Here is a 72,089-nt window from a genome sequence, read left to right on the forward strand (position 1 = left end):
GAGTTCGGGTACCAGAATGGGTGCATGGTGGGGCATGGGAGGGGGTCTCTGGGAGGGACTTGGAGTGCAGGAGGTGGCTTGGAGCATGGTGGTCAGGAGCAAGGAGGATTTCAGGGTGCCGGATATAGGGGGCACTTACAGTTGGTGGCTCCCCATAAGTGATGAACTGACTCTGCTGTTCCTGGTGGAGTCATGGCCAGGTGGTTCTGCACAGTGCTTCCACCTGCAGGGGCTGTCTCCTCTGGCCACAGTTCCTGACCAAGGGGAATGGTAGAGCCAGTGTTCAGGGTGGAGCAGAGCAGTGTGCAGAGCTGCCTAGCAGTGCCTCTGCCAGGAACATCAGGTTCAGGTCACCACTTGCAGAGAGCCGCCCAGAGTGAACTTCCCTCAGACCTGGCACTCTGAAGTCCTCCTCACATCCCAACACCCGGCCCTGGGCCATCTCTCACACCCAAACTCCCTCCCAGAGCCCAGGGCCCACCCCTCCACTCACACTTAAATCCTCAGATTCACATCCTTACATGCATTTCAAATCCCTTGTGGATGTTCCTCTAACCAGGAGTAGCAGGCACATGTCTCTGCTTGTGGAACGTGGTAGGGGGCATGCCAGCCCTGCAGCAAACTATGTCAGACTTGCAATGAAGATCAGAAATGCGTTTACAGAGCTTTCTGATTGGTACAGAGCCAGATAACACTTCTCTTATTGTACATTTCATAATAGCTTGTTTTAATTTTGACAAGCTTCAAAAACACTTTTGGTGTAATAAAATTGTCAGATTTGAGATAAGAGTTTGTAAAAGAACAGGGCCCCTTTGTCAAAGGGTCTCTATCACAGTTCCTTGACAGATTATGGTTACTGCCACCAAGCAGAAATGTTACGTTGGTTATTTGTTAATTCACAATAGTGCACGCACTGAAGGAATTACACTACAGTTACCAAATGTTCTGTAACGTGATTAGTGCCCAGAACATAAGATTTGCCATTCTGGAAAAAGCCATCATGAGCACTGAAAAGATCAGTTTATGCCTTTGAAATCAAGAGCTGATTATTTTATTTATCTTACCTTGAATTCCACAGTTTTAAAAATAGTCTTAGAATTACCCATCCTTCTTTGTATACACACTTATTAGCATAAAAATACTCTGATTAAAGTAGTATTTTAACTCAGTTTTAAATTCTATGCCTATCTACCGCTATTCAAGTTAACGGACTTGCAGCAGTTTTACCTGATGTTCCTAGGCACAGCGTACTAAGCACATCTACATTACAGTAAACCCCTGAAATGTGAGATTTTGAGTTGCACTTAACTTGCATTAATGCAAGTTGAAGCTGTTCTACAGCTGTCTGTCTGCCCAGTTCCCCAAGCTGGGAAAAGCCATGCCGCTGCAGCTGTCTGCCCAGAATGGCTTCTCCCAGCTGGGGGAAGCCGGGTGGACAGTCAGCCATGCCGCTGCAGATTCTCCTTGCTTTCTCCATCTGGGAGAAGCCGCACCTGGCTGCTGGGACACTGACCAGTGACGTGCTGGTCAGTTTCCTGGCTCCTGCCAGCAGCAGGAAGACAGGAGACAGGCTGTCACCAGTTTCCCAGCTCCCCTCTTCACTGTGGGAGCCAGGAAACTGACTAGCACTGGGGGTGGTCAGTTTCCCAGCTCCCGCAAGCAGAGGGGAGCAAGGACCCAGGCTACCACCTGGTCCCCAGCTCCCCTCCACTTGCTGGAGTCAGGAAACAGACCAGGGCTGATGTCCTCATCAGTTTCCTGGCTCCCCCAAGCTGCATGGAAAATTTGACTTATGTGGAGGTTGCAAGAAAAAGCTAAATTCAATTTTATTAAATTTGATTTTGTAATGCTGGGTTTCATGAATTGACATTTGAGTATCCTCACTTCCCCACAAAGTTGAGTTAGTGCTGCCACACTAAATAGCGACTGTTGCAACAGTGCTTTGTGGTAACCCATCCCATAGTTCCCTCAGCCCCATAGCCTTCTGGGTTTTTTCACTGGTTCAGTATGGGAAAAAATGCCCCACAAGTGGTTGTGGGTGTGTGATGTCATCTTCCCACATTGCCCTTATTCCCCTTCTGTGGAAAGCAAATGGACATCTTTGCAAAGGGAAGGAAGGAAAAGTAGGGAATCCCAGGGGAAAGAAAACCAAATAGGCTGGCTTCAGAAAGTGACTGACCCATGTAAAGTGGTTGCTCAGCTGCTTTTCCCCCACTGAAAGAACTCCTTTAGGTACGACTTTTGCCTGATCAGCCAGCTAGGGCGCCAGGCAGAGGACTGTCATACAGCCCGAGGATCACTCCGGTGACTGTGCCATCTCAGCTGGTCCCTCATCTACTTCCCCACACCCTGAAGCAACAGATCAGCAAATTAACTGAAATCTCTTCCTGTTATAACTGAAATATCAAAGATTTTACAAAAAGCAGATGAAACATCAGCTCTGAAAATATTACGGGAACAGATTACAGCTTGTGAGATCTGCCCCCCCCCACCCACATACACTGAGGAGTCAGGGATGTAGACAAAGGGCCTTTTGGGGCTCTCTGCCAGCCCCCTGGCATGTGCTGTCCCACTGAAACTACCGCAAAAACCAAGCTCCAGGGCTTGTGTTGCCTATGAGGGGGCATCCGGTCTCCCTGCCTTCCCCCAGGTCAGGTGACAGCCAGCCTCCAGAAATCTTTTCTGTCTTTGGAGCCTTCACAGCGCGCAAGCCAGTACCTGGTACTGTATGGAAGCATGGTCTGCAATGCACCAGTCACATGCTTTTTAATGGGTCAGGGCTAGTCATGTGATGTGTTTGGGTGAGAATAGACACCCCCCCCCCAACTGCATGGTACCTGTGGGAAAGTGCTGGAGGCTGCCCCTCCACAAAAGTGAACTGCAGAAAAGAAGTTTTTCAGCCTCTCATACAAGCATGACCCCCCCACAGCCGAGCTGCCACATGGTATGGTGGGGCAGGAGCTGGCACCAGCACTAGGGCTATTTTTTCATGGCTAGATGTGATTTCCATGCTGATCATAATGAAATGAATTCAAAATGGTGCCCACTTCAATTTCCCGGGCTATCTGGTGACAAATTCAAATTCACAGGCTTCCTATTACCTTCTTCCTGCACACCTGGGCTACATCTACACTAGCCAAAAACTTCGAAATGGCCATGCAAATGGCCATTTTGAAGTTTACTAATGAAGCACTGACATACATATTCAGCACCTCATTAGCATGCGGGTGGCTGCGGCACTTCGAAATTGATGCGGCTCACTGCCATGTGGCTCGTCCAGATGGGGCTCCTTTTCGAAAGGACCCTGCCTACTTCAAAGTCCCTTTATCCCTATCTGCTCATTTGCATGGCCATTTTGAAGTTTTTGGGTAGTGTAGACATGGCCCTGGAGAGCAGCAGAGATGAAAGTGGCCAGAGCAGGCAACCATAGGGCATTGTGGAATACATACAGGATACCTCTGGAGGCCAACGAAGTTGATTTAAATAGATGCCATTTCCACACTAGCATTAATCCAACCTTTCAAATTCGAACTTGGCACTATTCTGACTTGCATGATGGGTGTAAGAATATCGATCTGAGCACTCCCTAAAATCAGCCTAATGGCGTTCACAGTGAAGACAGTGTCACTGTAAAATCGAGCTAACTGCCTTAAGGTCAACTTTATCATGTAGTGTAGACACCGCTCTATAATACATGCTACTGGGCAGTATAATGGAAAGGGGACTGAGCTCCCTGTAGTGACAAAAAGTGAGCTTACAAAGTAACTTCATAAAGAGACCGAAACTTATGATGTGGAGTTCATCTGAAGGAAATAAGTTAATATGGAACTGAAGCAGCCCTAGCTTTATACAACCTGCAGCTTCAGACATTTTATGTGTCTTTAACCCACTTGGCCATGATTTTTTCCAGTATAAATTCAAACACTGATCAATATTACATACTCCCCATGCACTGCCAAAAACATCACTGCAAGATGAAGTCAGTTAGGATTCCAGCGCAAACCATCCACAATGACGCCACGGTCCCTTGTGCCTGTGCATTGTGATGTGGGGTGGGCTTTATGACATGGAAACATATTGAAGGGTCTTGTATTCTCTGGAAAAAGACATTTTCTTGAACTAGTAGGGGGTTACATGAATCATTCATCTTGGTTAGTGGTTTTGAATCTAGCTCTCAGAAGTATTCCTTCCCATTTGGCTTAGCCATTTATTATTATTAGACAGCTGTTTCATAAGCGATTTAAGGCATAGGGAGAAAGTGTTTCTATTTAAATAGTCAGCAATACAATTTAAGTAGAAACTCCCATTAATGCCATTCTGTAGGGAAGGCAACTATATTAATGTTCTTTTATCTCTCTTTAAGCTGTTAGAAACACTATTGAACATTTTCCTAACGGAAAATGAATTACACGACAACACTGCAAGCCAGGCTTTTGTGTGTTTTTTAAAGAAACTCATATTAGGACTAGCTTTTTTGTTTTGGTTTTGCTGTAGCCAAAAGATATGACTTTTGTGTTGACAAAGAACCAGCCTCATGGATGATTCACACAATACTTTCACTTCAGTGGCCCACAAAGACAGTGGTCTTCAATTCATCCAGAGACTAAGTCCTTGTGACCTAGATATGGACCCAAGCTGCACTCTGCATCCAGATTTCCACAAAACTGGGATGTTAAGAAAAGAAGTTTTGGTGTAGTTCAGGTCATCTTTGTTGCAATACCACTTTTTCTGATGCAAAGAATATTGTGGGTAAATAGCCAAATATCGTCAAAAACTAATTCAGCATTCAGCTAGTTTCCATCTTGCTTGAGCCAGAGAAAAATCCCCATCCTGAGAAGAAAAAAGGGGGTTTGTTTCTGTAAATCAGCACAAACTTCCAAAAATGATTTGTAATTTTGGGTTTCAATTATAGGAGGGCGCTGAACATGAACTGAAAATCCAGCTGCTTAAAGTGACTAAAGCTGGTCCCCAAATTAATATTTGGGTTTGCATATTAATGATAAAAAATATACATTTAGCATAATAGCAGAAGAAACAAAGGAGTATAACATTTCCATAGTTCTAAAAAGCACAGTCTGGGTAAGTCAGTCATGGCCTAAGTTCACCTAAGTTTTTGATCTGTTTTGGGAATTTAAAAAAAAAATTCAAATACCACAAGTGGGCAGCATGCCTCACATATCTGAAGCTGCCACTTTCAATAAATCAACACACTTCTAAAATTGACTACTATTGTTTCAAATACGCCACGTTCTCTTTTTTGGACCAATGAGTGTACTTGTACTTTGTATTTTCACAGCTGAATAAGCATCCTTGGGGCACATACAACTTTTCTATTTAGTTTTCAAACACCAGAAGTTTTTAAACAAATGACAAATCGATGACCTGCAATAACACCAATAGACTGGACTAAGGCTTACAACCCTAAGTGAAGATTTGAGTTTCCTTGCCTAGGAGTCATAGCTGTACATTTGTATGGTGAACAAACATATGTGCTACTGAATAAAGCATGTTTAGATTTTCTTTATGTACCCATGACTGTTCTCTTGCTCATTATGGAAAGTCAAATTTTCAATACCAATAAGATGAAAAAATACAGTTTTAGACATAAAATATGTAGTTTAAATTTATCCTGCAGCAAGAGTGTGTGGAGCACCTCCCCGCACACAGACCCTGATTCAAGAGGTGAATGGTATTTTTTAACTGACTTTAGTGTGATTGGTGTTAGATCCATAGACAAGAAACCACACCTGGCCTGAAGAGTTTATAGCCTCTTATTACATAAGAATGTCCATACTAGGTCAAAACAAAGGTCCATCAAGCCCAGCATCCTGTCTTCCAACATTGGCCTGTGCCACGTGCCTCAGAGAGAATGAACAAAACAGGTCATCACCCAGCGATCCATGTCCCATCACTCATTCTCAGCTTCTGGCAAACTGAGGCTAGAGACATCATCCTTGTTCATGCTGGCTAACAGCCATCAATGGACTTTTCCTCCATGTATTTATCTAGTTCTTTTTTGAACCCTATTATGTTCTTGGCCTTCCCAACATCATCTGGAAAAGAGCTCCAAAGGCCGACTGTGCATTATGTAAAAAAAATACTCTCTTTTGTTTTAAATGTACTGCCTATTAATTTGTTTTGGTAGCCTTTAGTTCTTGTGTTATGAGAAGGAATAAATAGCACTTCTTTATCTACTTTCTCTACACCAGACATGATTTCATAGGCCTCAATCATATCCCACCCCTCAGTCATCTCTTTTCTAAGCTGAAAAACTCCAGTCCTATTAATCTCTCCTCATCGGGCAGCCTTTCCATACCCAGCATTATTTTTGTTGCTTTTTCTGAACTTTTTCCAATTCCAATTTTTTTTTTAAGATGGGGCAGCCACAGCTGCAGAGACTATGCACAGCGTGGATGTACCATGGATTAATGCAGAGGCCATATGGCATTTTCTATCTCATTATCTATGCCTTTCTTAATGATTCCCAAAACTCTGTGTGCTGTTTGACTGCCACTGCACACTGAGGCTACGTCTACACGTGAAGCCTACATCGAAGTAGCCTATTTCGATGTGGTGACATCAAAATAGGCTATTTCGATGAATAACGTCTACACGTCCTCCAGGGCTGACAACGTCGATGTTGAACATCGACGTTGCGCAGCACCACATCGAAATAGGCGCTGCGAGGGAATGTCTACACGCCAAAGTAGCACACATCAAAATAAGGGTGCCAGGCACAGCTGCAGACAGGGTCACAGGGCGGACTCAACAGCAAGCCGCTCCCTTAAAGGGCCCCTCCCAGACACAGTTGCACTAAACAACACAAGATACACAGAGCCGACAACTGGTTGCAGACCCTGTGCATGCAGCATGGATCACCAGCTGCAGCAGCAGCAGCCAGAAGCCCTGGGCTAAGGGCTGCTGCACACAGTGACCATAGAGCCCCGCAGGGGCTGGAGAGAGAGCGTCTCTCAACCCCTCAGCTGATGGCCGCCATGGCGGACCCCGCTATTTCGAAGTTGCGGGACGCGCAACGACTACACATTCCCTATTTCGACGTTGAACGTCGAAGTAGGGCGCTATTCCCATCCCCTCATGGGGTTAGCGGCTTTGACGTCTCGCCGCCTAACGTCAATGTTAACATCGAAATAGCGCCCAACATGTGTAGCCGTGACGGGCGCTATTTCGAAGTTAGCGCCACTACTTCGAAGTAGCGTGTACGTGTAGACACGGCTTGAGTGGATTTTTCAGAGAACTATCCACAGTGACTCCAGATTCTCTTTTTTGAGTGGTAACAACCACTTTACCCCCACCATCTTATATGGATAGTTTGGATTACGTTTTCCAATATGCATTATTTTGCATTTATCAACATTTTGGTGCCCAGTCACCCAGTTTGGAGAGATCCTTTTGTAGCCCTTTGCAGTTAGCCTAGGACTTAATTATCTTTAGTTGTGTATCATCGGCAAATTTTGCCATCTCACTGTTTAGCCCTTTTCCCAGATCATTCATAAGTATACTGAGTAAGATTGGTCCCAGTAGAGACTCCTGGGGGACACCACTAGTGACATGTCTCTCTTATGAAAACTGACCATCTATTCGTACCCTTTCTTTTTATTTTAGCTTTTTAACCACCCATGAGGGGACCTTTCCTCTCTATTGCATGATCACTTACTTTGCTTAAGAGCCCTGGTAAGAGACCTTGGCAAGGGCTTTCTGAAAATCTAAGTATGCCACGTCCACTGGATTTCCCTTGTCTACATGATTAAACATAAAATGAAAAGAAAGCGTGAGGTGGTGAGGAAAAAATGGTAACAACAGGCAGAAGAAGTGGAAACAATATTTAGAGCTGGATCCAATACCTATAGGTGTCTGGATCTACAGCTGTGTGGATTGGAACTCTCTAATTTTCAACCATACAAAGAAGCATGGACAAAAATCAACCCCCATCCTCAAATCAATTTCATTTGCTCTTCATTAAATTCAGAATCCAGCTCAAAGCTCTTCTCTTTTTAAAGACACTATCCAGGCAGCATACTGTGATTCATTGACCACTTCTCTCTCTCCACTTTTCTGCTTCCATGCCTCATGTAGTAACTCTTTTCTGTCACTTCTCACTGTCTTTTTAACAGCTAAAGAAGCTCCTGACATCCATCTTCTAATGTGCATGTGTGTGTGTGTGTGTGTGTGTGTGTGTGTGTGTGTGTGTGTGTGTGTGTGGTATTCAGGCATTAATCTTCTCCATATGTCACACGGAGTTCTAGATAATATAGACCCTTGTAAACAAAATTTACCAAAAATTGGGGCTTGAGCTAAGTGGAAATCTATATGTTTTGGCCAAAATGGTAGTTTTCCCTAATGAATACCTCCTGGTAAACTTAGATTCTATATACCAAGATTATGGAACTTACCTTATTTATGTTCTTATATGGTATCCATCACAAAATTTTAGAGTGTTCATAAAAATATGTATTCACTCTTTTCCTTCCATACAGTAGGAGATGAATTTCATGTTTTCTTTAATTTGTTTGATGTAATTATGAGGGAAGTGCTGATCAAGGAAAGGGGCTTTGCATTTTGCTCTGAAGATGCTGAGGTTTGTGGCCATACCCACTGGCGAAAGGCTTCCAGTGTATTGCCACATTGATAACTCAATTTCTTTCACTTCAGATTGCCTCTTCATATCATTCTCCCTCTTTTTATGGTCTTTTCTTATTTCACTAGTTGGCCTAAAGCTTTCATATTCAGTTATCACCCACTAAAGTTTTCCTATCCCTTCCCACCGAAAGTTTAGGGGTGCTAAGCAAATTGCTCCAGCCCAGATGGCACATCTTCACCTACTCTTACATAAGAACATAAGAATGGCCATTGCTGGGTCATACCAAAGGTCCATCTAGCCCAGCATCCCATCTGCTGACAGTGGCCAGTTCCAGGTGCCCCAGACAGGGTAGACCAAAGACAATGATCAAGCAACTTGTCTCATGTCATCCATCTCCAGCCTCTGACAAACAGAGGCCAGGGACACCATTCCTACCCCTGGCTAATATTTTATGGACCAAAGCACCATGAATTTATCTAGCTCTTCTTTGAACTCTCTAATAGTCCTAGCCTTCACTGCCTCCTGTGGCAAGGAGTTCCACAGGTTGACTGTGCTCTGTGTGAAAAACAGCTTTATTTTATTAGTTTTAAACCTGCGCCCGTTAATTTCATTTAGTGTCCCTAGTTCTTATATTAAGGGAACAAGTAAATAATTTTTTCTTTATTCACCCACTCCACACTCCTCATGATTTTATATACCTCTATCATATCCCCCCTCAGTCTCCTCTTTTCTAAACTTAAAAATCCCAGTCTCTTTAACCTCTTCTCATATGGGAACCTTTCCAAACTCCTAATCTTTTTCATTCCCCTTTTCTGAACCTTTTCTAATGCCCAAATATCTTTTTTGAGGTGAGGAGACCACATCTGTATACAGTATTCAAGATGTGGGTTTAACGTAGTTTTATAAAAAGGCAATAAAATAGTCTGTCTCTTATTTTCTATCTCTTTTTTAATAATTCCGAATATTCTATTTGCTTATTTAACAGCTGCTGCACACTGTGTGGATGTTTTCAGAGAACTAGCCACAATAAGCCCAAGATCTCTTTCCTGATTATTTGTAGCTAATTCAGCCCCTGTCATATTGAATGTATACTTGGAGTTATTTTTCCAATATGCATTACTTTACTCTTATCCGCATTAAATTTCATTTTCCGTTTTATTGCCCAGTCACTCAGTTTGATGAGATCTTTTTGAAGTTCTTCACAGTCTGCTTTCGTCTTAACTGTTTTGAACAGTTTAGTATTGTCCACAAACTTTACCACCTCACTACTTACCCCTTTCTCTAGATCATTTATGAAAAAGTGGAATAGGATTGGTCCTAGGATTGACCCTTGGGGAACACCACTCATTACCCTTCTCCATTCAGAAAATTTACAATTTATTCCTACTCTTTGTTTCCTGTCTTTTAACCAGTTCTCAATCCATGAAAGGATCTTCTTTCTTATCCTCTGACAACCTAATTTACACAAGAGCCTTTGGTGAGGGAGTTTGTCAAAGGCTTTCTGGAAATTTAAGTATACTATATCTACTGGATCCCCCTTGTCTGCTTTTTTGTTAACCTCTTCAAAGAATTCTAATACATTAGTAAGACATCACTTCCCTTTACAGAAACCATGTTGATTTTTGCCCAACAAATTATGTTCTTCTATATTTCTGACAATTACTGTTTCAACTAATTTGGCCGGAACTGACATTAGATTTACCAGTCTGTAATTGCCAGGGTGGCCTCTAGAGCCCCTTTTAAATATTGGTGTTATGTTGGCTGTCTTCCAGTCCTTGGGTGCAGAAGCTTATTTAAAGGATAGGTTACAAATCACGGTTAATAATTCCACAATTTCAAATTTGAGTTCTTTCAGAACCCTTGGGTGAATGCCATCTGGTCCTGGTGATTTGTTACTGTTACGTTTTTCTATTTGTTCAAATACCTCCTCTAATGACACTTCAATTCAGGACAATTCCTCAGATTCATCACCCACAAAGGGTGGTGCAGGTCTGGGAATCTTCCTAACATCCTCAGCCGTGAAGACTGAAGCAAAGAAATCGTTCAGTCTCTCCGCAATCGCTTTATCATTCTTGATTGCACCTTTTGTATCTCAATCGTCCTGGGGCCTGACTATTTGTTTATCCTGCTTCTAATGTACTTAAAAAAACATTTTGCTATTACTTTTTGAGTTTTTGGCTAGTTGTTCCCCAAAATCTTTTTTGGCTTTTTCTTATTACATTTTTATACTTAATTTGGCAGTGTTTATGTTCCTTCTTATTAACCTTACTAGGATTGGACTTCCAGTTTTTAAAAGATGCCTTTTTAGCTCTCATTGTTTCTTTTACATGGTTGTTAAGCTATGGTGGCTCTTTTTTAGGTCTCTTACTATGTTTTTTAATTTGGGGTATACATGAAAGTTGGGCCTCTATTATGATGTCCTTGAAAATTTTTCATGCAGATTGCAGAGATTTTACTCTAGTCACTGTACCTTTTAATATCGGTTTAACTAACTCCTCATTTTTATATAATTCCTGCTTTTGAAATTAAATGCCAGAGCCTTGGACTGCTGAGGTTTGCTTTCACCACAGGAATGTTAAATCTTATTATATTATGATCTCTATTCCCAAGTGGTCCTGTAATAGTTACCTCCTGGACCAGATCCTGTGTTCCACTCAGTACTAAATCAAGAATTCCCACTCCCCTGATGGGTTACAGTACTAGCTGCTCCAAAAAGCAGTCATTTAAGACATAGAGAAACTTTATCTCTGCACCTTGTCCTGAGGTGACATGCACCCAGCCAATATGGAGATAATTGAAATCCCCTATTATTAGTGAGTTTTTTATTTTGATAGCCTCTCTAATCTCCCTTAACATTTCAAAGTTGACTATCACTGTCCTGGTCAGGTGGTCGATAATATATCCCTACTGGTATATTCTTATTAGAGAATGGACTTACTATCCATAGTGATTCTATGGAACATTTTAATTCACTTAAGATTTTTATTTCATTTGATTCTACTTTATCTTTCACATACAGTGCCACTCCACCACCCACACAAACTATTCTGTCCTTCCAATATACTTTATATCCTGGTATGATTGTGTCCCACTGATTGTCCTCATTCCACTAGGTTTCTGTGATGCCTACTATCTCAATCTTCTCCTCTAATACAAGGTACTCTAGTTCACCCATCTTATTAGTTAGACTTCCAGCATTTGTGAAGCACTTTAAAAATATGCCACAATTCATTTGTCTGCCCTTCCCTGATGTATCAGATTCTTTCATATGTGAGTGTTTCCTGTCTGATCTAGCGCGTATTATATCATCTCCCCTTGTCCCTTTCTGACTAAAGCCTAGAGAATCTCTGTCAATGGACTTTCCTCTAAGAGAAGTCTCCATCCGATCCATGTGCTTCTCTGCACCAATCGGCTTTCCCCCAGCTCTTAGTTTAAAAACTGCTCTACGACCTTCTTAATGTTTAGTGCCAGCAGTCTGGATCCACCTTGGTTTAGGTGGAGCCCCTCCTTCCTGTATAGGCTCCCCCTCTCCCCAAAGTGTCCCCAGTTCCTAATAAAACTAACCCCCTCCTCCCTACACCATCGTCTCATCCACACATTGGGACTCTGAAGTTCTGCCTGCCTTCCTGGCCCTGCGCATAGAACAAGAGGCATTTCTGGGAATACCACCATAGAGGTCCTGGATTTCAGTCTCTTTCCTAGCAGCCTACATTTGGCCCCCAGGACATCTCTCCTACCCCTGCCTACATCATTGGTACCTACATGTACCACAGCCATCAGCTTCTCCCCAGCACAACACATAAGTCTATCTAGATGCCTCAAGAGAGCTGCAGCCTTCGCAACAGGCAGGCAAGTCACTATACGATTCTCCTGGTCATCACAAACCCAACTACCTATGTTTCTAATGATCGAATCATCCACTACTAACACCTGCCTCTCCCTAACAATATGCATTCCCTTCCCCAGAAAGGTATCCTCAGTGTGAAAGGGTACCATACATCCTTTGGAAGGAGGGTCCCAACTGTGGGATGATTTTCCTCTGCTTCCATTGACTGCTCTCTTCCCCTGAGCCTTTCATCCTCCTTAATTGCACTGAGGCTGTCAGATAGGAGGTGGGACAGGACTACAGTGTCCCGGAAAACCTCATCAACACATCCCTCTGTCTCCCTTAGCTCCTCTAGTTCAGCCAGCCTGCTTTCCAAAGCCTGAAGTCAATCTCTGAGGGTCAGGAGCTTCTTGCACCAGGTGCACATATACACCATCCACCACAGGGCAGGTAATCCTACATGTTACACTGGACACAATAAACAGGATAGCCCCCAGTCTGCTGCTGGGCTTCTGCCTGCATTTTCTGCTAAGAATAAATTTGATTATATGCCTGGCTTTTATTTAAATGTTTGGTATGTAGTTTTATAAAGTTTTATGCCTAAAGGTGGTCAGAAGTAACCAGCACCCACTAAGTGCCCCTCTCAAAATTCCCCCTTCGCAAGCTCCCTGGTTGCTTACTAGCAGGGTTTATAAAGCTCTGGCCTTCCTCCTAGTCCCTCCCTCTGGCTCTGATTACCTTCCTCTGGCTCTGACTACAGCTTGACCAATAAGCAGAGAGTTTTTAATTTCAAATCCTAGTTAAGGCTCACAGCTTCCAACTGCCAGTCCGAGCACACAGCCTTCCAAACAAACAACCACAGCTCAGCAGTCAAAACTCCAAACAGGCAAACTCAACCCCTGAACCCCCAAACACTGACACACTCCAAGCAGCCACTGACCCCAAGGTGCTGTAAATTGCCCCCTCCTTCACCAGGAGAGCTCCTCTCAAAACTCCCTCCTGTTAGCAAATACCCTGTTCGCAAGTTCTTCCCAAATCCTAACCCCAAACTTGTGTTAGATCTTAACCATTTTTTTGAGTTCTAAAATCTTCCATCAACTTCTTATATTTTTGCTATTTTGTCTAAAATGTCCAGTTCTTTATGTTATCTGCAGATTCACAAGAAGGAGAATTTTCCAGAAGTCTCAAGAGAGCCTATTTCTAGCACAATATGAAGACAGATGCTTCAAATAAGACTCAAAGAAGAAGCCAAACTTTAGAGCACTGTTCCAGACCGAACCTCCACTTTCTCTCCTTTACATTTTTCCCAACCTAGAGAATATTGCAGCTGCATATAGAAGGGTGGTTTTTCACTTAAGGATCTAGACCAGAGGAAACATACATTCAATTCCAAACTTTAGCAAAAACTTATTGAATGACCATAGCCACTTAATCTCCCTGTGCCTCAATTCCCTCTCTTTAAAACAGAGATAAAAATGCACCCGTTATTCCCCAAACATTGTCTTGGGTTTTTTCAAACTAGGGAATGACTCTTAAGAGGTATCTTCAGTACCAAAAACAAAAGTGCTTTCCTACCGAGTTTTAAGATCCTAATGAAGACAAGGTAATTTGTACTTTTCACACATTAGCAGGTTGAGGTAAGAACTATGAAGCAGATGAGGATTAACCTTGACCTGTTAACTCATGTGAAAATAGAACAATTAATTATCTTTCTTCACGCCTCTGATTTTTCATCAGTTCATTCTCCTCCTCCTCCCAGTCCTCATTCGCCCCTTGTTTTGAGGAAAAGAGTTGGGTTTTTGCAATAAAATATAAATAGAAAACAACTAATAGTCCCTTTTACACACACCCCTGTTGACTGTCATGTGTTTAATTTACTTATTTTATTTTTTGAAACAGCGTTTTAGAAAAGCTCCAGTACAAAATACTCTATTGTCCTGCATAACTAGCTAATGCTATTGTATGGGTCCAGCTTAATAATTCTAGGGTTTGCTGCCTCACTTCACAAACCTCGTTCACAGTAATTTACACAAAGTGTTCTGTTTTGTATCACTTGCAAACTGTTTTAGCCTTACACTCGGTAAACAGAATGTCATCAGATTTCCAGTCCTTCCTGGGAATTTTCTCAGATACATAAATGTTTGCCTTAATCCTACCTCCTCCTTTGCCCTTTTTAAACTGTTTTTGCTCCTGCTCTCACTCTGCAATGGGTCAGCCTAATAATTGCTACACAGAACGGACACAAAAGAATACTAACAGTTGGTGCCAAGGAGCAAGTCTGCACACATGCACATTCTCTGATTACATTAGCACTTATCCTCACAGGCATAAAGCAGCTTAAGAGATGAAGTTTATCGATATTAGTGAACAGTTCCAAATATGCCTAATACAAAAACCTCAGTAGAGATTATTCAGTAAAATTGCTGCTTCTGTTCATGTGGTTATCAAGAAGGGAAACAAGTCACTTCTGATGATTTACTGATGGGTATGTCCATGCCAAACACGTACATGGGGATAGAAGTTTGGGTTAAAACTGATTTCCCTGATTATTCATTCCATCATCCAAACTGTGTTGTATTTGGCAAACAGTCTTCAAGAAAGAAAGCAATGTGTCTAGTTTTGGCAACACCACATTCTGCAATATGCTTAAATGAATTCAAAAGGAAAAGCTCTTGTCAACATTCTTTATATTTCTCATGCATCTTTTTTTTAATCCCTTGAACTGAACGTGTAAAAGCACTTAGGATCTGATATGCATATAAAACTGAATACTATTCTAAAAAAGTTCAAGTTGGTCAGGATACAAATTGTTGATTGCTCACTGATTATTTCCAAAGCCAAATACTGAAGCTAACTGTGTAAAAATACTTAGCACAATCTATCGATCAGATTAATACTGCTTTCCTTCTAGCTCCCAAAACTGTAAGATGAAGTCCCAATTCATCCTCTGATAAAACTCCATTTAAAGTCAACAATTTCAGTGGAGTTCATGCTGGCAATAATTTTTTCTAGAGAATTTCAGCCAATGCATCCTCTGATAATTCATAGTAAATTATGAACTTATTGAGTTAGTCATGCTTCTGTATGAGCAACAAGCTTTTTGTATTGGAATAGGTTATTGTGCCAGTTTTGCTTTTGTCTTACAAGGCCCGGTTTTCAAACTTGGACCTGGAAATGAAAATACCCAAGACCATGTTTGGGCACTTCACTTGCCACTTAAATAAATACCTATTTTAGGCACCAAAGGGAATGTTTGATTGCCCAAATGTACAATTAACATGCCCTAATAGGAAATTGGCTCATATTCAGCAGCTGAGGAAGAGAAAGTGATCTTGTATTTATTACATGTAAGGGTAAGCCAAGACCCCTGCCTTTGGGTCATGCTAGTGTACTGATGAGTAGCTGCCTGACCTTAACAAAGTTCTTTAATTTCTGGGGTTATTCAGTTGCTTCTGAGGTAAAACAGTATAACAATACTCATCTAATGCCAAGAGAAACAAAGAGACTTTCTGGATTGGTGATCGCACAGCATTTCAAAATCCTTAGCTCACATGCACTACATAGGGAACATCATTTTGCTCTGTGTTTGTATGGTGTCTAACGCTTGACTTGATTTACTTGACTTAAACCCTTGTACTCTGAGTGGAGCATAGGTTTTCTACAAGTCTCCTCCACTTCACTCTGTTGGGGATAAAACTTCAAGCTGGCTCCAAGAATACCCTAGTTGTTGTCTTTCATTCTCATTAGATCTTCTTTGCATTGTCCGAGGTCTTCCTCTTTTGGGTTTTCCTTGATGATTCCATGGGAGAGCTTGATGGACTATGCTGGATGATGGTCTTCTGAGAGTGCAGCTTAGTCATCCCCGTTTTCTTCCCGTGATTTGAATGTCAAGTGGTTCTTGTCCTGCTCTGTTCCAAAGCTCCTCGTCTGTGACAAAGTCTTGCCATTTGATGCGAAGGATGTACCTAAAGCATCTGTTTATGAATGTCTGCAGCTTGTGATTTGAAGACTTTTTAGTATGCCAGGTCTCGCATCCATACAAGAGCACACTCTTCACATTTGTGTTGAAGATATGCACTTTGGTCTTCGCAGATATTATTTGTGAACTCCATACGGGACAGAGAGTCTTGAATGCAGCTGGTGCTTTCCCTATCCTGGCCCTGACATCCTTGTCTGTTCCTCCATCTCTACCCATAACATTCCCCAAGAAGGTGAACTGCTTCCAGATCATCCCTCCCAGTGTGATGGTGTTGTTGTCTAACACAGGGATAGGCAAATACCAGCCCACAAGCTGGATCCTGTTCACCAGGGTTAGTCCCTGGCAGCCCACATTCCTATATTGTAGAATCATAGGGGTGGAAGAGACCTCGGGACCAATCCCTACTAAATCATCCCAGTCAGGGTTTTGTCAAGCTGGGACATAAATCCTCTAGGGATGGAGATTCCACCACCTGTCTAGGTAATGCATTCCAGTGCATCACCATCCTCCTAGTAAAATAGCTTTTCCTAATATCTAACCTAGACCTCTCTCACTGCAACCTGAGACCAGTGATCCTCATTCTATCATCAGTCACCACTGAAAACAGCCTCTCTCCATCGTTTTTGTAATCCCCCTTCACGTAGTTGAAGGCTGCTATCAAATCCCCCCCACCTCACTCTTCTTTTCTGTGGACTAAATAAACCTAAATTCCTCAGCCTCTCCTCATAAGTCATGTGCTCCAGCCCCCTCTTCATTTTTGTTGCCCTCCCCTGGACTTTCCCCAGTACTACCAAATCATTTTTGTAATGGGATCCAATGTTTTCACATCCTTTTTGTAATGGGGAGTCCACAATTGGACACAATTTTCCTGATGTGGCCTCACCAGTCTTGAAGAAAGGGGAATAGTCACTTCCCTAGATCTGCAAGCAATGCTTCTACTAATGCAACCCAATGTGCCATTAGCCTTATCTACCTGCACGTCTACAGGTATTAAGTGATGGCAACTCTTGATGGCCACAGATCACCCTTCACAACCAATGGGAGTGACAAGAAGTAGTGTCCCGGTCTCTGCCATCTCCAGCCTCTCCCATTGGGCAGTGAACAGTGATCTGCAGCCAACAAGAACTGGATTACCCAATTGCTGCAGAGGCACAGGTAAATATAGCAGCGACAGCCCACCAGGAACTAACCCTGGCAGGCTGCCCCATTTTTATTGACCAACCCTCATCTAACACAATGGGTTCAAGGTCCAGAGCTAAGACTTCCAGGTGTAAAGTAATAAAATGAATGATGGATAAATAAGAAATATCATAGTTAGCTAGTTTTTGTTCCAGAGCTTTAGCTGTGCTTTATGGAATAGGGTAGTATTATTATTCCAAAAGGTTCATTAGTAACAGGACAAATAGTAAGATACATATGAATGGAGATGGGGGAGAAAAAAAGGCTGACAGTGACGCCAAATACAATTGTAAATTGAACCAGAAACCAAAGATTGAAAGCTCTTATGAAACTAAGCTTCATATGAGAAAAATAGTTCTCTCTAACTCCCAAAATACAAGTCAATACAGTTTTAACCCAAGAAATAACAAAAAAAGCAGATTTGCTTTTATTGTACTAAAGACTTTGGCTAAAGGAGCCATGACATGAAGAGTTGGCTAGGGCAAAAACAAACAAACAAAAAAAACATGCAGAAACCAGTCATTTTAATTTCCACACAAAATAAATTCCCACAAGCTGTAGAAAATATTCAGAAGCAGTATTTTCACTAAGCGAGATTTTGGAGTTTCTGGACTGTCTGTAAAGGAGGACATTTTCAAGAATGGCTATTTAACCTTAGTAGCCTTTTCAGAGGGACTTAAGTTGCATATTTCAGCATATTTTGAATGTCTTCTCCACCATTCCCACTCGCTATTTGATTCTTTGTGGTTGCTTGTTTGAGAAAAGCATGCCCTTAGACATGCTCACAGAAAATGAGAAAGAGAGTCCTTCTTCTAAACAAGTGTAAGTAAGAAGGCAGCAGGGCCCTCAAACTTATTGGATCCCATTTGCCATGGTGTTACACTGAGTCATCAGTTATTCCTGTGCAAAGTAGACTTTAAAACGTTACCAGCCTTATAGGCAGCATTTGAAACACATTTTACACAGGTACAAATGATGAGACAAGTTGCAAGCCAGGGAAGAACCAAGCCCAGCATCTTTAAACTCTACTCCAACTTATCAGCCATTTTTCTTATCTGCTGTAAAAGTGTGGTCTTCCACTATGTCCACTGATTCTCGTCCACATCAGTGAAAACAATGCCAACCTCACGCTGCATTTAAAAACATAAAAATGCTGGTATTTTAGCCATATTGGAAAATATAGTGATAGATTGCAGTGAATAAATGAAGACCATAGCAAGAAAAGAACAAGAAAGTTCTGAGTAAGAGGGGGTAAGAAGGAGGTAGAGGGGCAGAGGTTGATGAAGCTGAGGCTATGTCTACACGAGGCAAAGCAAGTCAACTGCAGATAACTCAGTTCTAGCTATGGCAATTGCTCAGCTATAATTGATATATGACCACTTGGCTTAATTGGACATACCTACTGAAGAAGGTCAATGGAAGTGTTTCTCCCATCGATCTCCCTTACTCCTTGCATCTTGCAAGGAGTACAGGGGTTGACTGTGACCCCTGAGATGTCAATGTCATGCATCCCTACCAGATGCGTGGAATCAAACCCTGGAAGATCAGCCCTGAGTAGGCTGATCTTCTGAGCTAGTGAAGACATAGCCTGAGAAAAAGTAGAGACACTCCCCCTAGTGATAACAGGTGCACTAGTCTCACACCTGGTCTACACTAGGGAACAAAGTTGATCTGAGATATGTAATTCTAGCTACACCATTAGCATAGCTAGAATCAACGTATCAGAATTGACTTTCTGCCCTAGTGTAGATCAGGGCTCTTTGGGCTTGCACTCACATCCCTTATCAGGGTTAGTGGCCAAGCCCAGAGGAGAAATCAACTTTGCCATGTCTTCACACATGCAGCAAAATCCAACTCCAAAAGATCAGTTGTGGCACTTCGAACGCCTGCTAAGTGTGGACATACCCCCAATAAGGGAGATTTGAGATTACATTCTCTTTAAATCAAATCCAAAACAAAAGAAAAATAACAGTCCTGGGTGCTGTCTTGAACAGAGGCAACAAATTAAATAAAACACAGGCCCTACTTCCTTTAAGTTGTCTGCTTTCAAACCAAATGATCAAGAATAGATCCAGCCTTACCATGGTTGAAGGCTCCAAAGGAATATCCCTTAATCAGGGCAAGCAGTTAGTTGCCCTCCTTTCTCTTCCACTTTATCCTGCACCTTTTGCTAAAGTGGTGACACAGATGAACCTTGCATTCCTGCAACGGCTTTCCCCGACTGAGGAAGCATAGCTGTCAGAGTCGCTTTCCAGGAGTTTAATGAGCCACAGCTGCCAGTTCACCCAGCCATGTTTCGCAGTCTCTGAGGCTAATCCTCTTCTTTGCAAAATAAAGTGCAAACACTCTTCACATAGTCCAGAGTTTAAGTGTTATTCTTAGTAATGTGCCCTTTACTAAAGATACAGTGTTCAACACCCATTTCTACACCTGTGATATGACTCTCAGTAAATTCATTTCCAGCTAAGGCATGCTCTAGTTTCCTTGTTTCTTACATAACTGCTCCTATATATATATATATATATGTATATATATGTATAAAAAAGCAGGAGAGAATATCAGTTTAGATTGGGTAATTATAACATTCATAGTTACTTATACTAAAGCTGCACAAAAATGTTTCGCACACAGAAATAAAACCAACAAGTTTTGCTAGGTTTCATATTCGGAAAACACACACACACACAGTTTCTCATAAAGATTTTTGCATTGTTTCACCAACATGAATATCCACCTCCAGACTATCTGAGATTATTCCCAGAAGCATAAGGATAATCAAAATGGATCAAAAAGAAAAGTGCATATCCTAATCCGAAATGAGAGCATTGTGCAACATTAAGGGATAGTGCTATACTTTGAGGAATTCATCAGTGGCCACAATGAAAAACAGAATAATGAATTATGTGACTCATCACCACACATATATAATTAAATCTGTTTTCTTTGTACAACTTCTACCAACAGTGCCTTTAACTACGTATGGTTAATGGAAGGGGAAGAAGAGAAAGGAGGAGAGCATAGAGTTTGCTGATTACAAAATTGCTTGGAGGTGGGGGCTTTTTTCACAATTATTTGACTATTACCAAACTGCCAGAATAACTGCCGATTTATCTCATCATAGTCCTCACAAAAATGAATTTTAAATAGTTTCACATCTCAATTTCTGCTCCAGTCAGGCAACTGAGGTCAGTCTAGATTGCTGTGTCTGGGGATAAGATTCTGAGCAGAGAGTTTTCAGCTGAGTTCTCTGAACACTGAAATTTGTTTCCCCCTGCAACTCCTGCCCCAACCTTGTTTCAACAGAGCGTAAGTTTGTTGACTTTCAGGGCAGTTTTAAGTCTATGTATTTCTTCCAATGGAAAAGAGCAAATTGAGGGTTTTGTGGTGAGGGAGCTGCTATTATGGTTAAATATATTCAAACGAATTACATGTTTTTGTACATTCATTGTTATTGCTTCATGAATGCGACTGTAGGATGTGGTACCATCCTCCACTAATCAGGAAAGATTTATGTTTATCACAGTATGTTTATCCGTGATAGAGCTGAATATTTGATATTTCAGCTGCAAGAATACAAAACACAAGCAGCATATGCATTGTCTAAGGTTCAGGTTTAAACCTTACTTTGAAAGAAGCACTTACACTGGAAGTTACCACACAAGCAAAACTGTTGGGTACTGCACCAATCGGTTTGCTGCCACCATCCTGGGAAGTAATGTCACAAGAAAGGTCTTGCTGCAGCTTTTCAGACATTGGGGCTTAATAGTTTTAACCAGTAGCTCCTGTCCCATAGCAACCTGGGTCAAGCTTGAAGACAGGCACCAGCATCAAGCCCCACACAATCAGGGTTAGCAGGGGTAAAAGAAGCACTACTGGGTTTTGGCGGAAAAGAACAAGACTGGAAAAAGAAGCACGCCTGGGGAAATGTGGGCTTTTTGTGATCAACAAACAGGGGTGGATAAATTAGAAAACTGTTTGTAGCTTCAGGTCTAGCACTATAGAAAACTTCCCTCATTTCATCTGGATAGCCATGTGCAAGATCACTTTCCTGAGAGTAACAGAGGCAGAAAGGGGGCAGATGCTGCATATATCTGGGTACAGAGTTGGGCCCTATGCTGCTGTTCAGCATGCACAATAACTCCAGGAGAGTTAATGTTGGAGTGGCATAGGAGAGTATCTTCTTGCATCAGACATGATAAGGTAGGCCTTCTGAGAAACCTTCTGCAAAGGATTGCAGAGCATCTCCATGGCAGCTTCAAAGAGATCTCCAGGAAGGATTCCCGGTCCATTCCCAGGCATATAAACAGTCTTTTTCAAAGTTGGGATAAAAATCCCATTTATTTGGTTAACTGGTTAAATGGTAAATTTATCCACTTAACCAACTGAAGTGGGGAGGGGCGGGGAGGCTGGACCTGTGCTGCTCTGGCCCAGCTGAGCACACCTGGGATGTGGAGGACCCCCTGGTTCAAGTTCTTTTTTCCTTCCGAATAGGCAAAGGCATTTGAACAGGGACTAGTCAGGATCTTTGATGTGGATCTCCTTCAATCTTTCCTATTGAATTTCAAACTTAAGTAATTGAATTACACATTAATTAATTGAAAGAGTTAGAATTGCTCTCTAGGCCGCCCTCCAGAGAACTGGCATGTTCTTGTTTAAATCTCTTCTCCTAAAAAGATTTTTTTTGGCCCAATCCACCAATTTATCTAGGTCAGTCTGGTCTCTATCTCTTCCCTCCAATGTATTTACCCATCCACCTAGGTTGGTGGCATCCACAAATTTGCCAAGGGTGCAATCCATCCCCTCATCCAGGTAAATAATAAAGACATTGACCAATACCAGCCCTAGAACTTATCCTTGGGGCACGCAACTTGAAAGCAACCATCATCCAAATATTGAGCCACTGATCACTACCCACTGAGCGCAATTGTCTAACCAGCTTTCTATCCACCTTACTTCCTTTATCCTATCCATACTTCCTGAACTTATGGGCAAGGATGTTGTGGGAGACTGTATCAAAAACTTTGCTAAAGTCAAAGTATATCACATCCATCGACTTCCTCATGGCCAGAGAGCCAGTTACCTCATCATAGAAACTAATCAGATTGGTCAGACATAACTTGCCCTTGGTGAATCCATGTTGACAACTCTTGATCACTTTCCCCTCTTCCAAGTGCTGAAAAATGATCTAATGACTTAGATAAATTGGAGGACTGGGCCAAAAGAAATCTGATGAGGTTCAGCAAGAACAAATGCAGAGTCCTGAATTTGGGATGGAAGAATCCCAAGCATTGTTATAAGCTGGGGACCGACTGGCTATGTAGCAGTACAGCAGAAAAGGATCTGGAGATTACAGTGAATTAAAAGCTGGATCTGAGTCAACAGTGTGCCCTTATAGCCAAGAAAGCTAATGGCATATTGGGATGAATTAGAAGGAGCATTTCCAGCAGATATAAGCTGCATCTACACTAGCCAGCTATTTAGAAATAGCCGCCCCTACTTCAAAATAGCGCCCGGCGTGTCTACATGCACCGGGCGCTATTTTGAAGTTGAAATCAATGTAAGACGGCGAGACGGTGAAATCGCTATCCCTGTCAGAAGATGGGAATAGCACCCTACTTTGACATCCAACGTCAAAGTAGGGCACGTGTAGATGAGCCACGTCCTGTTACGTCAAAATAGCAGGGTCCTCCATGGCGGCCACCAGCTGAAGGGTTGAGAGACACTCTGTCCAGCCCCTGAGCTCTATGGTTGCCACATGCAGCAGCCCCTTAAAGCTCCATGCCTCCTGATTTCCTGCGGCAGGAAGCTGAGAGCGTGAAGGCAGCAGCACAGACACGTGCACAGCCTGCACACCCTCCAGACTCCCCGATCCCCAACCCAGCACCCATGGCAGCCAGCCAGCCCCCCAAGAGCCCCCAGGGCACCCCCCCAAGGGGACCCAGGGCTTCCAGAAATCGATCCAGGGAAGGAAGAGGTGGCAGGGCCCCTCCTGGTCAGACGCTGAGATCCGGGACCTGCTGGGGCTTTGGGGCAAGGAGAAGGTGCTCCAGGTAATGGGGACCAAGCGGTGGAACGCATCTGGCCAAGGGCCTGGCTGCCCGGGGTCACCCTGTCCACACTCCTGACCACAACAGGAGTAAAGTCAAGGAGCTGCAGCAGGGTTATGCCCAGGCCTGCTGCTTGCCCCTTTTACAGGGAGCTCAGGGACATCCTCAGCCCCTGGTACACCTCCTCCCCGCCCCCGGCTGATGAGCTCAAGCAGGCCCCAGAGCCAGAGTCTGGCTCAGAGGCCAGCTCTGCACCCCAGGGGCCCCCAGAGGAGCCCACCTTTCAGACAGCGGAAGAGGAGGAGGAGGGCTTCAGCAATGGCAGTCTCCTGATTGACCTCCCCTCCCGCAGCTCCAGCAGGGTGTCCGCCCACTGGGTGCTCCCCGACTGTGGGAGCAGACCATCAGGTCTGTACCCCAGGTGCACACGCCCGGCTTAAGAGGCGGGGGCAAGGGACACAACCAGGGCCCTCCACACACCCAGCTGACCCCGGCCTACCATGGTCCAGCCAGACCATGGCCCCAGGACAGAAGTGGCATGTCCCTCAGAGCCCGTAAGCACCTGCCACCCCAGGACAGTGCCACACCCCATCCCTGGAGATGGGGGGAGCAGAACCCCCGAAGGGGGTCACCCATGGAGGGGACACCACAGCCATCAGTATCCTGGGGGACAGGGGATGGGGACCCAGCAGTGGAGAGGTGCGGGGCGTGGGCCACGGGTCAGGGCCCAGACTATCATCTGTCTTCGTTCTTTCCCACTCTACTCTGCAGCTGCACCATCTGAGGGCCACAACAGCATGGGCGCCGCATCTGTCGTGCTGGACAGCCCAGCAAGGATGTCGCACCATGGCAGCCAGGCGGCAGAGCAGGGACTGGCCCCAGGATAAGCCCGCCACCGCCAGAGCCAGCTGCTGGTGGCCACTGACCTCCCCAGCTCCTTGTCACCCTCCAGCGTCAGGTGGAGGTGTCAGAGCGCCACCAGCAAATGGAGGATCACCGGCTCCACTTGCAGGAGAGAGCGCTGGCCTGGCGCCAGGAGGCTTGGGGGCCTTCATGAGGACATTAGAGTGCCTCACCAAGCAAATGGCACCCCCCCACCCGCCACTCTGGCCACCATCCCTCCCAGCCACCCTCCACCTGCCCTGGAGGCTGCCGAGGAGGAGGATCGCTGGGCTCAGGAGCCGGCCCAGCCATACCTGCCAGTCCTCCCGGCCCCCACCCAGCCTTGACAGGGCCTCCAGCCCAGACATGGGTCACATCCCCCCCATGCCAGATGCTTGACAGTGGGGGGAAGAGGGCCAAGGACTGGGCCTCCCAGGCTCCCCCTTTTATGTAGTCCCCCCCAATTATTGTAAATAGTTGCCTTGTCCTACCCCCACTTTAGTAGCTGTCCTCCCCCATGTACATAGTTCCCCATTCATGTTGAAAGTTCATCGTTTTTGCTGTTTCAAGAAGGTTCAGTTTATTTTAAAAAAGAATAAACGTGTGTCATGTGCGCTCAGAAGGCATAGTGTGGGTGTGGGCGCAGTGTAGTGTGTTGTGGACGGTGGTGGGTGGCTCGCCAGGCTGGCCCCAGCGCAGCTCACTCCGCAGCCTGGTCAAAATGGGTCTGCAGGGCCTCCCGGATCCCCTCATGGATGGCTTGGCGACTTGGAGTGGCAGGTGGCTGGGGTTAGGCCGTGCCAGCCTCCACAGCCCAGCCCTGCACGAATGCCTCCCCCTTGCTCTCGACCAGGTTGTGGAATGAGCAGCACACGCCCACAACCTGGGGGATGTTGGGGAGCCCTGTGTCCAGGCAGGTGAGGAGGCACCTCCAGGGGCCTTTGAGGCGGCTGAAAATCTGCTCGACCACCTGGCGTGCATGGTTCAGGCAGGTGTTGAACTGCTCCTGGCTGGCACTGAGGTAGCCCGTGTAGGGGAGAATGAGCCAGGGCTGGAGGGGGTCAGCCGCATCCGCCATGAGGCAGAGGGGCACGGTGGTGTCCCCCAGAGGGATCTCCCTCTGGGGGATGTAGGTCCCCGCCTCCAGCTAGTGGTACAGGCCTGAGTTCCTAAAAACCCGGGAGTTGTGAGGGCTGCCAGGCCAGCCAACTTATATGTCCAGAAAGTGGCCCTGGCTGTCCACCATGGCCTGAAGGACCACCGAATGGTAGCCCTTCCTGTTCAGGAAGCATCCTCCGCTGTGGTCTGGGGTGTGGATGGGGATGTGAGTCCCATTCAGTGCCCAGAAGCAGTTAGGGAGCCCCATGCCAGCAAACGCCACGATGGCGGCATCCAGGTCCCCGAGTCGCCTGAGCCTGTGGAGCAGCAGAGCATTCAGCACGCGGATCACCTGCAGGAGGAGGACATGAGCACCTGTGAGGCGTGTGCCTGGCCCTTCCCCAGGCTACCCCGCTCCCCTGGGGTCACACCCTCCCCCAGGGTCCCCTTACCTCCATGATGAGAGCCCTGATGGTGGCCTTGCCCACACCAAACTGCTGTCCTATGGATCGGTAGCTGCCTGGAGTGGCCAGCTTCCAGACAGCGATGCCGACCCATTTCTTGATGGTGAGGGCATGCCGCATGGGGGTGTCCTGGTGCCTCAGGGCAGGGGTGAGCCACTAGCAGAGCTTGAGAAATGTCTGCTGCCTTATCTGGAAATTCCAGAGCCAGCGGTCAGCATCCCACTCCCCAAGGATGTGCTGGGTGGCCTCCTCCTCCCGTGTGAGCTTCTGGCTGCTGCTGCTGCTGCTTCTGCTGCTGCTGGGGGTCCATGCTGTGTGCCCGGGGTCTGCAAGTGGTTGTCAGCTCTGCGAACCTGTTCTGTGCAGACCAAGTGTGCCTGGGAGGGGCCCTTTAAGGGAGTGGTTTCCTGTTGCCCCAGAAGGGCTACTATGCCTGTGACCCTGTCCGAATGAGGCTGCTTTTGTGTGTAGATGCTCCCCTGTGGGCCTCATTTCGATTTAGTGCTTTCCTGTGTCAACGTTGCATCCCAGTGTAGGCAAAGCTCTAGATGAGTTATTATTCCCTTCTATTTGGCACCACGGAAGTCACATCTGGAATACTGCCTCCAGTTCTGGGCCCTCCAGTACAGAAAGGAGGTGGATGCATTGGAGCGGATTCAGGACAGGGCAACGAAAATGATTAAGGGGCTGTGGCACATGACATATGAGGAGAGGCTGAGAGATTTGGGCTTACTGAGTTTGCAGAACAGAAGACTGAAGGGTGATTTGATAGCAGCCTTCAGCTTCCTGCAGGGGGGACTCTAACGAGGATGGAGAGAGGCTGTTCTCCGTAGCAACAGATGACAGAACATGGAGCAATGGTCTGAACAGACAAAGGGAGAGGTGTAGGTTGGATATTAGGAACAACTATGTCACCAGGACGGTGGTGAAACACTGGAATGCGTTACTCAGAGAGGTGGTAGACTCCATCCTTAGAGGCTTTTAAGCCCCAGCTTGTCATAGTCCTGCCTGGGATGATTTAGGTAGTTTTAGGCTAAAAGTTATGAGGCAAGTCCTCATCTCTGCTTTGTTTTACACCTCACCTAAGACTTGGGTAGCCCTGGATGCATCTCCAGAACATGAGACATTCTGGTACTTTCAGAAATACCTGAACCTGCTTCTTTTAAAGTGACCTCACCTACACAGTGTGCACAAGGTTACGCTGGTGGTGTCCCTCTCATAAACCAAATGAACGGCCTGACTATGCATGACTTTGTGTGCTGGCTTTTGTAGGTTGTACTCTAGAATACCTCTCTCTCATCATTCATTGTGCAGCAGCCTGGATCAGCTTTCCGTGGTCCCTATGATTTTTTTCAAGGTGCTTAAAAGTTGGCATTGGGACACTCAGAGCACAATACTTAAATCTCTTTGTGGATTCCATTCAAATAAATGGCTTTAAAAGGCCGTAGTTCATGGAAAGGAAAGATGAACTGGAAAAAACAGCCCTGAATCAACAGTGGTTTGGAAATCTAGTGAAGAACTACAGGAGGTAATTCAGGAACAGATGCATTAAATTAACTCCAGTGATTCTCAGTTGTTAAAAATGGCAGCTGCAGCCAGTTTTGTTCAATAGAATGGGAAAGCATTAAATCCATTCCCTTTCAGGGGCTGGGTTTTCCCACCATAACCATCCACGGATGGCAATTCATGTGCCAAAATGTCAAGCACAAAAGACAATAGAGACAAACAAAAAACATACAAGTTCTATCTAATCCCCAACGTTAATCTACAATAGACCCAAACACTGGCTATCCTACTATTATTTTAATAAAAAAAGATTCTGAGACATTGAGAGGGGTAATGAAATGATTTTGTTTCATATTACACACACACACACACACACAAACACACACACAAAAAGTGAGTGAAATATTAGATATGATCAAGCACCACTTAGTACAGTACAAACCAAGACATAGTGAAAGGTCATTAAAGGGGCACTGCTGAAGTTGAAGAGCACATAAAATGACTTACTTTAAAATAACTGCAGTAGGGTCTCAACATTCGCGAGGGTTCTGTGTTCAGAACCCCCACAACTGTTGATTTTTATGAATATGGTGGGGGCTCGGAGCCCTGGGGACGTGATGGCCACCAGCACTGATGCCCCAGGGCCCCAGGGAAATGGTGGCCGCCGGCACTCCCAGCCCCAGGAAAGTGGTGGCCACAGGAGTTCCTGGCCCCAGAACTCAGTAGCTACTGGTGCTCCTGCTCTGGGGCCCTGGGGAAGGGCAGCTGCCTGCACTCTCTGCCCTGGAGCGCTGGGAAGTGGCAGCCGCAAGCAGCCGCTTGGGAATAATTTAATTTACGAACATTAAGTTCATGAATGCAGGGACCTTCCAGTATTTTATTTGCTGTGCATTTCTGATCCCTGCCATTTTATCTAGTCCTCCAAACCAAATCTACAACAGACCCCAACAGTGGTTACCAAAGCACCAGCAGAAAAAGATGCTACAGTTATAAGCCTACTCATTGGATTCTGTGCCACTCAATTATTGTAAGTGAGAAACATATTAAATGATTGAAGAACTTTTTTATTGAGCAATACTCAGCTTCCACAATAGACATGAGAAGAGTGCAGGGACAGGGCAGCGTGGTGAAGGGGATGGTTAACAACTGAGATTTTGCACATGGCCTTTCAACTAAAGACCCCAATAGCCTATAGAAACTGATCTACTAATTATATAAGGATCACTTCTCCCCTTCCCCCACCACAACTTACTTATAGCAACAAATATGGTAAATCAATCTGCACTGTCACACAATTCAGCAGAAAATGAAAAGGATTATGTTGAAATTAAAACAAAAGTGGGAAAAATGTTGGGCAGAAGGTACAGTAGTAATTCAAACTGACATCTGTCCAGGATTAGAAATGAATACGCAAGTCATTCAGCAAACTTGGCTGTTTTTCTTCTGTTCCAGAATTGTCCAGGGACAGAGTAGGGTTTGTTAATTGTTCTCTGTTGACAATGATTTTGCCAAATATTACATGTGAACAAATTCTAGCCAGTGTGTTACTCAGCCTTTGTCTGTTATTACTGTTATTATGTACTCACCGTTTCATATTCAAGCTCTGGAGGGTGATCACCTAAATCACCTTTATTATATCAGTTCTATACCGGAATTATCTAATCTACACTGATAACTTGTACTTAAGTTCATTCCCCTACCAAGTAGCTGTTCTTTTACTGTCGAGAGGGAATTGGCTTTTTCAGGGGGAACCCTACCTAGCAATTAAATCAGGCTTCACTCAGTATTGCAGCTCCAGATCAAAAAACAGATCAAAAATCTGTCCCCTTACATACAGATTATATAGATAAAGATACAGATATATAAAATAAGGTAAATCTATGCAAACTCAACAAGCAGTCCTGTAGCGCTTTAAAAACTATCAAACATATTAGAGCTTTCTTGCTAAGACCCACTTCTTCAGATTAAGCTATGATTAATCAATCAATCTATGGATACACTTTGCAAAGCTGACTAAGGCATTCAGTCTAGAGCTCTGTGGTTTTTAACAGTAATAATTTTTAGCTAAAAATGCAGATGTGACAAATAATTTGAATAGATGGTTTTTTAAAATAATACCCCAGTAAGATTTTTTTTCTTTTGGTTTTTCATTTTAAGAAAAAACGTAGCTCAACTCAAAACAATGTGCTCAATGTTGCAAAAAAATCCAGTTCTTTTCAATGACAATCGTGGGATTAGAAAATTAGAAATTGCCCTTTGTTATTTATACATGCCTGAGCAATTGTTGCTGTTTTGATAAGAAGGATCAAACACATGCAAGGTGCTGTACCGTAGCAACACAGTATTTCTATACGAAGGGAGCTGTGAATTAAGCAAGGAATTATGATATTTTAGAGAGGAATACATGGGCTAGTGCAGATAAAATAGGAACCAAATCAAATCATCCAAGAACTCAAATCAAGCCATTCAGAAGTTTAGTTAAAATTTGTGTTCACCTGTCATTTTCTGGTTTCATCTAGGACTACAGTTTTCCTACTCTACCCTCACCCTAGCCACAGAGAAAGTAGTTGCTCTCCTATAATTTCCCTTATCCTCTATAAAAGCCTGACTGAAGACGGTGAGTCTTTCTGGTGAGTTCAGTCAGCTTTATATCAGGCCCCATTTATTCAGCGTACTCAATTTCATTTCTAAGCAACAAAAAATTTCACCTTTCTGAAAATTTGGCCAGGGGTTAGCACTGACACAAAGACTGTAGATAGAGGTCAAATTTCAGCACTCCTCCTTGGAAAGGCTGCTGATCCCTGCTCTAGGATTTGGACAAGCAGATAGATGTGGAAGAGTTTTGCAAGTTAGTTGTGGAGATTTGATCATTTCCAACTAGTTAGAGACCATAAGGCATTCCTACTATTAAGAGTAAAGATTAGAGCACTCTTGCAATTTGTGGGTGACTTTAGCTAGAAATATGCAGTCCCATGAATCTCTCACTAAAATATATTCTATATCCTATTGCCTCTGGGCCTGCCACATAAAACAGTCACTCTAAGGATTCTATGCAAAACCATTGGCTTCCACGAAAAATTTGGGAGCCCTGCAACCGCTTTCCCAAGTCTCTTCCAGGGTTCAGCTGGCTTCATTTGCTCCATTTTGGTTAAAGGTTCTGACACTGTATTAATGCAGTGACATGGAAGGCTGCTGGTAAAAGACTGGTCTTTACTTCCTGGCATCACTCACTTAACAGGTATTGGTCATAACATGTTCATACCCCGGCACATGACTTGGGTCAAAATTAACTGAGACCGCTTACAGTGTCTCACAGAACCCACAAACAGTCCTAAAAAGTCCTATTGTTATTACCTCTTGTGATTTTAATCACAGGCCTCACAATATTTAGTAATTGTCCTAAAAGCCCAAACTGCTGGAACCAAAAGACTGTACAAGAATCTCATATTTCATTTAAAAGAAACATTTCTAACACTTGGAGCTGTAGAGAAAAGCTTGAATTTGTGACCTAAGAGCACTCTAAATATCCAGAAATTAGAAAGGAGAGAAAACCACCTAAAATGTATTTTTTTAAGTCTCCAGAGTTTGGAGGCCTGACTCATGATTGGGTATAAATAACTTGTCATTTTTTAAGGATAAACACTCATACTCACCTGCAACCTTACCCAAAATATTGCATTTTGAAACTATTAGTCACCAGAACTAAAGGGTTAGAATTTACCCATTTTAAAATGAGTGCAGAAATGCAGATGTTTATAGGGTACAAAAAAAGAAGGACCTAAAGACTCAAGCTTTGTAATCCTCACCAGAAGGTATACTGGAAACTGATTTTCCATACTGCCTTCATTTACAAGATAGTGGCTCTTTCTGCCATAGATTACGGTTTGCTCCCAGCTTGCGCAGATATGCTCCATCTTTTCTTATGCTCAGATGCTCGAGCTGGCAAAGCCAAGTAAAACAAACATAATGTTAGGGCAAGCAAACAGTGACATGACTCTATATTCAGCAGTATCTGCCTGTCTTTTGGTTTATCTGTATCAGCCACATTTCATAATAGTACAGTCAGTCAATGCGTCCTTAAAGCTAAGGGAAAAATACTACTTGTGGGAATCTGGAGCTAATCAGAGCCTGCTGAGGGTTTCCTGTAAGGATGGAAAATTCAGTTTGGCTAAACTAAAGCAAGTTTGGACTAGATATATATACCTCACCCTGGAGTTGTCTGGATAGTTAAAAATGTCAACTCACATTTAACGTAGCTTCCCATCTTACTTTTATGTTGATGCTCATCATTGTAGTATCTCAGTGCATCAGCTGTGCCAGTTGCAACTGATGTACTAGTTTTGAAAATTACCTACTGTACTAACGCTCTCCACAAGAATGTTCATGCACATATATGTACACAAACAAATTACCCGCTGACAGTGTGTATTGTTTTTTATGCTCATTAGTAAAGAGCTCTGAATATATGCATTTTACACTGCTTCTAAAGATACCATCAAAGCCAGATTAAGGTAGCCCTGGGGCCCTGGCACACAAAGCCCATCTCCTCCAAAGTGCTACCGTGCCCTGCCCCCAGCCAGTGCTGTGATGCACAGCCTTCCCCCGGCCAGCCGTCTGCGCTCAGCTCCCCAACCTGCGCCTTGAATCTGGGACCCTGGAGCAACTGTGCTACTGTGCTCCGGTTAATCTGCCATTAGATACCACAAGGTAAATGACTGTAACAGAGATATAGCAAAAGCACCTTCATCTGCAAAACTATTTGGTGTGCTGCAAAATAGAATACTATGCAATCATTGTAAACATACCACAATATAATGCTAACCTCTAGCTGCAAGGAGGAGGAACAGCATGTCGGGGCTGATATTTGAAAATACAGTTAAAGTGATTTTTTTCAAAGAGAAGGGAATAATATGTTTAGGTGAAAATGTAGCAAGCTCTACTAACCTTTTGTAGCCCTAAAAAATGGATTTAAATAAGTAAATACATATTGGCCACAGTCCCTGAGTTTGGTGGGTCACTATAGATAGGGGGAAAATATCTACCATCTCAAACTTGGTTTATTCTGCTACGAGTGTAGGCATGCAGGTAGTAAATATTTATTGAGGGACTTCAATTTTAAAAGGACACCTCCAAACTATGCAATTGGATCCATTTGTGCTGGTCTTTATATCCGTGTAGAGTACCGTTGACTTCAAGGGAGACCATGTAAAGTTGTAGGGGTGTCTATACATGCTGAACTTGTGGCAAGAAAGAGGCCAGCAGGAGTACAGTGAAAGGAACAGTCCATTTTCTGTACTTAGCTAAGGATTACATTTGTTTTATATAAAGAAGTTGTACTATTTCATAGTCTACAAACCAGTTCTTCATTAAAGAGTGGAATAGGCCGGCCTCCATTTCCCCTCAACGCGACCCACAGAAATGAATGTCCCAGATAGCAAAAATAGTTCCCGTCAAAATCTCAAGTAAAAAGAAGGTTACACTGAAGCAGCTCTTCAGTACTATTCCCAAGTCAGCCACTTGTGAGTCAGTCCCTTTAGCCCCCCAGCTCCAGCTCCCACTCCCCAGGCCGTCCACCTGAGAGTTGCAAGACATGCTTCTCTCCTTTGATTCTCCTGTAGACCCAAGTCAGATCTCCCACAAGAGAGCTCCCTGCAGAGAGGGCAGCAGCAAAGTTCACCTCTACCCAGTGAAATCACTAAAGGCTGGACTAGGTGTCGGAACCTCACAACACATCATTGCAGCTGAAAACAGAGATGGCTGCAGGAAGAAAGAACAGCAGAGAGCTGCAGTTATCACTTGACTAACCCCTCTCTGGCCAGGAGTGGGAGGTGACCCATCCCTGAACACACCCCAGGACTTTGTGGACTTCAGATGACAACCCAAGAGGACGAGGTTAGCTGAGGGGAAAAGGGAGTTAGTGGCATGTTAGTGACATTCTTTGGTTCAACTTGCACACCACAGGATGGGAAACTGAAGCAAAGGGCCACTGCCCAGAGTGCTCTGGGGTGGTTGTTTTACATCTTTGTTCTGAATCACTTTTGGATTCTTTTTCCAACTTAATGCTGCATTTCCTTTTTCTCTTCTGTCATACACAGCATCAATGTTTGTGAGAGAATAAGAATTGCCTACTGGAGGTTGTTGAGGTGTCCCAATATTCTGGGTGGGACTTGGGTGAGTTCTATTTTGGAATGCTAAGAATCCACCCTAGGTATCAAACCTGACCCTTGGCGCTGCTGACATTCCCTGGCACCAGGGTTACATCACCAATGGCTTCTAGTTGCTACTCTCTGTCAGGGCTCCTGCAGCTTATTCGCTCAAGCAATTTTCTCCTGTGCCTTGAGTCTCACCTGTCCTAATAGTCTTTCAGTCTCCTTTAAGGAAGCTCTTACTGGCCCCTTTCTTAACTGAATCGTCTTTTCACTGTGCTAGAGAGACTACACCAACATAGCTATGACACCATGGCTATCCCAGCATAACCCTGTATTGTAGAAGTAGGGCTTGTCTCTACTTAAAAACTGCAGCAACCCAACTGCACCTCTGCAATAGAGCTTTAGCATAGACACTAACTATGCTAACAGGCAGGGTTCTCCCACCCATGTAGGAAATCCATTCCCCAAGAGGCAGTAGCTAGGTAGATGGAAGAATTCTTCCGTTGACCTTGCGCTGTCTATGTGGGAACTTAGGTCTGCTTAACTATGGGCTTGTCTACACTACCATGCTCCTTTGAAGGAAGGATGGTACACAGGGTGTTGGGAGTTTACTAATGAAGTGCTGCGCTGCATCTGCAGCACTTCATTAAACAAATTTCTCCTCACAGTAACTTCGAATTTTTAAACGTCAAAGTACTGGCACACGGCTAGCCATGGCTCACCTGCCGGTACTTCGAAATTTGAGGAGAAAAGGGACTTCGAAGTTGCCCCAGCACTTCGAAGTACCGGCAGTTGAGCTGCGGCTAGACACATACCAGTACTTCGGAATTTATAACTTCGAAGTTGCCACGGCGGGCGGGGGCGGAGTTTGCTTACTGAAGTGCTGCGTGTGCTCCAACACCCTAATTACCTTCCTTCCTTTGAAGGAGGGTGGTAATGTAGACACAGCCTATGCCACTCAATATTTTTCACTTACCATGAGTGACAAAGTTATGCAAACCTAATTGTCTACGCAGTCAGGTCACTGTCTGTGCTGGTGGAGGAGGTTTTTCTGTTGGTGTACAACACCACTTCATTGTGGCAGCTGTGAAGACAGAGCCTTCTTACATTGACCCAGCTGCATCTACACTAAGTCCACATAGCTCCTTTGGGTCAGAAGAGTAGATTTTCCAAACCCCTGACTGACACAGCTACACTGACTCAACTTTTAAATGTCCCCAGAAATTCTCCCTTCTTTAGGTCCTGATACCTTCATTTAAATGCAAATAAGAGACAGCTGATGAGTCACACCCACTTTGGCCCTGCTTTCTCTCAAAGGGACCTTGTGATAATGATGCACTTGAGATTTCTGTTTCTGAGTGACACGTGATCAAAACAGCCTAGAAACAGTTACTGGCTGTTATTGATCATTTTTTTAATATCATGCTAAGTGCTTCAGCTTTTGACGTAAGTTCTTCTGAGTCATTTGTGGCCTCCATAAAGGAATCTCATTAAGGTTTCAGGCCTCTGGAAGTCACCTGGCTTGGGACAGGATCCTGTGATTCATTTCAGACTATGCATCTATATGTTGCAGACTCCTGCAATTCACTCTGATACCTCAGCAGATGTGACTGCAATTCATTACCAACAGTCCTGTTCTCTCAAGGACAGTGACTGCATAAACCAGTGGCAAACCTGTTTTCAAAGAGCAACGTACTGCATATTCAGAACAAAAGCTTTACAGAGAAAACACAATTTAAAGAAAAAACAATCCATCTTCCACACGGAAATCCTGGCAGTGTTCAAAGTACTTCACCCACAGGGACACGCTAAGTACTATCTTCTGTCTCTTCTGGGCTGGAGTGAACGGCTACGTCTACACGTGCACACTACATCGAAATAGCTTATTTCGATGAATAACATCTACACGTCCTCCAGGGCTGGCAACGTCAATGTTCAACTTCGATGTTGGGCAGCACCACATCGAAATAGGCGCTGCAAGGGAACGTCTACACACCAAAGTAGCACACATCGAAATAAGGGTGCCAGGAACAGCTGCAGACAGGGTCACAGGGCGGACTCAACAGCAAGCCGCTCCCTTAAAGGGCCCTTCCCAGACACACTTGCACTAAACAACACAAGATCCACAGAGCCGACAACTGGTTGCAGACCCTGTGCATGCAGCATGGATCCCCAGCTGCCGCAGCAGCAGCCAGAAGCCCTGGGCTAAGGGCTGCTGCACATGGTGACCATAGAGCCCCACAGGGGCTGGAGAGAGAGAGTCTCTCAACCCCTCAGCTGATGGCTGACATGGCGGACCCCACTATTTCGATGTTGCGGGACGCGGATCGTCTACACGTGCCCTACTTCGACGTTCAACTTCGAAGTAGGGCACTATTCCCATCCCTTCATGGGGTTAGCGACTTCGACGTCTCGCTGCCTAACGTCGATTTCAACTTCGAAATAGCGCCCAACACGTGTAGCCGTGACGGGCTCTATTTCGAAGTTGGCGCCGCTACTTCAAAGTAGCGTGTACGTGTAGACGCGGCCAACGTGTCTTTTTACCCATACATCAGGGTAGCGACTTTATATAGTTCTTTTCTTGCCAGTCTTCTCCAACCAGGTCAAGCCATTTATGCAGGAAACTAGGCAGTGCCTTAAGGAGCTGGAACACAGCATGTAGGCCACAAAGATACATATAATATTTATAAAGTTGATACAGCTGTGTTTGAATGTTCCATGTTTTCATAGCTCCTCTCTCATCAACTATCAAACACCAAACCAATAAACAAGCTACACCACACACTTGAGACTTATTGTGCATATCTGAAGTACCAAGGTACCATAACTAACAGCAGCTTCTGACCCAACTCCCACTGAAATCCAGAGAAAGGCTCCCATAGACTTCACTGGGGTAAATCTTCTCTTTCTCCCCTCTCCTGATTTCCCTCTCACTCCATCCATCTAGGGCTTCCAGTCTTAAACACAGGACTAATGGGAGGAGAGGAGGGAGAAAAATACTGCATGTTCTCTTTGTACATCTCCAAAGTGGAGTGCTAGTCCTCTGGCCCAGTTTTAATGGTCGCTCAGAATGGGACTGGAGGGCTCAGTAATGCTATCAGCAGCTTATCTATCAGAGCTAATGACAGAAGCCTGCCACATGTGAGCCTAAGAGGCAAACAGATGGATAATGCAGTGAAAGCTCACTGGGCTTCATTCGTCTGAGTCTAAATCCCTGAAGATGTGAATTTTAGTAGCTGTACTACTAAATAATTTACTAGAAGTAAATAATAATTTGTTATTTTGGTGCATGTGTGCTAGGCACGCAAGCAGTCTTGTCTCTCTAACCCAGGTCATCTGACCAGCAGCAAAGTCGGATACATGCATTGTGTTCACTGTGGGAGTGGCTCACCAGGCTCACTGGTGCACTGAATCCATAAGGAAGAAGAGTTTGCTGTTTTGGAAGTATAGTCAGAGCCTCAGTTCCCACTCCATATAGGCTACAGCCATGGGCTGTGTCTACACGTGCCCCAAACTTCGAAATGGCCATGCAAATGACCATTTCGAAGTTTACTAATGAAGCGCTGAAATGCATATTCAGCGCTTCATTAGCATGCGGGCGGCAGCGGCGCTTCGAAATTGACGAGCCTTGCCGCCGCGCGGCGCGGCCAGACGGGGCTCCTTTTCGAAAGGACGCCACCTTCTTCGAAGTCCCCTTATTCCCATGAGCTCACGGGAATAAGGGGACTTCGAAGTAGGTGGCGTGCTTTCGAAAAGGAGCCCCGTCTGGATGCGCCGCGCGGCGGCAAGGCTCGTCAATTTCGAAGCGCCGCTGCCGCCCGCATGCTAATGAAGCGCTGAATATGCATGTCAGCGCTTCATTAGTAAACTTCGAAATGGCCATTTGCATGGCCATTTCGAAGTTTGGGGCACGTGTAGACGTAGCCATGGTGTCCAATACGCTAGCCACGACCCACAACTGGCTATCTGGCAGAGTGCCTGTGGCTAGATGGCTAGAACAATAAATATATTTTCAAATTAATGTGGCTAGTTCACTGTAGCAGTAGCCACTATCGTAGCTACTGCTTCAGAACTTGTTGGATGTCATGGAGCTACAGAATGCAGCACACACTAAGGCCATGTCTACATGAGCCCAAAACTTTGAAATGGACATGCAAATGGCTCCTTTTCAAAAGGACCCCGCTACTTCGAAGTCCCCTTATTCCTATCTGTTCATAGGAATAAGGGGACTTTGAAGTAGGCAGGGTCCTTTCGAAAAGGAGCCCCATCTGGATGAGTCGCGCGGCGGCAGGCCACGTCAATTTTGAAGTGCCGCGGCCGCCCGCATGCTAATGAGGTGCTGAATACGTATTTCAGCGCTTCATTAGTAAACTGTGAAATGGCCATTTGCATGGCCATTTTGAAGTTTTGGGCTAGTGTAGACATAGCCTAAAAGGAATAGCATTCCAGGGAGCATTGTGTTACTCTTTATGAGGAGTAATGGCTTTGTGAGAATAGTCATGCCCAGGATTTTATCCCATGGGGTTTTGTTTTTCAGGCAGTATATTTGGTGCAAAAAACAAATATACACCACACAAAACTGTATGTGTGTGTGTGTGTTTGTGTGTGTGTGTATCATGTGCTTATAGTATGTGGACAGATGGAAAGAATACATTTTCATAGTAAATTATACCACTGGGGCATTCATTGTGAGGCGTATGATAAAACTGCCTACCTTTAGTCCTCTCAGGGGTCTAGAGATATTTGCATTGAGGTTTTGATGAGCTGTTTTGATATTCTGTAGATCTGAGCAGAAGGGTTCTCTGGAAGAATCCAGGAGTAACAGTGAATGCTAAGTATTTAGTGCTCATCTTAAATTACCCCATAGGGATCAATTGTAAAAAGTGCTCCCATTAGCTAGAAGGAAAATTCCAGTCTCAGGATTCTATGAGAACTCTATGCAATTTTATATAATTTCTTTATCCCTTTGTCAAATTTCTTAAATATATAAAAATATGCACCTATTTGAGCCTAGTTTTTCACACACTAAAGCACGAGGTACAAGTGTACATATTTACACAAATGTATTATAAAGGAATGTTAATAATATTCACAGTATGCACATACACGTATACATACCTTTTGTCTCCACATATGTAAGCTTAAGAGCTTTAGGAGATTTGCTAGCTATGATATGGACTTACTGTCCTTGGAAAACATCTGATCTCTGCCGTATGGTAGTACTTGTATTAGCAGAAGACCAACACAGAGCCTTTATTATGCTGGTGCATAGTCTCTGAAGTGGAAAGAGTCTGTAAACCACTTACACAAAGCATGCCTGAGTTGCTTCCGGACTGAACAAATGCCACTATTTCATAACAAAACAGTCCATCTAAATCTTTCACAACAGACTCACCATTCCAAGTGTTCAAATAACTTTCAACATGAGTCTTGCAAAAAAGTTTTTAGCTTCCCATAACATGCTTCAAAATATTCTCCACATAGACCTGTGAAAAAGAAATCCAGTTATTCCACGGCATCCACTGGAGGTATTAAGAGCTCATAAGACAGCTTACAGGCATTTATTGAATCTGCCATTAAGTTTTCAGCATTGCATGTTTCGGGGAGTTTAGGGCTGTCAGCCCCATCCCATAGTCTTTAGTAAGGAATCCATAATATCTGTGGGCCAACGTACTGTGGGTGAACTTCATGCTTCTGTGAACCAATATGCAGGAGTGACGTTCCCACTGATGATCCCCAAGTGAGGCAGTAGGTGAAGGATTCAAAGATACCAGGGAATAGATGTGTCTGGTCACAGACGACGATACTGTTAGGGATGCAGGATGCAATGATGGTGAGGAGGTCACAACAATTCAGAAAGGAGAGAAGAATGAAATTATCCTGGTGTGAGGTCACTGCCACCTCATAAACTCCCAGCACTGGAGCTGACATGGGAGGGTACCACTGGACGCTTTTGCAGGGTGAATGTTCCTGCTATTCCTGCATAAACCATGGTGGAGAGAATGGACACAGAGGGGCCTGGGGAAAGGTTAGGTGATCTGCACATCCTGGGGGCTCCTACAACCAGGGCAAGTGGCACAGTAGCCATGTCCCCAAGTAAGCTATGTAGATTTCACCTCGTAAATTTATTTATGTTTCATCTACTCTGTAGAGCACTATTACTCCAGGTTATGTGGGTGAGGTGAATTTTACTCTAAGAGCCTAGTCTCACTGTCCGTCCTCATTGAGGCTGAGTCTACACTGCAAACCAACGGTATGATTCCTTGCTTATGGTCACAAGCTTGTGGTAGCCAAAAGTCAATGGCTACGTCTACACGTGCAGCCAACATCGAAATAGCTTATTTCGATGTTGCGACATCAAAATAGTCTATTTCGATGAATAACGTCTACACGTCCTCCAGGGCCAGCAACGTCGATGTTCAACTTCGACGTTGCTCAGCCCAACATCGAAATAGGCACAGCGAGGGAACGTCTACACGTCAAAGTAGCACACATCGAAATAGGGATGCCAGGCACAGCTGCAGACAGGGTCACAGGGCAGACTCAACAGCAAGCCGCTCCCTTAAAGGGCCCCTCCCAGACACAGTTGCACTAAACAACACAAGATACACAGAGCCGACAACTGGTTGCAGACCCTGTGCATGCAGCATAGATCCCCAGCTGCCGCAGAAGCAGCCAGAAGCCTTGGGCTAAGGGCTGCTGCCTACGGTGACCATAGAGCCCCGCAGGGGCTGGAGAGAGAGCATCTCTCAACCCCCCAGCTGATGGCCGCCATGGAGGACCCGGCAATTTCGACGTTGCAGGATGCGGATCATCTACACGGTCCCTACTTCGACGTTGAACGTCGAAGTAGGGCACTATTCCGATCCCCTCATGAGGTTAGCGACTTCGACATCTCACCGCCTAACGTCGAAGTTAACTTCGAAATAGTGCCCGACGCATGTAGCCGCGACGGGCGCTATTTCGAAGTTAGTGCCGCTACTTCGAAGTAGCGTGCACGTGTAGACACAGCTAATGTGAATATAAACTGAGGCATTGCCACAAGTAGCAAATGGCAAGGGCAGCAGAGCCACAGCTGAGCAGAGCCAACCACATACGAACTCCTGAAGCTGGTGAATATTTGGCATGGGTCACCCATACCACAGTTGCTCCTGCCCATCCTACCACCGCCACATTGCTGTTAATCCTAGTGCTAGTGTATGGTGTACACAAGCAGGGGACTCACACCTCAAGTTTCAAGTGTAGGCATCTTGAAGGTATAGTGTGTCATGGGCCAACACGAAGTCAATGCACCACTTACACTGAACTGAAGTTTAGGGACAGACAGTGCTTACTTTACCTGCTTGTTATGATAAAAAAGACATTTATCTGATGTCTAGCACAATAGGGTGCGAATCTTGAGCCTGTGGTTGCTGCAGATATACAAAAATTAAGTGTGTATTGTCCTCATAGACTTTAAGGCCAGAAGCAACCAATGTGATCATCTAGTCTGACCTCCTTCACGTTGCAGGCCTTAGAACTTTACGCACTCCACTCCTGTAGCAGACCTTATAACCTCTGGCTGAGTTGCTGAAATCCTTGAACCATGGTTTAAAGACTTCAAGTTACAGAGAGTCTGTCATTTACTCTAGTTCCAACCAGCGGGTGACTCAAGCCCCATACTGCCATACCACTACTACCACTACGACTACTACTTAACCATTATACTCCGTGTGGAGCACAGGTCATCTACAAGTCTCCTCCACTTCACTCTGTCTTGGGACAAAACTTCTAGCCGGTTCCAGGAGTACCCCAGTTGTTGTCCTTCAATCTCAGTAGACCATCTCCACATTGTCCGAGGTCTTCCTCTTTTGCGTTTTCCTTGCAGGTTCCATGTGAGAGTTTGACAGACTATTCTGGATGGTGGTTGTCTCAGAGCGTGGCCTAGCCACCCGCACTTTCTTCTCTTGATTTCAATGTCAGTTGGTTCTTGTCCTGCTCTTTGCCAAACCTCAACGTTTGTGACTAAGACTTGCCATTTGAAGTGAAGGATGTATCTCAGGCATCTGTTTATACTGCAGTAGTCTATGAAAACACCCCAGTTTCTCTTCCAATCTGACCAGGGTGGGGAAGAGGAGGCAATTCCTTACTAGCCCCAGATAAGATGATTAGTTAGACCCTCAGCTTGTAGGCCAGGCCCATCAGCCAGAAGTTGGAGAAAGAATTTTCAAAGCCCTCTCCTCCTAGAGCCCCACTTCCCTGTTATATTAGGGGTACCTACTGCTATAGGTTTGTGTCAAAGCACTGCATATAAACTGCGCATGAATTAAAAATGTCATTCTCATTATGAACGTCCTATTCCCATAATTTATGACCTACCCAAAATAAATATCTGATGGTCTCACATAATAAATTAGATATGTTAAAACGAGTCTTACAGGAAAAGAGCTCTAAGTGCTTGATCTGGAGCTCACTGAAATCAGCGACAAAACTCTCATTGACTTCCATATTGCAAGGTGAACCCACGATGCAAATGAAAACTGCCCTCTTAGTGCTGGGTGAGTAACCCATATCACATCCATGTTTGAACTGTCACCTGTTTTCCTGCAGACAATTAGGGCTTGTCAAAAAGTTAAACTTCATTGAAAAAATTGTTAATGCCATTCCACCTGGGTTTCAATCAGCACTAATAAGCAAGTCTCTGCCATCACATCTGGATTGTATCAAACGTATCACTTATTCCAAATAATTTATCAGACCCTTTCAACTAACAATTCTTATTCTGCAAATTGATCCTAAACAGTTGTTGTCTCAACAGGTTTTTCCAAACTAACTGTTTTTCCGAACTAACTGTGTGGGTGTCATGGGCTCATAAGTCATATTGCATGTTACTGTTCTTTGATGGAGTGAACATAATGCTTACAGTCAAGTTGCTAGTGCAAATGTCCACAATTATGAGTTTACTATTTGCTTTCTCTAGCTCCTTTTTAGTGATTTTTCTTACCAGACAACCTATTCCCTATAGTCATGCTAGAAAGTGATAGAAGTCAATACACACATTTAAAGCAAATTAAATCTAAATTTTGAATAAATAACCATAATTTTTTTATATTTATAAATAGTTTATAATGTTTATAATAGTCATTCAGCTGTAAGAGAAAATCAAATCCAGTTATGAATTGATTTTCTAGTGATAATTCTAGTCTGGTAACCTAATTGCCATCTAATTCTTTTAGATTTGTCATTATTTCCTGTACCTAACCATTGATCATTTGCCTCAAAATGTAACTACAGTTATCCTGTAAAGATGAGTAACTTAACTTGCTAAATCAGACATTTGATAGTTGTAATTCAGAAGCCAATTTTTAACAAGTATTACTACACCACATTATCCTATTCTGTATGCAATAGAGAGAAATAGACTTCAGAGAAGGACTTTAAATTATGGCAGTTTCAGCAACTTAAGAAAAACATTTTCTTTACATATTCAATATGCATGAAAAAATAATATTCAAAGTCCAAAATTCTATCATTTAAAAAATCTCAATCTCTCTCTTAGAGGCAAAATATTAGTTTTGGGAAAAGGAACCGTATGTAGAAATATTGTGCCCCCAAACCATCACACACGGAGTTTATCAGCTTTTTTATTAGCACAATTGTTGAAAGTTTGTTGTCTATTCCAGGTAAGCTAGTGCTGTGTCTCTTGATTTTTTTCTAGCTTCAAGTGCAAAGTTTTTTTTATGCATAGGGAGAGACTGATGCATGCATTTCATATCTTCCAAGAATGCAAATCTTTTTGGTTAGGACCACATGGAATTGGTTTACTTTAATAAGTCTATCACATGTATTGGGTTAAAGAAATGGGCTCTGTTCCATACAAGTCCAAAGTCATGACACTTAAAAATTACATCCACAGACAGGGAACAAAATTCACCAAATCTGCTTTTCAAAGTGAGTATGGGGACTAGAACCTCATTATGAACTAACTGGCGAAAGGGAAAGAAAACGACTCTCATACCATTCTCCCAATTTTCTACAGCTACCTTTTGTGGTTTCTAAATCTTCAATTATCCACTAGTGTGTGCCAGGAAAGAGTTTTGCAGTTAGGATTTGGAAGGTAACCTGATATTTTCTCCAATACATTTAAGTACACTACCAAGAAACCTCTGAATAAATCCTGCTATCAAACTTCCTGCTCAAAAGCAACAAATCCCTTCCCCAGTTATGTCGTTCCTTGATCCCAGTAACTTTGTTTCCTTTCCTAATGGAATTTACTATTACTTTCTGGCCATTATACATAGGTTCTCTCTAAAGTAGAGTTAGACAAGGGGAAGGAGGATGCTACATAATCCAGGAGACCAACAATAGGAAAAAGAGGCTGTCACCTTTAACGGTATGTCTACGCTGCAGTTAGACACCCATGGCTGGCCTGCACTAGCTAACTCAGTCTCACAGTCCTCAGATTAAGAGGCTGCTTAATTGCAGCATGGGAGGATGCCAGAGCTCAGGCTGTAATTTGAGCCCAAACATCAAGATTGCAATTAAAGAACCACTTAGCCTGAGCCCCACAAGACCATTTCAGATGGTACATAGTCTCAGAGGGTACAACCAAATCTGCTCCAATCCCACTGACAGAGACAAACTCCTACAAGATTTTTCCCAAGCATTCTTAAATTTAATTGCTCGCCTGGGGAAATAAGGAAACAGATTACTGAGCCAGATGAATACGCAGAAGTCACCTACTTCAAAATAGGCCCAACAAGGAAAATAACAGAACACCAAATGTCATCACATGCAGTCCCCCACTCAAACCCTTGCAGCTCATCAATGACTATCTACAACCTGTACTGGAACACGATCCCTCACTCTCACAGACCTTGGGTGACAGGCCAGTCCTCACCTACAGACAGCCTGCCAACCTCAAGGCAATACTCACCAGCAGCCACACACCACAACAGAGAAACCTAGGAACCTATCCCTACAACAAACCCTGTTGCCAACTCTCTCCACGTATCTATATAAGTGACAGCATCAAAGGACCTAACCATATAAGCCACAGCATCAGGGGCTCATACACCTGCACATGCACTAATGTGATATATGCCAGCAATGCCCCTCTGCCGTGTACATTGGACAAACCAGACAGACAGTCTCTGTTCCAAGGAATGAATGGACATAAATTTGACATCAGCAATGGGAACACACATAAACCTATAGGGGAACACTTTAACCTCCTTGGATATTCAATAATGGATTTATATCCAGTCATTCTTCTACAAAGGAATTTTACCAGAAGATTACAGAGGGAGACATCATTGGAATTCATTTACTAATTTGACACCTTTAACCTTGGCTTGAAGAGAGCTCTTAACTACCTTATGCATTACAAGGGCAATTTCTCCACCTTTGATATGTACAGAAATGAGACACCTCCTGCTTAATTTGCTTCATTAACTGGTCCTTCTCGTGACATTAACTGGTCCTTCTTATGACAGGTAAACCCCCACCCCCTCTGTATAAACTCTGGATTCTGTTTGTCTTCTCCATTTTTCATCTAAAGAAATGAGTTTTACTCACAAAAGCTCATGACCTAATATATTTGTTAGTCTTTCAGGTGCCACAGGACTGCCAGCTGGCACGGACCACCCTCAGGTGTTTAATTGTAATGTATACGTGCCTCATTGTTATTGATTCAAATCTTGCTGAGAGTGATTGAGAATCATGGAAGTGAGGTAGTTGTTCAGTGGTCTACCTGAAAAAATTTACTGTCTTGGGCCTACCAAATAGGTCCATATCACAGACAATACAATTACATTTCGCATTGATCTGCAGTCTTGCTTAGGCACATGAGCAGGATGGAAAGGAGGAACTTTGATAGCCACAGTGTTACCAGTTTTGGGAATATACACCAACACCTTTCACAAGCCCTAAATTCACTAAAAGAATAAAAAAGTGGGGAAGGTGGTGGGGAGTTTTCTGCCTTGTACTGCTTGTTAGAATGGAAAGTAAATTTTTCCTGAAGAGTGTTCATGTACTTGCATTAGCCATTTAATGTAATAGAATTGATAATACCAAACCCTTTCAATATACAGTGTGGCCACAGGGGAGCATACTCAGGAATCAAAGAAGAAATCCGTGTATTGACAGAGTACATATGGGACGCCAAGCAATATGAATAAGGAGGCCAGTCCCTCCATTCTGCCAAGTATACTTCCAAACACTTGCAGAGATCCGTAGCCTCTTAAACTACATAAGCTAAGAAATCATTGGACTGAACTTCTGGGAAATGCTCTTTAAGTGGGATTATATTTAATAGTTAAAAAAAACCAGCTGTGAAAGAAGACAGTGCTAGCTTTTACAACTCTTACGATGTAAGAATTCTTTACTTAATATCACTAACATAAAAGCAGAGAATCATTTATTTTTAAGAAACTTGTAACAATGACAAGATTATATCATCATAACAGAGCATTTGTAGTAGCAGTACAGACTTTCCCTACATTGCCCACCTCATGCACTTTGATAATTCAGCTTCTGAGGTTGTTCATGCCCTTCTTCACAGAGACTAGCAGCAAATGGTGCATAGACTGAGTCCTCCAAGTAGATACAGACCGTCACTTAATTGTATTCTACAGCTGAATTGTATCCAGGTCTGAGATAGTCCCTTCAGAATTGTTTACCAATTACGTGAAGAAAACACCAAGATCCACTGAACTAGGCGCTTGTCTACACTAGCTCCCTACTTTGAAGGGAGGATGGTGAGTCGGATGTCGGGAGATTATTAATGAAGTCTGCGCTGCATATGCAGCACTTCATTAAGCTAACTCTCCCCCCGCAGCAACTTTGAAGTGCTCAGGCTACTTTGAAGTTCCTTTGCTGTTCCGTTTCCCAAGCACTTTGAAGTACCCGCAAATGGACATTTGCTTAGCACAGGAGGGGAATGAGGACAATGCAGTGTGAGAAGATGATGTCAAAGACCAGTGGGCATACCCAGAATGCTACGAGGGAGAAGGGAACTGTGGGATATGATCCCACAAGGCACTACTGCAACAGCTGATATTTGCCAATTGATTGTGGCAGAAATAAGTCAACTCTGTAAGGAGCATGTGGGGAGGGGAGGATGGTCAGATTCGAACTTAGTAGTAGTAGTAGGCATCCTTCGATCCTGAGGCATCATGGGTTTGCACCCCAGTTGGACTGATTTGAGCAGCGTCTTCTGTGGCTGTGCAATCCAATGCTGGAGCGGCAGTCCTTTCCGCACTGTGAGCAGCAGTAGGCAGATGTCGCTCTGGTATCACGGGCACGGATCTTCCTGAGGGCTCTCCTGTCTTCCGCTTCCTTCACCAAGGTAGTTTCATACATAACAAGAGCTTCCCTCACTCCCTGTTTCCAGGCATGCCTGTCTGAGGCGATCGAATGCCAGGTGTTCATACTGATAGAGAGAGCGCTGAGGTCACGCTTGCATGTGTCCTTGTAGCACAATTTACGTTGCCCTTTTGGCCTCTTTCCAAACACCAGTTCACCGAACAGGAGGTCCTTCGGTATTCAGCCATTCATCATGCATGAGACATGGCCCAGCCAGCACATACGCCTCTTTTTGAGAAGGGTGAACATGGAGGCGGTGCCTGCCCTCTCAAGCACGGCGCTATTGGGGCCCTTGTCCTGCCATGAGATACCGAGTATGTGCCTAAGGCAGCGCATGTGGAATGTGTTGAGCCGCTGCTCTTGTTTTGAGAGCAAAGTCCATGTTTCACTGGTGTACAGCAGCGTGCTCAAAACACAGGCTGTGTAGACCTGCACCTTGGTGTGTACAGTGAGCTTATTGTTAGCCCATACTCTCTTCATCAGCCTGGAGAACGTTGTGACGGCTTTTCCAATGCGCTTGTTGATCTCGCTATCAAGTGACAAGTTGTCCAAGATCCTCGAGCCTAGGTACATGAACTCATGGACGACTTCCAGTTTGTAGTCTAGCACGTTGATAGATGGTTCGTTATCCATGTTTTGGCCCATCACCTGGGTCTTCTTTAAGCTGATTGTGAGGCCAAATTCCATACATGCATCCGCAAAGCGAGTTATGAGTGACTGCAGTTCCTGCTGAGTGAGAGCAGCAATAGCTGCATCGTCAGCAAAAAGGAACTCCCTTAGACTCTTCGTAAGCACCCTGGTCTTCGCTCTAAGCTGCGACAGTTTGAAGAGGTTGCCGTGTGTTCTCGTGTGGAAAGAGATGCCCTCTGTAGCAGTTCCGAAGGCATATTTGAGCAAAACTGCAAAGAAGATGCCAAACAGTGTTGGAGCCAGCACACACCCCTGCTTCGCTCCGCTGAGAATCTCAAAGGGTTCGGATGTGGATCTGTCGTATACGACGGTCCCCTTCATGCCTTCATGGAAGGCCCTAATAATGCTGAGCAGAGTTGGGGGACAGCCGATCTTAGCCAGAATAGCAAACAGACCTTTTCTGCTGACGAGGTCAAATGCCTTGGTCAGGTCGATGAAGGCAACATACAGAGGTTTGTTCTGCTCCCTGCACTTTTCTTGTAGTTGCCTAACAGACAAAACCATGTCTATGGTGGACCGTTCAGCTCTGAACCCACACTGAGACTCAGGGTAGACTCTCTCTGCAAGAATATTGAGCCTCTTCAGAACAACACGAGCAAATAGCTTCCCCACGGTACTGAGAAGGGAGATGCCGTGATAGTTGTTACAATTGCTTTTGTCACCATCGTTCTTGTAGACAGTAACAATGTTAGCGTCCCTCATATCTTGCGGTACACTGACTCCTCTCCAACATTGGCAAAGTATTCCATGCAGCTCTGAAACTGGGGTACCGTTGGCGCATTTGAGGATTTCTGAGGGAATACCATCTTTCCCTGGGGCTTTTCCAGAAGAGGGTGCTTTTAGCGCATCGCTGAGTTCCTCCAAGGTGGGCTCAGCATCGAGTTCAGTCATGGTGGGCAGAGGCTCGACGGCATTCAGGGCTCTCTCTGTAACTACAGTCTCTCTGTCATACAACTGTGAGTAGTGTTCCACCCAGCATTCCTTCTGCTTTGTTCTGTCCTTCAAGACCTCGCCTGTGGCCGACTTAAGTGGAGCAGTCTTTCTTTGTGATGGACCGATGGCCTGCTTGATCCCATCGTACATTCCTCTCATATTACCAGTGTCTGCAGCCTGCTGAATCTTGGAGCAGAGTTGGAGCCAGTAATCATTGGCACACCGCCGAGCAACCTGCTGCACTTGACTCTGAGCAGACTGGAGTGCCTGCAGGTTCACCTCACTGGGAGAGGACCTGTATGCAGCTGTGCCTGTCTCTTCTTCTCAATCAGGGGCATCAGCACTTCAGTGTGGGCTTCAAACCAATCAGCAGACGTGACTGTCTTCTTCCCAAAGGTAGATATCGCAGTATTATAGATAGTGTCCCGTAGTTGTTCCCATCTCTTGCTGATATCAGTGTCGTCTGGGAGGGGCAAGGCCTCTTCAAGTGCTTGGACAAACTCGCATACTTTTGAAGGGTTACGAGTCTCGCCAGTGTCAATGCGCGGCCTCCCTTCCTTTTTGGAGTGAAAGAATCTTCGTGGCTGGATGTGCACCTTACTACACACGAGCAAATGGTCAGTGTCACAGTCTGCGCTGTGGTAGCTACGTGTCATCCTGACATTACCTAAACAGCTGCGTTTGGTGAGGACGAGGTCAAGCTGGTGCCAATGTTTCGATCTTGGGTGTTGCCATGAAACTGTGCTGGGGTTTGACGTTGAAGAAGGTATTGGTTACGCAGAGGTCATGTTGGGAACAGAGTTCAAGGAGGCTCTGTCCGTTTTCATTCATCTTCCCTGTTCCAAACTGTCCCAGACAGGATGGCCAGCTGTGGTGGTCTCTGCCAACTCTGGCGTTGAAGTCACCAAGGATGAATAACGGCTCATGGGAAGGTACCTCACTGATGGCAATGCTAAGTTCATCATAGAACTTGTCCTTAACTTCCTGAGCAGAAGGTAAAGTAGGCGCATAGACGCTGAAGATGTTGACCAGGCCCACTGGTGTTTGAAGCTGGATTTTCAGCGTTCTCTCAGTTCCCATATTTGGTGGTATGACTGAGCCAACTAGGCTGTTTCTGATTGCGAAGCCAACACTGTATTCCCTGGTCTCTTCTGGAGGCTTCCCGTGCCAGAAAAAGGAAAAGTCCTTCTCCCTGAGACGTCCAGAGGACGATAGCCTTGTTTCCTGGAGGGCCACGATGTCCATCCACAGTCTTCTCAGCTCATTGTTAATGATTGCTGTCTTCCGGGGGTTATTAATTCTCTGTAGGTCTTCCGTAAGGCCCGGAGTCATGGTCCTTACATTCCATGTGCCCAGCCTGAAGGCTGGATTATTTTGTTGCTTGTTTGCTTTGCCTGGTGTAAGGTTAACGATCCACCTGTTGGTAATTCCCTAAGCCCCACACACCCAGGCTACATCTACACGTGCACACTACATTGAAATAGCTTATTTCAATGTAGCGACATCGAAATAAGCTATTTCGATGAATAGCGTCTACACGTCCTCCAGGGCTGGCAACGTCGACGTTCAACTTCGACGTTGGGCAGCACCACATTGAAATAGGCGCTGCGAGGGAACGTCTACACGCCAAAGTAGCACACATCGAAATAAGGGTGCCAGGAACAGCTGCAGACAGGGTCACAGGGCGGACTCAACAGCAGGCCGCTCCCTTAAAGGGCCCCTCCCAGACACACTTGCACTAAACAGCACAAGATACACAGAGCCGACAACTAGTTGCAGACCCTGTGCATGCAGCATGGATCCCCAGCTGCAGCAGCAGCAGCCAGAAGCCCTGGGCTAAGGGCTGCTGCACATGGTGACCATAGAGCCCCACAGGGGCTGGAGAGAGAGCGTCTCTCAACCCCTCAGCTGATGGCCGCCATGGCGGACCCCCCTATTTCGATGTTGCGGGACGCAGATCGTCTACACATTCCCTACTTCGACTTTGAATGTCGAAGTAGGGCGCTATTCCCATCCCCTCATGGGGTTAGCGACTTCGACGTCTCGCCGCCTAATGTCGAAGTTAACTTCGAAATAGCACCCAACACGTGTAGCCGTGACGGGCGCTATTTCGAAGTTGGCGCCGCTAGTTCGAAGTAGCATGCACGTGTAGATGCGGCTCCAGTGGAGCAAGTAGACTGTGGCGAGGCAGCACGTACTTGGCTGGGGGCTGCCCAGCTTGAGGCGGGCAGTAGCTGCCCAATGAGATCCGAAGACCTCGCCCACCGTTGGAAGCAACCCCTGGCGCCTCACTCTATGCCAATCAAATTTAATTCATAGCGTAGACGCAAACAAAAGGGGCCAGAGATCCTGGCTGATGCTGATGTTACTGGGCAGCTGGATCCCTGGGCCCTATAAATTGCCACTAGAGACCAGGGTGGCACACTGGCGCTGAGGGGTGGGGGGCAGGGAGTGATTTCCAGGCAGCACTGAGGTCCTGCTGCCATGGCCCTCTTCTCCCTTCTGGGAGTGTGGAACCAGGCCACCCCCCTTGTCTTCCCCAGCGATCTGGTGAGTCTGTCGACTCCCCTGCTCATTTCACAGCTTGTGGGGATGTGTGGCATTGTCGGGTTTTTGTGCTATTTCAACAAGCAAAGGTATAAATTAGGATAATTCACTCTTTTGACATCTTGTATTGTAACCACTCATACTTAACAAAAATCTGCGATATAATGCCTGATTATCGGCGTATCAAAACATCTCTCTTTCTGGCAGAGTTTTTAGAAACACAATGTTAAAAGAACTGATTGCTCCAGAGAGATGACATGGTCTCATAAATATTTCTTCCTTAATATAGACCTAATGAATATGCAGAAAGTCTTGGCAGAGCTATTTTTCCTAAAGGAGTCACATTGACTACAAGGCACCATTGCACACAGTTGTAATTAGCAAGAATGCCAGTGTCTCCATGACACCTCCTCGAACCACAGGAAGTTCATCTATTTCTTACTTCATGAGTTGCCATAACATTTCCTAACACAGGATCAACGAAAAACACAACAAAAACAAGCATCCAAGAAAGTGTCTTTACTGCACCTTTGATATTGTTTGCAGTTTATCACTTATTCCTGGAACACTGAAGTGCATCAGATATGTAAACATCTTACAAAAAAGTAATATTTTATCTAATATATATATAATATATATATATATAATATATATATATATATATATATATATATAAGCTAAACACACACTCTTGTACATGCAGCTGTCTCTCTCCCATCTCCATTCCCTACTCGCCCTCCAAGAAAGAAATCTAAAAACCCAGTCCATTAATCAAATGTACATGCAGAAACATTCAGGTATGATCTGCCAATATCTTTCTTCAAGTTAAAACTGTTGTAATATTTCTCTGATAATGCCTGAAACAAGGGATATAGCCTCTCTCTGGTTTAAAGTAAATGCATGGACTTAAGATTCAAAGCAGAAGAATTCATTAGCCAAAATTAAGGTTCCAAGCCATATTCAACTCCATGAGAGCCCTGCTATCTTCTACAATCATTTATAGCACTATATTGAAAAGCATCCTACTAACAATAATGAAACTCTGAATTAACAAACTACTGACTTGGGTCACAATTGAACCCATTATAAAAGGTAAGCGACATAACAGTAAACCCTAATTAATCCATTCAAAACCATTACTTAACTTATTTTTCTCATAGACTGTGAAATAGAATTGTAAGCCATTCTCCCGATTCATTTCCTTAAACCACCAGGAATTTTTAACAGTGTTAGCAATTCACCTTCAACCCTGCTATGAAACTATTATTACTCCGTCTATTAGTAAAGTCCAACAGTGCTGCTACAGCAATGCTTTAACGTCAATTGTGTACAGGCCCATACCAATGACCACTTATTACCCCTGCGTCCATCTGGACTGGCCCACTGTCACCTGTGCTCTCAAGACACTGAATCTTGCTATGGGCCTGTCTGTTAGGTTTAAGAGCTCTCTGGTATCCGAAGCTTTCTTTGCATGTAGGTACTTACATACTATGGTTGTCACCTTTTAAGCTTCTCTTTGCTAAGCAAAGTGAGTTCCATGAGTCTCTCACTAGAAGGCAGGGTTTTCAGACCTTGACTCATTCTTCTGGCTTTTTTCTGTCCCCTCAACTGGTTAGTATCTTGCATCTGACAGCAGCCAAAACTAGATATTACAGAAAAAAGCAAAGAACAAAACACATATACACCATGGGAAAAAAATGTCTCTTAGTGCAGCCATTAGTGTACACCCTAAAGTATAAAGCCCTCCTTTCCTGTCCAAACCAACCAGGTACAAAATTTTGGTACAGCTTCAAACTGGAGGAGGGGTTAAAAAAAGACAGTGGCACTCCTTCAAGTTTCACTCACAAACCACATTCTACCTATTCTAGATGCCACAATGAGATAACACTCATTATAAATTGTGCACATGTTCACACTATAGTTGTATGTGTTTCACTGGGATCTTCAGGGATTTTTAATGCCTACCAGACTTTGGTTACACCAAGGGTCTCTCTTGGGCTCCCAGAATTTGGATTTCTCTTGGTGAGACCTGAATGCTTTGCTAGACTTCCTAAGATTGGCTCCCTGTTTGTGCAATTCAGATGCTCCACTCCTATCTTTGGCCTTTTGTCTGCAGTGATACTACAGAAAAAGAAGTGGTGATATTCTCACAAATGCCATCCACTCATTCTCCCAAATGTCACTCACTGGTGGTACCAAAATTAGAGACCCTTCACAGTAGATTGTACAAAGCTTCATAATATGATCATCCTCTTTTCTTTACATGTTTTGCTCAGCAGTGAGCTAGTCAACAATGTTGACATTTAAACCAGATAGACATCCAAGAGGAACGAGGAAGTTCATCTTTTTCCAGAATGGTTGCTTCATTCTCAGGCAGATATGACAGCATCATTGGCACATGGGCCATGTTGTCAAAGTTCTCTCCTCTAGCGATTACAGTCAAGAATTTCAGTTAATAAACAAACAGGGGCCAAGGGAGGAATTAAGATTCTAGAGAAGATGGCATCATTAAAAAAGCCTCATTTTGGAGCCAATGCAAACAACCCAGCTTAATTCCAGTCTCTAACACTTTTGAGGTTGAACATTATAATCATTGTAAACCTGTTCACCTCTTAACGTTCTCTTTGATAAGCATGAGTCCGTTTGTTTTTCCAAAAATCTCACAAATTATAAGATTACCCTGAAAACAGAATGAGAAGTCCTGTGACACCCTATAGACTAACAGATAGTCTATAAGGTGTCTCAGGACTTCTCGTTGTTTTAGCAGATAGTCTGTAAGGTGCCACGGGACTTCTCGTTGTTTTTGCAGATACAGACGAACACGGCTACCCCCTCTGATATTTGTCACCATTCAAGATTACACTGAACTAGAACACAAGATACAACTTGTTTTCCAAATGCAGGAGAATTTCAGAGGCAGATCTGAATATCATATTTTTTCTCTAAGGCTGCATCTACACTAGCAAATTCTTCCGAAAGCTCTTTCAAAAGAAGGGGGCTCTTTTGAAAGAACATTCTTAATTTTTGTTCTCTGGCCCCTTTTTTTCAAAAGAGCGGGGACAGTGTGGATGCTCTCTTTTGAATGAGCAGGCTCTCAACCAAATTAAGTTGTCAAGGGATAGGAAGGAAGGTCCTCTCATAGACTGAAAGCTGGTTAAATGACTGGAAACAAAGAGTAGGAATAGACAGTTTTCAAAATGGAGAATGGTAACTAGTGGTTTCCCCTAAAGGTCCATACTGGGACCAATCCTATTCAATCTATTTATACACGATCTCGAGAAAGCAGTAAAGCCTGAGGGGGCAAAATTTGCAGATCCTAAAATAAGAACAGCGCAGACCGTGAAGAGCTTCAAAAAAGATGTCACAAAACTAAGTGCTTTGGCAACAAAAATGGCAAGTGAAATTTAGTATTGATAGATGTAAAGTAGTGCATATTGGAAAAAATAAGGCCAACTATACATACAAAATGATGACGACTAATTTAGCTATAACCACTCCAGAGAGATCATGGAGCTATTGTGGAAAGTTCTCTGAAAACATCCACTCAATGTGCAGAAGCAGTCGAAAAAGCAAACAGAATGCTTGGAATCATTTAAAAAGGATAGAGAATAAGACACAGAATATATTATTGCATTTATACACATCCATGGTATGCCCACATCTTGAATACTGCGTACAGATGTGATCACCTCATCTCAAAGAAAATATATTGGCAACGGAAAAGGTTCTGAAAAAGGCAGCAAAAATTATTAGCGTTTGAAACAGGTACCATTAGAAAGATTAAAAAGACAGAGACTCTTCAGTTTAGAAGAGGGGAAGCTAAGGGGCAGGAGAAATATGATAGAAGTCTATGAAATAATGACAGATTTGGAACAACGGAATAAGAAAAAGTTATTTACTTATTCCCATAACAAAAGAACTAGGGGCCACACATGAAATGAATGGGTAGCAGATTTAAAACTAACAAAGGAAAGTTTTTCTCCATGCAGCACATAGTAGACCTATGGAACTTCTCACCAGAGAATGTTGTAAAGACCAGGACTTTAACAGGGTTAAAAAAAAACTAGAGAAATTAGTGGAGGTTAGGTCCATCTGTGGCTGTTAGCCAGAATGGGTAGGAGTGGTATCTGTAGCCTCTGTTTGTCAGAGGCTGGAAATGGATGACAGGAGAGGAATCACACAATGACTATCTGTTCATTCATTCTGAGGCCTCTGGCATTGGCCACTATCAGAAGACAGTGTACTGGCTAGATGGACCTTTGGTCTGGCTCAGTATGGTTTCCCTTATATTCTTATCTCTGGCTGTGTCTACACTACAGCTCCCTTTCAAAAGGACAGCTTGCAAAACAGACCATCGAAAGCTGTCCCTTTGAAAAGGAGCATCCACACAGGCAAATGGAGACCGAAGGTTCGATCTGCTCTTTCGAAAGTCCCTGAGGGCAATTGCGAAAGAGCCTCCATGTGACCCAGGGCGTTCTTTTGAAAGTACAGGGGCAGGAAGCGCCACGCAGGGTCGCATGGCAGACGAGCCCTTCCAGGGTCAACGCATGCCGTTCCTTTAAAGGGACCTCCCACCTTAAGCCTCAGCCTGCACCCACTGAGGGCCAGCAACACATCCCCAGGCATGCAGGGAAAGTGAGCTGAGGAGGCATCCTGGGCCCCCATAGACCCTGTGCAGCCCCCTCCCCCACTGGGGCTGTGGCCAGCACACTAGCCGCAGTCCTGGCCACAGTGCACCAGCGGCTCCAGCTGGCCATCCAGCTAGCCACCCTCCTGGAGGCTGTCTTCAGGGTGCGAAGTCCCCAGCTGGTCCCCCAGGTCATTTGCCGTTTGTGGAGCTTCCCCACAAGCAGCAACCGCCTGGTGCTGGAGGACTGGGGCTATGACTGGTGGCTACAGATCTTCAGGATGACCAATGGGATATTACCTGAGCTGTGCCACTGGCTCACCATAGTCCTCCAGCACCAGAACACGCGCATGAGGCCAGCGCTTCCTCTACAGAAAAGGGTGGCCATCACCCTGTGGAAACCGGCCACCCCGGACAGTCACCAATCCATCAGCCCCCAGTTTGGGGTGGGCAGGGCCACCATCGGGGCTGTCCTCAATGGCTACGTCTACATGTGAAGCCTACATCGAAGTAGCCTATTTCGATGTGGCGACATCGAAATAGGCTATTTCGATGAATAATGTCTACACGTCCTCCAGGGCTGGCAACGTCGATGTTCAACATCGACGTTGCGCAGCACCACATCGAAATAGGCGCAGCGAGGGAACGTCTACACGCCACAGTAGCACACATCGAAATAAGGGTGCCAGGCACAGCTGCAGACAGGGTCACAGGGCAGACTCAACAGCAGGCCGCTCCCTTAAAGGGCCCCTCCCAGGCACACTTGCACTAAACAGCACAAGATACACAGAGCCGACAACGAGTTGCAGACCCTGTGCATGCAGCATGCATCCCCCGCTGCAGCAGCAGCAGCCAGAAGCCCTGGGCTAAGGGCTGCTGCACATGGTGACCATAGAGCCCCACACGGGCTGGAGAGACAGCGTCTCTCAACCCCCCAGCTGATGGCTGCCATGGAGGACCCCACAATTTCGACGTTGCAGGACGCGGATCGTCTACACGGTCCCTACTTCGACGTTGAATGTCAAAGTAGGGTGCTATTCCAATCCCCTCATGAGGCTAGCAACTTCGACGTCTCGCCGCCTAACGTCGAAGTTAACTTCGAAATAGCGCCCAACGCGTGTAGCCGCGACGGGTGCTATTTCGAAGTTAGTGCCGCTACTTCGAAGTAGCGTGCACGTGTAGACACAGCTAATGAGGTGAGCCATGGCCGGGTCACACCCATACCGCATGCAGGGACCACCCAAGCAAAGGGCACCACTGGGGACCGGTGGGGGACAGGGGCGGGGACTGGTGAGACATCCCCACTCCAGGGACAGGAGCAGGGAGGGGGACAAGTGTGCATGTCACATCCCAGACCACACTCACGAGCGCGCCCCCCACTGCCCTGCAGGTCATCCAGGCCATCAACAAGGTGCTTCTGAGGCAGTTGATGTGCATTGGGGACCTGGACAATACCATGCAGGGCTTCCAGGAGATGGGCTTCCTGAACTGCTTTGGGGCCCTGGACAGCACCCACATTGCCATCAGAGCCCCAGAGCACCGTTGTGGGGCCTATGTAGACTGCAAGGGCTACCACTCCATGGTCCTGCAGGTGCTCATCGATGCCAATGGCTGGTTCCAGGACATCTGTGTGGACTGGTCCAGCCGTGCCCATAATGCCAGGGTATTCCAGAACTCAGGGCTGGGACGCCGCAGGGCAGAGGGGACTTTCATCCCCTGCCAGGAGCTGCCCGTCAGAGACACCACAATGCCACCCTGTATTGTGGTGGATGCAACCTACCCCCTGCAGGCCTGGCTCATGAGGCCATACACAGTGCACACCCAGCCAAGCCAGGACCTTTTTAATGAGCGGCTGAACTGGGCCTGCAATACTGTCCAGCAGGTGTTCAGTCGCCACAAAGGGCACTTTAGATGCCTCCACACGAGGTTGGCGGTGGGCCTCACCAACGTCCCAGCAGTGGTCAGGGTCTGCTGCATCCTGCGCAACCTCATCGAGGCCAGGCAAGAGCCATTTGTGCAGGGGTGGGCTGTTGAGGTAGGGCACAGGTATGAGCAGCCCTGTCAGCCCGTGCCATCAGGCCCAGCAGGACAGGTGTGGATCTGGGATGCCCTGTGCAAGGCCTTCAAGTGGGGGCCACAGTGACCCCCCCACCCTGCGTGCGCGCGCACACACACACCATCACCCTGTGCGCACACACACGTGCACACACACCACCACCCTGCACATGCACACACACACACACCATCACCACACATGTACAGGGGACACGGGGTAAAACACAAAAATAAACTCTTTACTACACATAACTGTGTGCAACCTTGTTTTCTAGGTAACTATTTACGGGCAGGTAATGGGGGCTGGGGGTAACTATTTACAAGGCCGGAACAGCCACAGGTGGGCTTCCTGGGAGCCCCAGGCAGCCTCCATGGTGGGGGCAGTGTTAGCCCTCCAAGGGGCTCGACAGGCATGCTCCACATCACCCGCACCCTCCCCCATGTCCGGGGGCCCCATCGAGGCCAGGCCAGGGCCGGTGGCACAGGCAGGTAGGGGGTGCAGCTGGAGCGAGGCCCCTGTGGGCTCTGTGGGGTCAGCATGGTGGGGGGAGCAGGGAGCAGGGGGCACAGTCTCCTCCTGGCTGGCCCTGGCCAGCAACATGTGGGCCAGCTGAATGAGGTCAGCCGGGGCAGGTGGGTCGGGATCAGGGCAGCAAGGTTGGGCATTTGCGGGGGGGGGGGGGGGTGTCACTGCAAGGGATGGAGTTGGAGGGTAGACCGGGGAGGATGGGGAGGTTGGAGGAGGGGAGGATGACTGGGGAACCAGGGAGGTCAGAGTGGGGGAGGTGGGCGGGGGAATGGGCAGATGGGGGTGGGGAGTGGGGGGGTGGGAGTGGATGGCAATGGGGCATCAGTCGGGGCCAGGCTGCCAACGACAGCCTGGGTCAGGGCATCAAGGTTCACCCCCACCTGGTACCAGGCCTGCCGCTCCATGGCTAGCCGTTCCTGCAGCACACCAGTAAGGTCACACAGTGCTATGGTGTGGGCAGGATCCCCCCCCGCCTCCTCCTCCTCCCTGCCCATGTCATGCCAGTGGATGGCCCGGGGGGAGGCTCACGCAGGGATGTCAAGGGGTCCAGGCTGTGCCCCCTCACCTTCTGTGGTTGGGCCGGTCCGGCTTCTGGCTGCAGGAGCTGTGGAAACAGAAGGGGAGAGGAGAGGGGGACATTAGGCCCAGGCACAGAACCTTGTACCCACCCTCACCAGGGAGCCCTGTGATGCCCATGTCCTGGGGTTCCCTGCATGGATGCCAAGGGTGAGGGCTCCCCCCTGCTGCTGCCCTCCCCAGTCCCTCCACAGCCAGTCAGCCCATGGTGCTGTCCCGGCCACGTGGTGCTGAGCACCATGCACCAGCCCTTTGCCTGGGCCCAGGGAATGTGGCCATCCAGGGTCCACTGGCCTCGGAGCAGCGGCCATGTGGGAGGGCTGCGGCCACCCTGGGCAGGACCAGAGGCCCCATCCCCAGTCACCGGGGTGGCTGGTGTGCACGCCACCTAACTGTGGGTCCCTCCGGTAAGTTGGGTGAGGCATGGGCAGATGGGGCCTGGCTGGATGGCCCAGACAAGGTGTCGATGATGAGGGCCTGCTTGCTTGAGCCCTCGTCATTGTTGATGGCGTCCAGCCTTCGTGGGCATCTGGTGTCGGCCGCAGGCTCAGGACAGTCCTCCCCGTTGGTCCCCATCTCAGGTTCCTGCTCCATCTCCAGGTCTACTGTGTCCAACAGCACAGCCAGGGGTCCCGCTTCGTTGGGTCCAAGGAAGCGGTCCAGTTCCTTGTAGTAGGGGCAGCTGGGGGGTCACTGCCCCTGACCACCCAGCCATGTCCCGGGCGCTGCAGTATCCCTGGTGCAGCTCCTTCACCTTGGAGCTCACCTGGTCCAGGGTGCGGGTGGGGTGACCCCAGTCAGTGAGGCCCTTGGCGAGGTGCTGGAATGCTGCTGTGTGCTTGTATCAGACCCTCATCAGGTGCAGGACCTCCTCATCTGCCCAAAGGGGTCCAGTGATCGGGGGGGCTGGCTCTCCTCCTGGGAGGGCTCCTCGGTGTCCTTGAGGGCCCCTGAGGTGGGTGGAGGTCAGGGGCACTGACCATGGTGCCGGGCAGGGCGCTGGACTGGCTGAAGCATTGTCACAGGGAGCATATTTTGCAGCAGCATGGGCTCCCTGCTGCCTGCACACGCTTAGCTTCCTGCCTGGGGGTTTCTGGGAACCTGCTTCCTTAAACACAGCCGGACACTAAAGCCATACAGCTCTGCTCATGCTGTGAGCAGCGCCACCACCTGCCAGCTGATTGCCACCATGGAGGACTCCCTCTTTCAAACAAGCAGGCCGCAGAGTGTCTACACTTGCTCCCTTTCAAAATTATCTTTCGAAGGAGGGCGCTCTTCCTGCCTCAGGAACAGAGGACTAATTTTGAAGGAATGCCCTCATTCTTTCAAAGTTACTTTCGAAAGAGTGCTGTGTGTTTGTAGACACTCTGTGGGTTCATTCGAAAGACCGCAGTCTTCTGAGCTGGATTTTGAATGTACTTGCTAGTTTTGCCACACCCTCTAAGTTAGGACTAGCAAACCAGAGAGGAAAGCGCAAGCTGCAATGCAGAAATATCTGTAATTGATTTATCTTCTTTGACTTCTAAGCACTTATATATCCTAGATAACTTTTGAATCAGAATATCTCATAGTTAGTCTTGGCTTTCATCCTCACAACGCCCCTGTAGAGTAGAAAGCAACTATGTCCATTTTACAGACAGGAAATTAAGGCAGGGAGTAGATTAAGTAACTTTGTGAAGGTCACAAGGTCAAACCAGAAATATAACCCAGCTCTATTAGTCCCAGTCCCTATTCACGAGACCATAAACAATCCATAAGTCACTCCTTTTATTCAGGTTCTTTGCATCAGTATTACATAAAGGGTTAATGACTGAAAATACTGTAAATATGTTGCAAGCATAAAGGGTGTAATGGTGTAACTGGATGTTATGAGTGACTTGTCAGATGCCAATTAACAAGGAATTAACTATTTACTAAACCATCTATTAACCTTTTCTAACCTTAACATAAACAGCCACCCATCCATGATAAAACAACAGAGTGACCTTGTCTGGGTAGAATTCCTCCACTCTAAGGTGTTGAGAGAAAAGCTCGTGCTGTCCATGGGCTCTACAATATTCAATAAATGTTGCTGATGCTACTGGTGGTGTTACTAGCTTGTTATTGATACACCTTGCAAATGATCCTGAGAAATGTTCTGGATTGAATGCTGTGGAGGACAACCATGGCACTACCACAGAAGTTCATTTACAAGAGGCTCCCGCCACTTATATCTATGCTTTGACAAGGTATTGTTATTACTCATCATCTTTATTACACCAACTGTGCAAAAGCCCCAGTCAGGAGTAGGTTTACTAACTCTGCATCAGCAATGCAGGGTTCCCTTCTTCCCTGAATTTTCTATAATTATGGACCCCACTAAATTTCATTTTATACAGACAGCGCATGAGACTGTCCATACACTGGAAAACTTGCAGTCTAGAAATGTAGAGATTTGGTATCAGCTTTGCCCTAAGCTAGATGCAGAGGGATATAGCCAACAGTTCCTCTTGTCTTTCCAAGGTTATGTATTACACACTACAACACATTAATACAACGTGAGTTGGTTTGATGCTGATATAGATACACTCCCTCCCAAGAGTGTCCTCATTTTTGAAAGTTCAAATATTTAGGTAACCCTATCTAACTGTAATTCTAAATGCAGGGCTTCCCAGTGCAAGGAATGCAAGTTAAGCTGCAATAACCAGCATCCTGAAAGGGGAAATTGAATGGTTCTCAGCACCTGAAGATGGAAGAAGTCTACCATGTCAATGGAGTGTGGTGAACTATTGGTAGAATCGCCCAAAGGGCCCATTTTCCTTACAAAACAAATCCACAAAAAGCCATTTCAGCCATAGCAAGCAAAAGATACACTTCACTGAGCAACATTAATAGCTCAGTCTGGTAGCCATTGAAGTTAAAAGCAAACCTATTCTTGAATTGAGCAGGAGCAGATTCCTTCCCAGAACCCACTGCACAGGTCACATAATCAGGGTCAGATTAAGGCAATCTGGGGCCCTAAACACACCCTGAAGCAGGGTTCCCCCACAGCCAACCTTCCAGCTGAGGGTGGGATGGTGATGGTGGCCCACCCCCTCCAGCAGCAATGGAAACAGTGGCAAGGCTGCACTCCCATAGCCACATCTGCAACAGGATGGCTCTTCACTGCAGATCAGTGGCAAGGATCTGGTCTGCTCTGATGGAGGCTGCAAGGGTAAGCAGCCTGTCCAAAGGATTAGGCCATGACTACATTGGCCATCTTAGAGCAGCACAGCTGTACTGCTGTAACTATGCTTCTGTAGTCACCCAGTGCTGACAGGAGACAACTCTCCTGTTGACATAATAAAGCCACCCCAACAAGTGATGGTAGCTATGCTGGCGGAACAAGCTCTTCCACACACGAGCCCAGTGCACACACACACTTACGCAGGCAAAACTGTGTCACATGGGGGAAGGGTTGTTTTTCAGACCCCAGAGCAACATGAGTTTTGCCAAAATAAGTGCTTGTGTAGACGTATCCTTCAGGGCACCTGTTCCTTTCTCTGCTAGAGACTGCCTGCAGACATCAATGCATCACTCACCCTCAATCCATATTTTCAAGGTTCTTTTTGCAACTGCAGAGATTAATTTATGTGGTAGTTTTTAATGAAACTTTGATTTGGTGTCATAGGACTCTGGGGTCCATGGCCTGAGGCAGGGCATTTTAGAGTTTATGCCTTAACCTAGCCTTGAACATAGTACAAGTGTGCTACAGTGAGACTGTGGCAAGAATCTCATCACAATGAGATGGCCTTTGACAGTAGAAAATGGTGGTATTTCATCCAGGTCTGTGTGTGTTTTATTCTGAGAGGTCTCGGGCAAATGCATTCTAGTCTTGTATTCAGCGAATCCCTGAAGGTAACAGCTAGAGTGAATAGAATTGCTCTGAGCCTCTTGTGATGTGGGGCGGGGGGGAAACACAGTATGAGCACCTTCTGTCATCACTGAGGTTGCCTCTAGCTAGACAACCATTAGGCTAAGGCTTTTAAGGAGGACACTGACTTCAGGGAACTTGATATTTGTTAAGGGAGCATGAGACAGCATTACACAGGATACTGCTTCTATTTTCTGCTGTTCATTCAGCAGCGTGACATCTGTTCCCACAATTATAGTGTTAATTCATAAATTCAATGGACTCCTTAATTACAAACTTATTTTACCAAATTAAAAGCCTTCTATGAGTCTACTATTGGATACTGAAGTAGGCTTTTCCATTCACTCCAGCTACAAAGAGTACACTATACATTGTATGAAGTTATTACTGCTTGGATGGGCATGTGTTTCAGCTATATGGATAACATTAAATCCTTAATGCATTAGGTTATTATGAATCTGAATGCCTGGATAGACCTCATAAGGTCTTGTTTTATAAGAAGTAAATTTAGTTCACATAGCTCTCCTGTCTTCTACATGCTCCCATTCTTATGTGTCAGTACAGATTTTTAAGTGACTGAAAGAATGTTTACTGCCTTTATTTAGAGACAGGCTCAAGTCACAGAACCCATCATTCACAGTTCCTGAGATGGGTATTTGAGAGGTTCTGCCTCAGTGCAGATGAGGAGAGGTGGCAAAGAAGAAAAGAGCATCAAAAATTGCCCCACGCCCCTCCAACAGCTACTAACACCTGCCTGTTCTGTGATAAGATCTGCAGCTCCAGAATTGGGCTAATCAGCCATCAACAGACTCATAAATAGCAGGGTGACATGAAGATGTCCTATTCATTATTGAGTGACCACCAAGAAGAAGAAAAAGACTTCCACAGAAGTCAGTGAGATGACTGAGTGAACCTCTCTAGTCCGCCACTCTCTGGCCTGGAAATATCTGTCCCTTGCGTGATTTTAGTTAGACATATGTTCACTTATCATGTGTGTGGCCAAGTTTCCCGAGGTCCCATAAAGTATGTTTACAGCCACCAGTCCTGGCTCCTAGGGTTCTGTGCTGTGATTTAGCTGTAATTTACCCCACATGTCTTCTGAGAGCCCAGTGAGCAGTGAAAGTGATGGTCGTGCTGCTAGACAACATTGACCTCCTGTGATTCAGATCTTAAGGGTGCCAGGCAAGAAGTTCAACTGTACTTGTGTCAGTAAGGTAGGGGACATTGAAAAGTTTTATTCTAAATCTCGCCACGTGAGCAGCATCATGCGAGAGCCCATTGTGAGTGTGTAAAAATTGACTACCTGCATGATAAATAGTAAGTTTTGTTCAAGTTGTTATGTGCCTGTGTGCACATATGCACACACTTTTGCTGTACAGGGACAGTCCCTCTTTATACAGGCTGTGAAATACAAAAATTATGGAACACGAGAATTAAGTTTAGCTACTCCTGCCTAGATTGATTACCTGAATGAACACAAGTGTCCTGCCCAAAAGCACTGACCTATTGAAATTGTGAGCTATAAATGAGTTAAAAATATCCACACAAGAGGGTGAACAAATTTCCAGAATTTATTCTAGAGAAACAAATTTATGGGACCAAAGCCAGACGATGTAAGGGAGGTTAATCCATGGATGACACAACAGAATTACTTTGGTATAACTGTGTTATTCAGGGGTGTGAATGACTCGCCTCTGAGCAACGTAGTTATACAGACCTAAGAGCACTGCCTACTTCAGCAATATCAGCTGAAAGCTCTTCCACTGGTGCTGCTACTGCCTGTCACAGAGGTGGAATTATTAAACAGCCAGAAGAGCTCTCTCCCAGCAGCCTAGAGGATCTTTATCAGACATACCACAGCCGCATAGCTGCACCCATTCAAGTTTCTAACACAGACCTGCTCTAACTTCATTCAAGTAATGGAGTGGTGCCCATCTCATCCACACTGCATTCAGCAGGCCAGATCCATTCTTGGTATAAATCTACTGACTTCTCTGGAAGTTGCAGGAGAAATTAATTTGGCTTCCTGCTGTTAAACAGAAGCAAAATGACTTATCGTCCAAGTTTCAGTGTACTCTGGATGTCAGGACAGGCTTGAGTTGTAGCTCAGAGCAGTAGTTTGTCAGCAAAATTAAACACTAGTGAAGAAAGAAAAGAGATGGCTGAAAGGCAGCACATGTGATTTAATATAGGGTGACTGCAGGTCTTCCTCAGCCTGTGTGAAATGAGGGGGCTGAGGGAAAACATTGTCAGATAGATGGTCTGTCCGAGGTGCTGGCCTTGCTATTTTTTCAGTTATTGATCAATGTCATGCTGGCTGCAAATCAGTGTTCTGACTTAGCCACCATGACAAAGGCTGCACCAAATCCTTAACTCCTATAGATTCAATGGAGCTTTGCCAATTTACTTCAAGCCCCAGCTCCTGGAGGCCCAGCTACTGGTTGAGAATATCAGCTTTCATTTTTTTTAAAAGTTGGTTTCAGTCGCTCCTGCTTGTGGGGGAAAAGATTGAAAATATGACCTGTATGGATCTTAAATTCTTAAAAAACAGAAGTTGATTAAAAAGAACACTTTTTAAAAAAGAAGCCATATGATTTTAAGGTTAATGTCAAAATTATTAGGAGTTTGGTTTGTGATTTTACTCATTTATTTATTTATTTTTAATGTTTGGAGCTGATAGTGCTGCTGTTCTGCAAGAATTCTCCTCCTCCACCCTTGCCTCCCACTCCCATGGCCTCCCTTCTAATATCTGTCTCACAGGCCTACGTGCAGCAGAAGGGAAAGAGAGAAATTCCAGCATACAGGGCTGGTCTCCTGCCCTTCAAACTCTCAGCTCCATCTTCTCTTCCTCGCTTGTTTTTGCCAGTCAGCTTTCCATTATTCCCTTATTGAATGTATTGACCTATGCCTTGCATTAGCTTCACCTTGTGTGACTCAGGACGAGACCGTGCTTGCCTTTTCTAAGGGCGTACAAGGAGGACATGAAAAGCATTTCCTTCGACTTGAATTTTTGATGTGATTCAGCTACCGCTCCAAGCCCAAGACAGGTCAATGTATTTAAGAACAGCAAAAACAACAAAGCCAAATGGGAAGGAGCATGCTGAGTTAATCCTGAACACTGATTCAACTGTCTCTGATGTCACTCTTGAACGTATATCTCAATAACATGAAAAAGAATTTCTTGCTGCCATGCTCTGGCCCTCCAGAAGGCTATAAGTTTGGAGGTGAAGAACTAGTAAGGAAAAACCACAGACTTTTCTTTTTTCAGATCTTTTATAAGATGATTCCAGAAGAAACATTAATATTGTCTCCTTTCTTTAAGATTGTAACAAGTCAGAATGAGGAAACTATTGATGCATTGTCTTGCTGTCTAGAAAAAGGAACTTTCTTGCCCATCTCTTAATGAGATTATTTCCCTTTGTTGATTAAATATTGCCAGAATCTCAGGCTGCATCTACACTATGAGATAAATTCAAATTTATTTCAGTTAGCTCAAATTTACTACATGACTGTCCTCACTGTAAAGGCCATTAGCTCAATTTTGGGTGCACTAATCTCGAGATTACAAAATCGCAGTTACCTGACAGGTATAGCTCAAGCTCAACTCAGAGGTTCGTCAAGCTTGAACTCAGAGGTTCAACAAGCTCGAACTCAGAGGTTCAATTAATAGCAAGTGCAGAAATGCCACAACTTAAAAGCAAATTTATTAGCCTCCAGAGGTGTCCCATATATAACCCATAATGCCCCTTTCAGTGCTCCGCGCTGGCTGCTGCTCTCCAGTAAGAGGAAGACTGTGAATTTCCAAGCAGGAGCAGCGAGCCTTTAGTTGTGGGCTAATGCTAGTATGACAGCCTGAGAAATGGCTTCTTTCTTTCTGTGCTGTTAGCGGTGTGCATGTACCTAGCCATTCAAATAACCCTTGCAGGGAGTTCGCAGATCTGGCTGTACACTAGCTATTTTTTTCTGCGCTGCCTGGCACCAACCCCTGCCCTGCCATACCATGTGTCAATAAGGCTGTGCTGGGGGTCATCCTTGCATAACACACCGAGAAACTTCTTCTCAGCAGTTTATATTTGTGTGTGAACCCCCATCCCCCCCCCATAGGCACCACACAGTCTGGCTGGGTCTACAAATGTCCCTTCGTTTCAAAAGGGGCATGTTAATGAGTGGGTTCGAAAGATGGTACTGAGGTGCTGTAATGAATATGCAGCACCTCATTAGCATAATGGCAGCCGGAGTGATTCAAAAGTGTGGCTTTTTGAATCACACACCTCCTGTGGAGACGGGACCTTGCGAAAGGACCCCCCCCCAGTTTTTGAAAGCCCTTCATCCTAACGCTTTCAAATCACTGTGGCTGCCATTATGCTAATGAGATGCTGCATATTCATTGCAGCACCTCATTAGCATCTTTTGAAACCACTCATTAACATGCCCCTTTTGAAAGGAAGGGGCCCGTGTAAACACAGGGGCTGAGTCTTTCCCACACTCAGCCACATCACATGGTAGCCCCCCCCCCCCAAATAAAAGGATATGCCTGCTTGTTTAGTGCTGCCAATGCTGCCAGTCGCATGTTTAGGGCTCCAAGGGCGGGAAAGATATTCTGGGCTTTGCTGCTGTCGTGGGGATTCTCCCCCAGTGGTTAAGTTAGCAGGGACTTTGCTGCCATGGAGAAGGACCACCTCAGCTGGCCACCCCCAACTATTGACCCCCTCTTTGCCCATACCAGGCCTCGCTGCTCCAGGGAAAAGTTTTCCCCAGTGGCTAAGGGGCTTGCTGCTGCTGCTGCTGGGGAAGGAAGAGCTCAACTGGTCATCTGCTGACCCCATGGGCTTTTGTCAACAAGGCTACATCTACACGAGCCCCAAACTTCGAAACGCCCACGTAAATGGCCATTTCGAAGTTTACTAATGAAGCGCTGAAATGCATATTCAGTGCTTTATTAGCATGCGGGAGGCCGTGGCACTTCGAAATTGACACGGCTCGCCACTGCGTGGCTCGTCCCGATGGGGCTCCTTTTCGAAAGGACCCCGCCTACTTTGAAGTCCCCTTATTCCCATCTGCTCATGGGAATAAGGAAACTTCTAAGTAGGCGGGGTCCTTTCAAAAAGGAGCCCCATTGGGACGAGCTGTGCGGTGGCAAGCCGCATCAATTTCAAAGTGCCGCGGCCGCCCGCATGCTAATGGAGCGCTGAATATGTATTTCAGTGCTTCATTAGTAAACTTCGAAATGGCCATTTGCGTGGCCATTTCGAAGTTTGGGACTAGTGTAGATGTAGCCATTAAGTGTAATGGTGTGGGATCCAGCTGTCAGAGCAATCCCAAACTCTTCCAGCTAAGTCCCTTTTTGTGTCTTTTCTATATCTTGCTTCTTAGTTGTTGGGCAAATGACAGATCAAATTTCCCCTGGAGTTTTTAGAAAGCTTAGGGACAGAATATGGATTCAGAAGAAGTCATGGGCCAGAAGCTGGTGCAAGGAGTTGTAATTTACATTTCCTTGTGCCAGGTGGTAGTGTCCTTTGTGCTTTCGCACCACAGGAAGAATGTGTAACATTTCCATAGGCACTTTCCCTCAGACTTCTAGCACTTAAGGAACTGTAAGCTGTTTTAGTGCACTAAAGTTGAAAAGCTACACCTGGTCATAATTTCAAATTTTAAAATGAACGAATTGATGAAACTATTGTATCATTTTCCCCCTATTTTTGAACAACTAGAGAGCTTTTCAAAGTTGGATGAAATGTAAAAATGAGCACAATCGGGACGAAGAGGACTTTTTAAAAATATATACAGGTTGAACTTTTCTAATCCAGAACTCTCTCATCTGGCAACATCTATAATCCAGAATGACTTTATTTAACCAGAGGACCACTTATCATGAGTGTAGTCAAGTTTCCTGTGGTCCCAGGAAGTCTGTTAACAGTCAGTCCTCTCTTTCAGTGTTCTATACTGTTATTTAGCTGTAATTTACCCCTAAATGTCTTTTAAGAGCCCACTAAGCAGTGGAAGTGATGCTAGACAATATTGACCACTTGTGGTCCAGCAAATTTTCATACACGTCTTAGGACCTGAGGGTGCTGGACAAGAGTGATTCAACCTGTATACATATTTAAAAATCATTTTTATTTAAACCTCTTTCAATGCATCTCCTGGCTGTTCTCAGCCACTTCCTTCCTTGACAACATCACTCATTTGTAGAGCCACATCTGCCATAGCCCAAAGGAGGTAGCAAGCTCTTTCTATCCTGACAGCCATTGCTCTGGGCAGAATTTGCAATGGCTTGGGTGCTAATCTGAAGAATATGGAAAGAAGATGAGTGAGGAATAAAATGAACAAGAGCTCAAAACTGGGCATTGCCTGGCTTGGTCACCCTTATTATGAATGAAAATGTTTTCCTCAACTCACTGGCGCACAAATGTACACGACTCTTTCCTTCCCTCACCCAGATAAGTCCTGTGTACAACCAGCTGTAGAGAGCAACAGAGGATGAATCTTTACATGATGAGGTACTGTGCTCCAAGGCACTGATTGTGCAAAGATTTACACACACACTTACCTTTGTAATTGGTGGAACTGAAATTTTGACAGATTTCAGTTTCATTCTAATATCCATTCTCTTGCTCTTCACACTCTTACATCTGGTGATCAGCTGCTGTTCCTAAGGTAGTGTAAGTGGCAACAATACAATACTGCATCTAGTTCTGGTCGTAATTTCCCCATAGAAAATTTAGGTGAAAATTAGAATGTGCTCCCATTCTTTTCTATGGGCCAGGCTCCCTGATCAGACTGTTTTCCCCGTTCGAGATGAGAAAGTTCCTTCTGGGATTTGTTGACAATAACGCATCATGAAATATGTAGTTTAGGGTATGTCCATATGTAAGGGGTTTCAACACACCACAATCGATCTTGTGGAGTTTGATTTTGCCCAATATGTTAAGACATGTCAAAATCAATCTCTCTGAATTTAGCTGTCAATCCTGGTAGTCCACATAGCTGGATGTTGGCATGCGCCTAAAGACCCCTCATCTACACCAAGGAACAAAGTCAATCCTGATACATTAACATTAGCTACACTAATGGCGTGGTTAGAATTGTGTATCTGGGATCGACTTTGATCCCTAGTGTAGACCAGGCCTAAGTCAAGGAGCCCCCAGCCTGTATAAACCAGGACATGAGGCAACCAAACTATTAATCCCATTAGGCACTCTGGCACCATTTATCAAACTACTTCATTTTGGGAACCAAAATATTCCAGGTTTTGAATGTTCCATTTTTCAGCAGAAAATTGAAACATTTTGCTTGATAGGGACATTTTTTGTGAAAAGATTCATTTTGTCAAAACCCCATTTTTCTCTAAAAAACAGCTTAAATGAAACTTCTGGACCTGCCACAATCATATCCATCTCTTAGCTGGTGTTTTCCATTAGTGCTTTAGGCATTCCACTTTCCTCAGTCCTCTTCTATTTTTATTCTTTATTCCATATGGAAAAAGGGTTTTTAGAAGTCTTTTGCCCACATTTTTCTTATAGTCACCCATTTTTCATATTGTACACTACAAGCTCCAAGTTTTCTTGTACATGTTTCTTCAGCCGAGCTGCCCCAGCTTGGGAATATCTGCATTGTGCTCAGGCCTAATGATGGGCACAGTTCAATGCAATGGATCTGGTAAAATGCACAGCTGCAATGTTAATGTTTTGTCCATATACATCGAGTACTAATGAAAACTGGAACTGGGCCAAAGAAGAAGTAGAGTTCAGTGTGATGCAATCCTACCTTATGATCTCTGGTTGATTTGTGCATGGATGTGAAGGTAGTGGTTAGTGCTAAAGAGTGCTACTAACAATAGTAACAATGCTTTTTGCATTTTCAGAAGTGAAATCTTAATGCCCCTTAATTTTTCAGTAGTACTGAGCACTCACCCTCTAAAAATTAGGGCCATGTAAGATGTCTCAAGTTGGGCCTTCAAAACTTAAACTCTCATAATCATTAGCAGAACTGATACAGGAAAAGGTGTCTGTATTTCTGTTCTGCAGGAAATTCCAATAGTTTACATTTGCTCTTGTCCTAAATTAAAATAAAAAATCAAATTTCTTGCAGAGAAAAGTTTTCAAATTGAAATTTTTCAAAAAAAACAACTCTAAACATTGCAATTGGGTCACTTCTGAATTGCAGTGTTCCATTTCAAATTAGTTTGACATTTCACTGCATCTGTTTGAATTGCTGTAGCGCCTCCTGCCAGTGATAAGCTCAGTTGCCTCAGGTTCCCATTTTCCCCTATGGGCTGGGCATCTAGATCTGACTACATGTCCCATGATGCAGTATGGCAGCTCATCCAGAAGAAAGACCTTGGGGAATCATGGGAGATTTGATCTTATCAGGATCCAGACAGCCTGGCTCAAACAGAAGAACTGGAGCAAGAAGTACCTAAATTACAACTCCTATGAGACATTAGAGCAACAAGCAAATTCATAGTAATTTCAAACGGTCCCCAAACAAAACAATCAATTCAGGAAGCCTGACATAAAACCTAAACATTTCTGCAAAACACACATTCCTAAAGAAAGTTAATTCTGCTGAAACCTCGTTTTAAAAAATTCCCATAGAACATTCCTCAACTGTGATCATTAGTCAGTTGAAAATTTAAGCTGATGTGTCCTTTCCTTTTACAAAATGCAGTCAATTAGAAACAAAAGTTCATGTGCAGTTGGAAAAAACAAAAAGACCAACTGAATTTTTCAAGTGTAGATTTAGCATCTGTTAAATATCTAAATGACAAGATCTGTTATTGCATTAAGCTCAGGGCACTCCTTCCTAACTATACAGAAAACTATCCTGTATTAAAATTATGTAGCTTTATAGGGCCCCCATATACACAAACAAACACCCCTCCAGTCTTTCTACTACTTAGTGAAATTAACCAAGGAAAACTATCAAAAAAGGGATCTTTTGGCTAAAGCAACCCTAATAATCTTAGTTTATAATAACAGCTTCTGGGGGCAGGGGTGTTGTTTTGGTTTTGGTTTTTTATTTTTGGTGGGTGGAGGGGTAATAATGTCATTGGTGGGGGTTTTAAGCAATTTTTGAGTTTGAGGTATATGTTCAAAATCGGGCTTCTGAAGGCTCTCTTTGTATATCAAATACATCACTGATTGCAGTTATGTAGCACTGGAATG

Source organism: Carettochelys insculpta, chromosome 1 (assembly GCF_033958435.1).
Source record: "Carettochelys insculpta isolate YL-2023 chromosome 1, ASM3395843v1, whole genome shotgun sequence".
Taxonomy (NCBI): Eukaryota; Metazoa; Chordata; order Testudines; family Carettochelyidae; genus Carettochelys; species Carettochelys insculpta.